At 56.0% G+C, this 66,614-nt stretch overlaps 6 protein-coding genes across 6 annotated transcripts; 2 read left to right on the top strand and 4 right to left on the bottom strand.

The window, feature by feature from the left end:
• Nucleotides 1-1,676: 1,676 nt before the first annotated feature.
• SCAMP2 (secretory carrier membrane protein 2) lies at nt 1,677-23,506 on the bottom strand. Its single transcript, XM_054169061.1, has 9 exons — nt 23,412-23,506; nt 15,500-15,580; nt 12,891-12,980; nt 11,863-11,980; nt 11,279-11,407; nt 9,657-9,816; nt 9,049-9,150; nt 3,766-3,883; nt 1,677-1,838 (listed from the first exon to the last, which is right to left on the bottom strand). Exons 1-9 carry the CDS (start codon nt 23,466-23,468, stop codon nt 1,692-1,694), a joined length of 1,002 nt encoding a protein of 333 aa, XP_054025036.1. The 5' UTR covers nt 23,469-23,506; the 3' UTR covers nt 1,677-1,691.
• A 482-nt stretch (nt 23,507-23,988) lies between these two features.
• On the top strand, nt 23,989-27,641 carry MPI (mannose phosphate isomerase). The gene is made up of 8 exons (XM_009911589.2): nt 23,989-24,121; nt 24,560-24,687; nt 24,971-25,171; nt 25,257-25,398; nt 25,566-25,748; nt 25,870-26,043; nt 26,178-26,386; nt 26,868-27,641. The coding sequence occupies exons 1-8, from the start codon at nt 24,106-24,108 to the stop codon at nt 27,084-27,086; spliced, it is 1,272 nt and encodes a 423-aa protein (XP_009909891.1). The 5' UTR covers nt 23,989-24,105; the 3' UTR covers nt 27,087-27,641.
• A 1,210-nt stretch (nt 27,642-28,851) lies between these two features.
• FAM219B (family with sequence similarity 219 member B) lies at nt 28,852-35,128 on the bottom strand. Its single transcript, XM_054169064.1, has 6 exons — nt 35,023-35,128; nt 31,968-32,070; nt 31,162-31,252; nt 29,807-29,884; nt 29,459-29,507; nt 28,852-29,110 (listed from the first exon to the last, which is right to left on the bottom strand). Exons 2-6 carry the CDS (start codon nt 32,032-32,034, stop codon nt 28,952-28,954), a joined length of 444 nt encoding a protein of 147 aa, XP_054025039.1. The 5' UTR covers nt 32,035-32,070; nt 35,023-35,128; the 3' UTR covers nt 28,852-28,951.
• A 784-nt stretch (nt 35,129-35,912) lies between these two features.
• On the bottom strand, nt 35,913-46,263 carry LOC104310179 (cytochrome c oxidase subunit 5A, mitochondrial). Its single transcript, XM_054169065.1, has 5 exons — nt 46,086-46,263; nt 41,057-41,173; nt 39,449-39,570; nt 38,006-38,128; nt 35,913-36,076 (listed from the first exon to the last, which is right to left on the bottom strand). Exons 1-4 carry the CDS (start codon nt 46,168-46,170, stop codon nt 38,015-38,017), a joined length of 438 nt encoding a protein of 145 aa, XP_054025040.1. The 5' UTR covers nt 46,171-46,263; the 3' UTR covers nt 35,913-36,076; nt 38,006-38,014.
• Nucleotides 46,264-47,974: 1,711 nt separating this feature from the next.
• On the bottom strand, nt 47,975-50,788 carry RPP25 (ribonuclease P and MRP subunit p25). The gene is made up of 2 exons (XM_054169063.1): nt 50,414-50,788; nt 47,975-49,877 (listed from the first exon to the last, which is right to left on the bottom strand). The coding sequence occupies exon 2, from the start codon at nt 49,790-49,792 to the stop codon at nt 49,142-49,144; it is 651 nt and encodes a 216-aa protein (XP_054025038.1). The 5' UTR covers nt 49,793-49,877; nt 50,414-50,788; the 3' UTR covers nt 47,975-49,141.
• A 5,993-nt stretch (nt 50,789-56,781) lies between these two features.
• Nucleotides 56,782-64,403, top strand: SCAMP5 (secretory carrier membrane protein 5). Its single transcript, XM_054169062.1, has 7 exons — nt 56,782-56,821; nt 58,526-58,602; nt 58,891-59,019; nt 62,516-62,672; nt 63,500-63,601; nt 63,822-63,939; nt 64,087-64,403. Exons 2-7 carry the CDS (start codon nt 58,596-58,598, stop codon nt 64,279-64,281), a joined length of 708 nt encoding a protein of 235 aa, XP_054025037.1. The 5' UTR covers nt 56,782-56,821; nt 58,526-58,595; the 3' UTR covers nt 64,282-64,403.
• Nucleotides 64,404-66,614: the final 2,211 nt, after the last annotated feature.

The following is a 66,614-nucleotide window of genomic DNA, read 5'->3' on the forward strand; positions in this document are numbered from 1 at the left end:
CCGGCCCTGGCCCCGCCCCGGCCCCGCCCCCGCCGGCAGGAGGGGGAGGGGAGCGGGGGCCGTGTTTGGGCTCATTTACATCTTATCATTAATTAGGTGGTTGGGGTTGGGTTTTTTCCACATCAGAAGGTCAGAGAGCAGCTGCCGCCGGAGGGCGACGCAGCCCTTTCTGGCTGAAGAGTTTGGGAAGGCGCCAGGCAGCCCACCCGCGACCCCCACCATTGGCAGCACAAAACGTAGCCCTCCTCCCGTGGGGACCCCCCCACCCCGTATTCCGTGTTTTCTCGTGGGACCCCTCCCCATAATCTGTGCCTTCCTACCGTAGAAACCTCCCCCCCCCAGTCTGTGCCCTCCTCCCGTGCCCCCCTTCCCCTCCCCCGTTTACACAGCCCCCCCATAAAAAAGACCATCCTTATTGCCCCTCTCTGGGACCTGCTGCCCCCAATCCATGACCTCCCCCCTCCCCCGGGGTTCTTCACCCCCTGCAATCCTCCCCCAGCCTCGGATGGGACAGCAGCAAAGTCAGGGCTCCAAGCAAAAGCCCTTCCAGCGCCCCCAGCCACATAGCACTTAGTGGGGGGCTGTCCCCCTGCTGCCCTGCACCCTCAACTCTTATCCAAAGGGAGATCCCAGCCGGGACACAGATTTCCAAGCTAAAGAGAAATCAAACTGGCTGAAAGACGTCGGAGGAGGAAGAGAGGAAGGAGGTGCTCTCAAGGTTAGCTGCAGAAGGACAGAGCAGGCACCACGTGGTGGTCCAGCTGATGTCTTCAATGCCACCGCTTGGGAAGAGCAGAGCTGGAAGAGCCAAACCCCCATTTCCCCCCCCGCCCCCTTCTCCTGGTGTAAGGCTGTGTGAAGACTCAGCCCCTCGCTGCTCTCAGGGCCATGAATGGGCACAGGAGCCCCGAGGGCGTTCATCTGCAGGATCCTCATGGAAACAAAGCTGGGATTTGCCACGGGGTGGGGGAGACACCACGAGAAAGTAAGTTTTCCCTCCTCCCAAGCCCTCTTGCTCCCAGCCTTTCCCTTTGGGCCCCAGTACCCTGCCTCTGAGGAAGCCCAGCAGTTAAAGAGGCCAGAACTCAGCGTGATTCAACTGTAATAAACCGAACAGTACATTTGTCTCCTCTTAAAATTAACGACCACAAACTACATGCAAGTTACAAAACCCTCCCCAAAACAGCAGAGAATCCAAATTCTTCATAGCAAAGGCCAGCAGAAGAAAAGAGAATAACACCCCCCATCCCCCCCCCAAAAAAACCCCACCCCTGCTTCCCTCCAGACAGGGGAAGAGGAGGAGGAAGAGAGACAAACACTCAAGCATGTCCTGGATAGAGAAATATATTTGCTTCAGAGGATGTCTCCCCTATCTCCCCCACACCCTAACAAGAAGACAGGGGAAAACTAAAAGGTCATCATCAGAACCGTGGGGGTGGGGGGAGGGGGCTGGCTGAAGCTAAAACCGCATATCTCTTCTCCCCTGGAGCGGGCATCACAGAGCTAGCCATGGGAAAGCCCACCCCCTTGTCCCCCACCCCCTTGTCCCCCACCCCCCCCAAAACAAAAGTGCATCTTTAGAAAACAAACCGAAAGAGAGTAAAAGGAAAATTGGGCTGAGGATGGAGGAGGGGAGGAAGGGAGGAGGGGAGGAGGCAGAACATCACCAACCCCCCCCCCCCGGCAGGGTCCTAGTTGCCCCGGAACGCGTTCTGTGCGGCGGCCGAGGCGGCCCCGGCGGCAGCGGTCTGGAAGCTCCTGTTGGTAAGGATGCCTTGGGAGAACTCTTCCTGGGCCCTTTGGAAACTGGCCCCCGTGCGGCGGTACAAGGAATGCACCTGGGGAACCAGAAAGGACGAGAAAAATCAGGGGGCAGCACTGGGCTGACTCCCCAGCTCCTGCTGCCTCCTCCCTGTGCCTAACCAGCTCGTGGTAGCTAGAGCCAGCTCCACCTCCTTGTGCCTAACCAGCTCTTGGTAGCTAGAGCCAGCTCCACCTCCCTGTGCCTAGCCAGCTCTTGGTAGCTAGAGCCAGCTCCACCTCCCTGTGCCTAATCAGCTCTTTTGGTAGCTAGAGCCAGTTCCATCTCATGTGATGCTGGGGGACATGGTTTAGTGGTGACCTGGCAGTGCTAATGGTTGCACTCTTGGATCTTGGAGGCCTTTTCCAACCCAAACCAATCTGTGGTGCTACCAAATCAGTACCCTTGGTGCCACTTCCATCAGCACCTTCACAAACCCCAGCCAAGTAGTGTGAAGACAGGGCTGAAACACCACATGGCAGGGATCAGCTGACAGCTCTGCAGCCTAGGGATGTTAAGTGCTGGAAGGAGGAGGAAGAGGAAGGGAGGGATGAAGTGAGAGCTACAGAATGGAGGGAAGTGGCAGCTGTTGAAGGGAAGGGGCAGGGGGGACACTGGCAGTTCACAGTAGGCAAAAACATGCAAACATGCCTCACTCAGAACACAGAATGGGGCTGGAAGTGACCTCTGAAGACTGAGTCTAACATCCCCTTGCCAAGGCAGGTTCACCTAAAGAAGGTCACAAAGGAACACATCCAGCTGGGTTTTGAATGTCTCCAGAGATGGAGACTCCACCACCCCTCTGGACAGCTTGCTCCAGTGCTCCACTACCCTTACATTAAAGCAGTTCCTCCTCCACAGGATGCTGTGGACTTCAGGAGACCCTCCTGTGTTGGAAAATGGGGATACCAGACAGTGGGTATCACACCAAAACTCCTCTGCATGCACTAGGGTGGTGTGGACACTTAACCCTTGCATTTACAGACAGGACCTGAAAGTGCCTGCAAAACAAGCAGCAGTTACCTCCTTCCAAGAGACAATTTAGAGGGGAAAGGAAGAGGAAGCAACAGAAATAGGACCAGCCCAGCCTGTCCTTGCTTTCCCCAAAGCAACATTTCTGCTGCTCATTGCAGAAATGCAACCCTGGTGTGCTCCATCAGAAGGAGGATGGGGAGCTTTGTGTCTGCCTAGGAGGCAGCTGGATCCCACCAGGCTTGGAGAAGTCCCACAGCATTGGGGTAGTAGGGACTGTAAAGCCCTGGCTATATGAACAGAGCAATGCTCTTCTCTGCTCAAGCAATTCTGGACAGACTGAAGCTAAAAGGAGGTGCAAACATCTCCATGTTTGCTGAGGGTGGCATTTGGGACCTCAGTGGCCTCCTTCTTTGGGCAACAACCAAGGCAGCAAGATGTCCTCCTTCAATCTAATGGACCTCTGCCTCTTACTGCTTCTTCAAAGGCCACTTTCCCACCTGCAGGTCCCCTTCAAGCCACTTGTCATGGAGCCAGGAAGCACAAGCAAACTACCTTCATTGAAAGTGCCCCAGTTCATAAAATCACAGAATGGTTTGGGTTGGAAAGGACCTCCAGAGGTCATCCAGTCCAAATCAGCAGGGGCAGCCCTAATTAGATCAGGCTGTCTGCAGTCCTGTCCAGCCTCACCTTGAGTATCTCCAGGGATGGGACCCCAACCACCTCCCCTGGACAACCTGTTCCACTGTTTCACTACCATCCTGGTGGAGAACTTGTTCCTGACCTCCAATCTCCATCTGCTCTGCTCCAGTTTGAAGCCATTGCCCCTGGGCCTGTCCCTGCAGGCCTTTGCAAACAGTCTCTCTGCAGCCTTCTCGTCGGCCCCCTTCCATCTTCACAAAGCTGATCCCCAGCTGCCTGACAGGAGGTGGGAGCTGCCTGACTTAGGTGGGGGGGAGGGGAGGCTGAGCTGAGGGCTGTGAGGCACTCACCTGCTTGAGGAGGAAGAGGGAGAGGACGGCACAGAGTGTGAAGAAGCCTGCCACCACCATCATGATGATGGCCACCGGCAGGTTCTCCCCCACCACGGAGAGCGCCGCGATCCACCCGCTGCAAGAGAGGGGAGAGCAGGCTGAGCACCCCCAGCCTGGCAGCAACCACAGCAGCACTGAATTCACCAGGCTGGAAAAGGCCTCCAAGAACATCAAGTCCAACCTGCCAGCCAACACCATCTGATCAACTCAACCATGGCACCGAGTGCCTCATCCAGGCTCTTAAACACATGCAGAGCTACAGGCTGGGGGCAGAGTGGCTGAGAGCTGCCAGACAGAGAGGGACCTGGGGGTGCTGAGTGACAGCTGCCTGAACATGAGCCAGCAGTGTGCCCAGGGGGCCAACAAGGCCAAGGGCATCCTGGCCTGCATCAGGAATAGTGTGGCCAGCAGGAGCAGGGAAGTCATTGTGCCCCTGGACTCTGCACTGGTTTGACCACACCTTGAGTGCTGTGTCCAGTTCTGGGCCCCTCAGCTTAGGAAGGACATTGAGAGACTTGAAGGTGTCCAGAGAAGGGCAACAAGGCTGGGGAGAGGCCTTGAGCACAGCCCTGTGAGGAGAGGCTGAGGGAGCTGGGGTTGCTTAGCCTGGAGAAGAGGAGGCTCAGGGGAGACCTCATTGCTCTCTCCAACTCCATGAAGGGAGGTTGTAGCCAGGAGGGGGTTGGTCTCTTCTCTCTAGCAACCAGCACCAGAACAAGAGGACACAGTCTCAAGCTGTGCCAGGGGAAGTTTAGGCTGGAGGTGAGGGGAAAGTTCTTCCCAGAGAGAGTTGTTAGCCATTGGGATGTGCTGCCCAGGGAGGTGGTGGAGTCCCCATCCCTGGAGGTGTTCAGGAGGGGATTGGATGTGGCCCTTGGTGACATGGCCTAGTCATGAGGTCTGTGGGGACAGGTTGGACTCCATGATCCTAGAAGTCTCTTCCAACCTTGGTGATACTGTGAGACTGTGTGATACCTCCAATGATGGTGACTCCATCACCTCCCTGGGCAGCACATTCCAATGGCAAATCTCTCTCTCTGTGAAGAATTTCTTCCTCACCTCCAGCCTAAACCTCCCCTGGCACAGCTTGAGACTGTGTCCTCTTGTTCTGCTGCTGGGTGCCTGGGAGAAGAGACCAACCCCCACCTGGCTACAACCTCCCTGCAGGGAGTTGAAGAGAGCAATGAGGTCTCCCCTGAGCCTCCTCTTCTCCAGGCTAAGCAACCCCAGCTCCCTCAGCCTCTCCTCACAGGGCTGTGCTCAAGGCCTCTCCCCAACCTTGTTGCCCTTCTCTGGACACCTTCCAGCATCTCAACATCTTTCCTAAACTGAGGAGCCCAGAACTGGACACAGGACTCAAGGTGTGGCCTAACCAGTGCTGAGTCCAGGACACAATGACCTCCCTGCTCCTGCTGGTCACACTGTTCCTGATGCAGGCCAGGATGCCATTGGCCTTGGTCACCTGGGCAAACTGCTGGCTCATGTTCAGCTGCTGTCAACCACTACCCCCAGGTCCCTTTCTGCCTGGCTGCTCTCCAGCCACTCCGTCCCCAGCCTGTGGCACTGCCTGGGGTTGTTGTGGCAAATGTGTAGAACCTGGCACTGTGTAAGCAGATGGAGCAGAGGGAGAAGCACCAGCCCCTGGAGCTGCAAGGAGCCTTGGCAGGAAGCTTACAGGGACATGTGAATCCCAATGTTAATAATGGCTGTGGAGATAGGGAGCCAGAGCTTGTCCAGGTGCTTCTGTTGGGGCTGGAGTGTCCCTCATTGTTTTGAGAAACAATGCACTTCTTCACAAGAGAATTGAGCTCACCCTGGCCCCTGCACCACCCCCTTCTTCAGCAGCAAAATCAGCAGAAGTGGGACCAGCAGGAGCAGGGAAGTGATTGCCTCCTCTACTCAGCACTGCTGAGGCTGCAACTTGAATCCTGGCTTCAGTTTTGGAGCCCTCACTCCAAGAAGGATATTGAGAGGGCTGGAGCAGGTCCAGAGAAGGGCAACCAAGCTGGGGAAGGGTCTGGAGACCAGGGCTGGGGAGGAGCAGTTGAGGGAACTGGGGCTGTTCAGCCAGCAGAATAGGAGGCTGAGGGGAGACCTCATTGCTCTCTACAACTCCCTGAAAGGAGGTTGGAGCCAGGTGGGGGATTGGTTAATTTCTCAGGTAATAGAACAAGAAGAAATGGTCTCAGGTTGCACCAGGGGAGGTTTAGGTTGAATATCAGGAAGAATTTGTTCCCTGAAAGGGTTCTCAAGCCCTGGAACAGACTGCCCAGGGCAGTGGTGGAGACACTGGAGGGGTTGAAATCCATGCAGATGTGATGCTGAGGGACATGGTTCAATGGTGACCTGGCAGTGTTGGGTTAAGAGTTGCACTCTTGGATCTTGGAGGCCTTTTCCAACCCAAACCAATCTGTGGTGCTACCAAGTCAGTACCCTTGGTGCCACTTCCATCAGCACCTTCACAAACCCCAGCCAAGTAGTGTGAAGACAGGGCTGGAACACCTCACATGGCAGGGATCAGCTGGCAGCTCTGCAGCCTAGGGATGTAAGTGTTGGAAGGGGGAGGAAGAGGAAGGGAGGGGATGAAGTGAGAGCTACAGAAAGGAGGGAAGTGGCAGCTGTTGAAGGGCAGAGGGGACACTGGCAGTTCACAGTGGGCCTCACTCAAAATCACAATCACAGAATGGTAGGGGTTGGAAAGGGCCTCTGGAGATCAGAGTCCACTCCCACTGCCAGAGCAAGTCCACCTAGCACACAGGAACATGTCCAGGTGGCTTTTGAATGTCTCCAGAGATGAAGGTTCCACCAGCACTCTGGGCAGCCTGTTCCAGTGCTCCACCACCCTCACAGTAAAATTCCTCCACCTGTTTAGATGGAGCTTCTTATGGTGCAGTTTGTGCCCACTGCCCCTTGGCCTGTCCCTGGGCACCACTGAAAAAAGCCTGGCCCCATCCTCCTGACACCCACCCTTGAGGGTGAGGGACTTTTTAGGGTGTCAGGGAGTGACAGGACTGGGGGGAATGGATCCAAGCTAGAGGAGGGGAGAGTTAAACTAGGCATGAGGAAGAAGTTCCTCCCCAGGAGGGTGGTGAGACACTGGGACAGGTTGCCCAGGGTGGTGATGGAAGCCTCATGCCTGGAGGCTTTGAAGGCCAGACTGGATGGGACTCTGGGCAACCTATCTAGTGGAAAAAGTGTCCCTGCCCATGGGAGAGGGTGGTTGGAACTGGATGATCCTTGAAGTCCCTTCCAACCCTGACAGTTCTGTGAAGTACTGATCAGCACCAATGAGTTCCCCACTCACTTCACTAGACTAAAGAGAACCAACTCTCTCTGTCTTTCCTCATGAGAGGGAGATGGCTCCAGCCCCCTGGATGTTCAACACCCTCCTGGGTGCTGGAGAAAGGAGTCTTTCCAAGTGCTGAAGCAAGACAGCCAGCCCTGTGCCACCAGGAGAGAGGGAGTGGAGGAAGCCGAGGCGCCCCCCGCTCGCAGCGCCGGCTGGGAGGACGCGGAAGGCACACCACAAGCCCCAGCCAAAAATAAACACAGGGCCTGGCTGCAGGAAACACAGCAGCAAGCTGGAGGCAGGCTCTCTGAAGTCAGCCTCCACACACAGAGTGCCCCCCTCCCTCCCAGTCCCCCATGACTCAGGCAGCACAGGGACAGCTTTGCCCAGGAGTCATTCTGCAGGCAGCCCGCAAAAATAGATGGAGGTTTCACCCTGCTCCTCACCCCCAGGCTGGTCCCCAGGAGGAGAGCCACTGCCAGTTAACCTCTGCAGTGTTCACAGCAGCTTGGGGATCTGATCTGCAGCCAAAGCCCCCGTTTCCACCACAGGGGACAAGTTGGAGCTGCTCCAGAAGCCCAGCCTCACCCTTCTGTACAACGCCATCAAGAGAGGGCGAGGATAAACCCCTCCCTGCACGGCCCCCACCGACAGCACCCTGGAGAGAAATCCAGGTGGGGTCTGGGGACACAGTCAGGCTGGGAACAGCAGTATGGAGCTAAGCCATACCCAGCTGCTGGGTCAGAGGTCCTTAACTCCGTGCTGCAGCCTCAGTTTCGACACCACGCAGATGCCGTTGACACTTGAGGCTCAGCACGAGAGGAAGCAGCCTCACGCTGGCCCAGGGGAGGTTCAGGCTGTCTGTAAGGGAAACTCTTCTCACTGAATAATTGGTTAAGCTCCAGAACAGGCTGCCCAGGGAGCTGGTGGAGTCACCACCCCTGCAGGTGCTCCACAGAAGTGTGGATGTGGTGCTGAGGGCCATGGTTCAGTGGCGAGCTCGGCAGTGCTGGGTTAACAGCTGGACTTGATGCTGGAGGTCCTTTCCAACCTCAGTGATTCCATCACAGAATTGGGTTGGTTGGAAAAGACCTTTAAGATTCATGGAGTCCAACCAGTCTCTAACTCTGCCAAGGCTCAACCATGGCCCTCAGCACCACAGCTCTGTAAACACCTGCAGGGATGGGGATTCAACTGCCTCCCTGGGCAGCCTGTGCCAGGGTTAGAGACCCCTTTCAGAGAAGAATTTTCTTCTAATGTCCAACCTAAGCCTCCCCTGGCACTACCTCAGGCTGGTCCCTCTTTGTCCTGTCACTTTTGCCTAGGAAGAAGAGACCAACTACCCCCTGGCTCCAGCTTCCTTTCAGGGAATTGTAGAGAGCAATGAGGTCTCCTCTCAGCCTCCTTTTCTCCAGCCTAAACCCCCCTAGTTCCCTCAGTCGCTCCTCCCCAGCCCTGCTGCTCTCCAGACCCTTCCCCCCAGCTTTGTTGCCCTTCTCTGTACCCACTCCAGCACCTCAACGTCCTTCTTGGAGTGAGGGACCCAAAAACTGAAGCCAGCACTTGAGCTGTAGCCTCACCAGTGCTGAGAAGGGGTGAATCTGCCATCTCTGAAGTGAGGGGCAGGGCAGCAGGGGAAGTGTGGAAGATTCCTCACGCTCCTCTCTGCACTGGCCCACAGCAGCGGCACAGGAGGTTGTGGGGGGAAGGGAGGGGAGAGGGAGGCAGAGCACAGGAGGGGAGAGGGAGGCAGAGCACAGGAGGGGAGAGGGAGGCAGAGCACAGGAGGGGAGAGGGAGGCAGCCCAGCTGGGACCTGCCAACACTGCCTATTAAGTCAGACAAGCCAGGGGAAGGAGGAACAGTCAGCTGTCAGACACAGTGCTGAAAGCTGTGGTGAGGAAGAGCAGGCAGGCAGGGCTGTGAGGTGGCAGCCTGTCACTCCCAGCTTACCTGTCTCCCCAGCCAGGAATGCCAACAGCCTGGATGATGTAGATTGCTATTTGGCAGAAGAAGATGAAAAAGAAGATGAAGAAGCTGAAGGAGCTGTCAGACCTGCAGGAGAGATGGCAGCAGGAGTCAAACCTGTGGATGTCATCCCTGGGCAGGCTCCCTCCTCGAAGAGGAAGGCAACAAATTCAGCAAAGCCCTTCCTGCAGGGAAAAACTGCTAAGGGGAGCTGGTTTCAGAGGGAGCTCAGGCAGCAACACCACTCAAAAGGTGCCCACTCTGCACCACAAAGCCACACAGCAGGCTGCCCAGAGCAAGGTGGGGCAAGCAAAGGCAGCTCCCTTCCCTTCCTTGGCATCTACAGGCCAAATGGTTTCTGAGAAATCAATAAAAGGCTGGGCCCTAGGAGTGGTTGGGCTGGGGAGTGGAAGGTGAAAGCAGCTCTTCACCATCAGGTTCTCTCAGACACTTGCAACAGGCTCCGGAACAAGTGGGTTTGATCTGGGCAGCTGGGAAAAAAGCCTGTGGGCAAGAGAGGATGGGAAGAGACAAACCCAGGGCTCCTTCCCCCAGAAGGCAGGTTCCCCAGCACAGAAGCCAAGAGGACTTGCCTGAAAGCCTTGTAGATGGGTCGGTACCAGCAGAGGAAGGCACAGGGGGTGAATAAAATCAACCACAGGATCGAGAGACCGAAGTCCACTCCTCTGTCCTTGCTGGCTGTGAACCAAGCCAGGCAAGCAAGCAGGTTTAGGAGCAGGGTGATGGAATGCACTGCTCGGGGTGGGAGAGAGAGAAAACACATCAGTAAGTACTTGGGAAGCTCCACAAGCCTCTCCAAGCAGCCCTAATCCCTCCCTGAGCACACATGGAGCCGTGCAGCAATTAAGGAGCCTTTGGGCAATCTAATTTCCTTCCCTCCCTTGAAAGGAAAACTGAGCTGAACCTAAAGCCCCTCAGTCTGATCCTGCTGCTTACAACCAAAGCTTTGCAGAGCATCAAAAAGTGACAAACAGAGCTGAGGCACTCTGCACCCCCCCTCTGGACTGTGCTACCTGCTGCCTTCTGGGGGCTCAGGAGAGTTGTTAAAGCCTCTGCTAAAAGACAATGAAATTCTCTGGTGAATGACCTATTCCCAACAGATCAGCTGGAGCTCTTCCCATGTGCCTTCATAAAGGAGTCCTCATTTTACCCTCACAGAATTCACTGCAGGTTCAAGCTCAGCATTTGAGGCAGAACCACAGAAGCAGGCTGGTTTGGGTTGGAAAGGACCTTAAAGACCATCTAGTTCCAAGCCCTCCCCTGCCATGGGCAGGGACACCTGCCACTAGAGCAGGTTGTGCAAGGCCCCATCCAACCTGGCTTTTAACACTTCCAGTCTTGAAGTTTCCACAACTTCTCTGGACAGCCTCTTCCAGTGCCTCACCAATCTCATGGGGAAGAATTCCATCCTAGAGCCCAACCTAAACTGAGCTTCTTCCAGTTTGAAGCCACTACCCTTGGCCCTGTCACTCCATGCCTTTGTAAAAAGTCCCTCTCCAGCTCTCCTGTAGCCCCCTGCAAATATGGGAAGGCCACTCTAAGGTCTCCCTGGACCCTCTCTTCTCCATGCTGAACAACCCCACCTCTCTCAGCCTGGCCTCACAGCAGAGGGCTTCCAGCCCTAACATCATTGCTGTGACATCCTGTGGCCCTGCTCCACCAGGTCCCTGTCTCTGCTGTGCTGAGGACTCCAGAGCTGGCCCCAGCACTGCAAGTGGAGTCTCAGCAGAGGGGCAGAATCCCCTCCCTGCCCCTGCTGCCCGTGCTGTTGGGGATCAGCCCAGGACAGGGTTTGCCCAGGCACACATGGTGCCAGCTCATGCCCAGCTTTTCACCCCCCAGCACTCCCAAATCCTTCTCTGCAGGGCTGCTCTCTTATCCACTCTCCACCCAGCCTGAATCTGTGTTTGGGATTGCCTTGCCCCAGGTGCAGCACCTTGTACTTTGCCTTGTTGAACTTCAGAAAGTTGGCACTGGCCCCTCCTCTCCAGCCTGTCCAGGACCCTCTAGATGCCATCCCTTCCCTCCAGCCTGTCCAACCACAGCACTCAGCTTGCTGTTGCTGGCAAGCTTGCTGAGGGTGCCTCAATCCCACTCATCTCCAGCAAAGATGCTCAACAGCACCGGTCCCAGCACCAACCCCTAGGAATCCTCTTAGGAGGAGTTTTGCCTGCAGCTCCAAGCTGGTACTCACACATCCACAAGTAATAGAGCATCTTGCATGTCCTCTGGTAGTCAGCTGGGATGTCTGCAGAGAAATCCTGATAGAAGCAGGGCTTGATGGGACACTTCTTGGGCAGAGGTGGCCAATTGTTTTGCCTCGCTGCGGACGGGAGGAAGGAACAGCTCTTCACCTTGCTCTTCCCTCCTGGAGGGACCCATTCACAGGCCAGGAGTTGCAAGCAGCCCTCCAGACACACTGGCATGGCAGCCTTGGAAGAGGCCAGCTGTGAGCTTTGAGCAAGCCCTGACCTGGCAGCACCACAGACACTGAAAGCAGTCAAAGGCAGGCGCTGCCAGCGTGCCCCCGGGGAGAGGGCACCCCCCAGAGCTGCTCTCCAGCAGCTCTCAGCTTGTTTCCCACTCTGTCGGCTATGGGATGGCAGGTGCAGGCCCAGGAGGGCTGCCACAGCAGTGAAGGGCTAGAGGAAGGGCCCAGGGCTCCTTCAAAAGCTGTGTACCCTTGGCCTGGCTGAGCCTCCCATCAAACCCTTCCCAGGCAGGAGAGGCAGAGCAGCACAGAGGCCGCGGGCAGGGCACCCAGGGAGCAGGACTCACGGTTAATGCTGGCTGCATTGCTCTGCAGTTCCCTTTCCTTCTTCTCCAGCTCTGCTGCCTTCCTCTCTAACTCTGCCTGCTGCTGAAGGAGCCCAGCTTGTGCTGCTGCAGCCACAGCCTAAAGCAGGGAGAAAGGAAAAGGTTCAGTCTTTCCCTAAGCACAGCAGTGGCAGAACCACCAGCAGACACAGCAGATGGCAGCCTGGAACAGGAGCAAAGGCAGAAAGAATTGGAAAGCTGGACACATGTGGCTGATCTGAAGCATCTTGAGGCTTCCTGCCTTACCTGCTGGAGGACAAAACTGAGACCAAGGCAGAAATCTGCCCAGATGTTCATCTCTTATCCCCTGGGAAGATAGGACTGGAGGAACCTTCAGGGGGCTATCCAGCCTGCTGCCCAACCTCTGTGCCCTTCCCTTCAGCAAAGCTATGCTTTCCTTGCAGCTTCCTCACCCACCCACTTCCCCTCACTGCTCTAAGGGCTCTTTACAGCAGAGCAGGGAGCAGGACTGTGGAGTTCACCAGGGCAATTTCCTCCCCAGCTAGGAGAGGGGCTCGAAAGGAAAGCAAGAGAGCTGCCTGCCACACCTCTTCAGCATCTCTTCCACCTGTTGGCTGCTCTGAGAGCTGACCCTTTCTCCTAGCAGCCTTGGCTCCTCTGCTCTGTGGGTGAGAGGGTCCCTGCCAGCTCTGCTATGCACAGCTCCTGGAAGGAGCCTGTCTGACCAGCCCCCAGAACTAAGCTCAAAGCATTCCCAGGACGTTTCAGTGTTTGCAGAGGGAAGGCAGAGCAAACAGGACACAAGGCAGGGAGAGCTCTGCCACCAGACCAGGAGGTCAGACAGGTACAGGTGCTCGTGTGGATTCCTCACGGACATCTGCTCGCCAAGGCCCGTTTAAGAGAACACATGCAGCTTCCCACACCCAGCCCCAGAGGATCCCCTACCTCTCCTATCCTCCACATGCCTCCTAAAGCCCACTGGAGCTTGTTGCTGCTCTCCAGCCCAGCCCTGGGGAAGGCAGCAGTACCTGGGGAGTGGGCTCCACGGAGGTCTGCAGGACAGCGGGCTGCGAGTGGCCGGAGGGCTGCGTGGCTGGCGTCGTCCTCGCTGCATTTGTCTGCACAGAGAACACAAGCAGCAGGGCAGAGACATCACAGGCTGCTCCCTGCAGCACAGGGCAGCCCAGCCTTTAGCACTGTCAAACCAGAAAGCAGTGGCAGGAAGCAGCTCTGTGTGCTTCGGCTGCTCGTTCGGCCCTCGGTGGCGCTGGGGGACCAGCACCTCAGGATCAGGGCTAACAGGCTAAGGAGGGAGAAAAAGGGAGGCAAGGGCAAGCTCCTGCACCTGGGTTGAGGAAACCCCTGGTATCAGCACAGGCTGGGGATGAAGGGCTGGAGAGCAGCCCTGTGGAAAAGGACTTAGGGGTACTAGGGGGTGAGAAGCTGGGCATGAGCTGGCACTGTGTGCTCCTAGCCCTGCCCCAGCCCTGTCCAGGGTCAGCAGGGGCAGGGAGGGGATTCTGCCCCTCTGCTAAGACCCCACCCCTGCAGTGCTGGGGCCAGCTCTGGAGCCCTCAGCACAGCAGAGGCAGGCACCTGTTGGAGCAGGGCCAGAGGAGGCCACAGCAATGGAAGCTGTGAGGCCAGGCTGAGAGAGTTGGGTTTGTTCAGCATGGAGAAGAGTAGGTCCAGGGAGACCTTAGAGTGGCCTTCCCCTATTTGCAGGGGGCTACAGGAGAGCTGGAGAGGGCCTCTTACAAAGGCATGGAGTGACAGGACAAAGGGTGATAGCTTCAGGTTGGAAGGAGCTCACATTAAATGGGACATTAGGAAGAACATCCCCATGAGCTTGGTGAGGCACTGGAAGAGGCTGTCCAGAGAAGTTTCGGAGGCTCCAAGACTGGAAGTGTTAAAAGCCAGGTTGGATGGAGCCTTGAACAACCTGCTCTAGTGGAAGGTGTCCCTGCCCATGGCAGCAGGGCTTGGAGCCTCTGCCTGGACTTCAGCAAGGCCTTTGACACTGTCCCCCCCAGCAAACTGCTGGCCAAGCTGTCAGCCCCTGGCTTGGACAGCAGCTCTCTGAGCTGGGTTAGGAACTGGCTGGAGGCTGAGCCCAGAGAGTGGTGGTGAATGGTGCCACAGCCAGCTGGCAGCCAGGCACCAGCAGTGTGCCCCAGGGATCAGTGCTGGGCCCTGTGCTCTTTAACATCTTCATTGCTGATCCGGATGAGGGGAGGGAGTCAGTCAGCAGCAAGTGTGCAGATGGCACCAAGCTGGGAGCAGAGGTTGGTCAGTTAGAGGGCAGAAGGGCTCTGCAGAGGGACCTTGCCAGGCTGGACAAATGGGCAGAGGCCAACAGGATGGCATTCAACAAGTCCAAGGGCCAGGGGCTGCACTTTGGCCACAGCAACCCCAGGCACAGCTACAGGGTGGGGGCAGAGTGGCTGAGAGCTGCCAAACAGAGAGGGACCTGGGGGTGCTGAGTGACAGCTGCCTAAACATGAGCCAGCAGTGCACCCAGGGGGCCAACAAGGCCAAGGGCATCCTGGCCTGCATCAGGAACAGTGTGGCCAGCAGGAGCAGGGAAGTCATTGTGCCCCTGGGCTCTGCACTGGTTAGGCCACACCTTGAGTGCTGTGTCCAGTTCTGGGCCCCTCAGTTTAGGAAGGACATTGAGAGACTTGAAGGTGTCCAGAGAAGGGCAACAAGGCTGGGGAGAGGCCTTGAGCACAGCCCTGTGAGGAGAGGCTGAGGGAGCTGGGGTTGCTTAGCCTGGAGAAGAGGAGGCTCAGGGGAGACCTCATTGCCCTCTACAACTCCCTGAAGGGAGGTTGTAGCCAGGAGGGGGTTGGTCTCTTCTCCCAGGCAACCAGCACCAGAACAAGAGGACACAGTCTCAAGCTGTGCCAGGGGAGGTTTAGGCTGGAGGTGAGGAGAAAGTTCTTCCCAGAGAGAGTTGTTAGCCATTGGGATGTGCTGCCCAGGGAGGTGGTGGAGTCCCCATCCCTGGAGGTGTTCAAGAGGGGATTGGATGTGGCCCTTGGTGCCATGGTCTAGTCATGAGGTCTGTGGGGACAGGTTGGACTCTGTGATCCTCGAGGTCTCTTCCAACCTTGGTGATACTGTGAACTAGATGATCTCTAAGGTCCTTTCCAACCCAAACCAGCCTGCTTCTATGATTTGGATCAGTTGTTTAAACCACAAGCATTGCTCTGCTCTGGTTTCCTGCTCTCCATTTCCCACCTCACCCCTGGCAGCAGCCAGGAAAGCAGCACAAAGCTCTCACAGCCCTCCACCAGTGGCATCAGCGCAGCAGCGCAGCTCCCAGCCCGGGGAGCAAATCAGTATCGCTGTGCCCTGCCACAAAACATCTGCCCCCTTCACACTTCAGAAAGCTTCACCACCAGGCAGCAGCGCATCTGAGAGAAGCTGTTCCATGGCAGCAGAAAGCTCCAGCTGGGAGTTACTGAGTACCCCAGTGCAGGAGCAGTTGCTTGCAGCTTTGCCACGCTGCCACAACCGGCTGCAAGGCCCGTGGCAGAATCAGCTGCCAGAGCTTCCCTCTCTTTCTCTTAAGCTGCACCTACAAAGGGCTCTCACCACCAAGACACTCAGTGTAAGGGGATGTGGCACTTACCAGCTGGGAGCTCTCAGTGAAGGGGTTGAACTCATCCAAGCCACTTTGGCTGGCATTTGTGAGCTGGGTCACCGAGGGGTCCTGCGAGGAGAGAGAGAGCAAAACCAAATCAGCATCAGGCACAGGGCATGGGACCACACAATTGCTTTCACTGGCACAGACCTCTGAGGTCACTGAGTCCAACCATCAACCCAGCACCACCATGGCCATGCAACCATGACTCAAACTGCCATGTCTACACATTTTTTCAACACCCTGGGCAGCCAGCTCCAATCCCTGACCACTCTTTCAGTGAAGAAGTTGTCCCTAATCTCCAAGCTAACCCTGCCCTGGCACAACTTCAGGCCATTTCCTTTTGTTCTATCACTTGATACCAGGGAGAAAGAGACCAACCCCCACCTCACTCCAGCCTCCTTTTAAGTCTCTCTGCCCAGCTACAAGCTGGGATGCTGCTACACTCAGTTACTGCTTGCCTACAGTGAGTTATTCCTAACTTCCAGGGACTCCAAGTGGGACAGGAATTCATTCATCCACAGACAGAACACTGCTGGACATCCAGGACCACCTCCCAAACCTCCCTCGTGGGCAAGGATCCCCACAGCACAGCAAAGCCTCCCAGAATGAGTTTCCAGGTCCAACTGGGCCTGGCTGAGGTGTCAGCTGCCCCGTGGGGCATTCAGACCACCAAGCTGAAATGCCAATGATTGTCCAAAAAGGAAAAACCAGCAGCTCAAAGGAGCTTCTCCTACCCCACTGAGGCCACAGCTGGAGTCCTGGGTCCAGCTCTGGCCTCCCCAGTTCAAAAGGGGCAGGGAACTACTGGAGAGAGTCCAGAAAGGCTATGAAGACACTGAGGAACCTGAAGCATCACTGTGAGGAGGAAAGGCTGAAACTTCTGGAGCTGTTGAGCCTGGAGAAGAGCAGCCCCAGAGGGGATCTGAGCAATGCTCAGCAAGAGCTAAAGGGCTGGGGGCAAGAGGATGAGGCCAGACTCTTGTCAGTGAGAGGACAAGGGGCAATGGGCATGCCAAAAGGCTCCATCTGAAGACGAGGAGAAACTTGTTTGGTGTGAGGCTGCTGGAGGCCTGGAGCAGGCTGCCCAGAGAGGCTGTGGAGTCTCCTTCTGTGGAGAGATTCCAAACCCACCTGTCCCTTGTGATGCTGGGCAGGCTGCTCTGGGTGACGCCCATTCTAGCAGTGGGGGTGGACTGGATGATGCAGAGAGATCCTTTCCAAGCCCCACCATGCTGGGACTCTCTGCAAACTCCCAAGGAAGCTAAGCCAGAGGTGTGACTCCAGTTACTGTTGGCACAACAGCTGCATTCAGGTAGATTTTATTCCTTCCTTTCTCCACACTGCTTCCCACAAAAGATCCCTCCTTTCACAGGCACTCTTGGAACCTCTGGAGTGCTCCTCTCCCCACTCAGCAGAGAAACAAGGTACTTGCTCAGCTTGGAAATCCTCCTGGGAGAACAGCCTGGCAACCTGAGAGCTGGCCAGGGACAAAACAGTAACCAAACCAAAAAGCCCCCAAAAACCCTTGTGGCTTTTTACCCTTGCCTCCCTCAGTAACCTGCCTCTCAAGATCACTGATTTTAATTTGGTGGTTAATGAGGTGAGAAACGAGGCAGGCTGCAAGGGGAGGGAGCAGCCGAGGCGTGCAGGGGCTGCAGGGAAGTCGCTCGGTTGGAAAGCTGCTGGAGCCATTCCCTGGGCTTGGAGCGCAGCCTTCTGCTGAGCCAGATGCCTACAGAACAGTTAATGAGTAACTTCAGCCCTCTCCTCCCATGGCAAGGCACTCCCCACGCAACAGGTTGCACTAGTTTGTGAATCACCCCAGGCTCAGGCATCTCAGACGGGGAGGATTCAGATGCTGGCCAGGAAGCAGCCCCAGCAGAACGACCGCGCTGGAGCCGAGGGCTCAGAGGAGTCCAGGCACAGGTTTTACCTCACTGCTTGCTCCTCTGGAGGCTTTAACTTAACCAGTTTTGCAGGTGCCTGGGGTGTTGGACACGAGATTACAGGTCAGTTACTGCATGAGAGCTGCTGTGTGCCAGCCTGATAGCCTTTAATCCAGACCAGGCGAGATCCCAGACTGAGCAAAGTCCAGCAGAGGACAACTGCACAAGGAAGAGAAACTCCCTTCAAGGCAAGGGAAGAGGAAAGTGAAGGCTGTACAACCACTTTAGGAGCCTGAATGGTCAGGCTGGGAGGAAGTAACTCACAAACAAGGAGAAACACTACCCAGGCTCAACACTCATTTTTTCCCTTCCCATCACAAGGTGACAGAAGTTGGAAGCGACCTCTGGAGGGCAGAGTCCAAGCCCCCTACCGAGGCAGGGTCACCTAGAGGAGGTCACACAGAAACAGGTCCAGGTGGCTTTTGAAAGTCTCCAGAGATGAATGCTCCACCACCTCTCTGGGCAGGCTGCTCCAGTGCTCCACCACCCTCCAAGTAAAGAAGCTCCTCCTCAGGTTTAGGTGGAACTTCTTATGCTCAAGTTTGTGCCCACTGCCCCTTGTCCTGTCCTCGGGCACCACTGCCAAACAGCCTGGCCCCATCCTCCTGACACCCAGCCTGGGAGTTTTTATAAGCATTTACAAGATCCCCCTCTCAGTCTTCTCTTCTTCAGGCTACAAAGCCCAAATTCTCCCAGTCTTTCCTCATTAGAGAGATGTTCCAGGGCCCTCAGCATCTTTGTAGCCCTCTTCTGCAGCCTCTCCACTCCCCATCGCTCACCTCTGCTCAGAAAGGTACTGAATGACACCAGGTTGGGAGCAGGAGTTGATCTGTTAGAGGGCAGAAGGGCTCTGCAGAGGGACCTTGCCAGGCTGGACAGATGGACAGAGGCCAACAGGATGGCATTCAACAAGTCCAAGGGCCAGGGGCTGCACTTTGGCCACAGCAACCCCAGGCACAGCTACAGGCTGGGGGCAGAGTGGCTGAGAGCTGCCAGACAGAGAGGGACCTGGGGGTGCTGAGTGACAGCTGCCTGAACATGAGCCAGCAGTGTGCCCAGGGGGCCAACAAGGCCAAGGGCATCCTGGCCTGCATCAGGAACAGTGTGGCCAGCAGGAGCAGGGAAGGCATTGTGCCCCTGGACTCTGCACTGGTTAGGCCACACCTTGAGTGCTGTGTCCAGTTCTGGGCCCCTCAGTTTAGGAAGGACATTGAGAGACTTGAAGGTGTCCAGAGAAGGGCAACAAGGCTGGGGAGAGGCCTTGAGCACAGCCCTGTGAGGAGAGGCTGAGGGAGCTGGGGTTGCTTAGCCTGGAGAAGAGGAGGCTCAGGGGAGACCTCATTACTCTCTACAACTACCTGAAGGGAGGCTGTAGCCAGGAAGGGGTTGGTCTCTTCTCTCTAGCATGCAGCACCAGAACAAGAGGACACAGTCTCAAGCTGTGCCAGGGGAAGTTTAGGCTGGAGGTGAGGAGAAAGTTCTTCCCAGAGAGAGTTGTTAGCCATTGGGATGTGCTGCCCAGGGAGGTGGTGGAGTCCCCATCCCTGGAGGTGTTCAAGAGGGGATTGGATGTGGCCCTTGGTGCCATGGTCTAGTCATGAGGTCTGTGGGGACAGGTTGGACTCCATGATCCTTGAGGTCTCTTCCAACCTTGGTGATACTGTGAGACTGTGACTTAACTGGAGGCTCATCAGCGCAGCACTGCTAGGGAAAGGGCAGGCTGCTGGGGGGCTGAGCAGGGCAGTGGGAGCAGCACCACAGCTTCCAGCTGCAGAATGGTTTGATCTCCAAGGGAGACAACCTCTTATCTTCATGTGTAGCTTTCAAACCAGTCAGTGGCTTCAGGAGGCAGCCCAGCCACGGCAAGGCAGCTCGGTCTGACCAGCTGTTGTGCAAGCGTGGCTGAAACAGTCACCCAGGGAGCAGAGAGGCTCTGCAGCCAAGCTCCAGTGTGCCTGCACATGACATGTGCCTCTGTGGCCTGGGGAGGGCAGGAAGGAAAAGAGCAGCTGTGAAACAGAGGGTGGCAGAAAGGCGGCAGCTTCCGCACGCCTGGGCTGCGGCGCGTGAAGGATGAGCGAGCACCAGAGAGGCAGAGGAGGGGAAGGCCAGTGGGATTCTGGGGTGTATTAAGAGGAGTGGGGCCAGCAGGTCAAGGGAGTTCTCCTCCCCCTCTACTCTGCCCTGGTGAGGCCCCACCTGGAATATTACATCCATTTGTGGGCTCTCCAATTCAAGAAGGACTGGGATCTGCTGGAGAGGGTCCAACAGAGGGCTGCAAGGATGAGGAAGGGACTGGAGCACTGCCTGGTGAGCAGAGGCTGAGACCTGGGCCTGTTTAGTCTGGAGAAGAGAAGACTGAGAGGGGATTTAATAAATACCTGGGGCCTGGGTGTCAGGAAAGAAGGGACAGGGACAGGCTCTGCTCACTTGCACCCTGGGATAGGACAAGGGGCAATGGATGAGAACTCAAGGAGGAACTTCTTCACTGTGAGGGTCACAGAACACTGGAGCAGGCTGCCCAGAGAGGTTGTGGAGTCTCCTTCTCTGGAGACTTTAAAGATCCATCTGGATGCATTCCTGTGTGACCTGCACTAAGTGCTCCTGCTCTGGCAGGGGGTTGGACTGGAAGATCTCCAGGGGTCCTTTCCAACCCCTGACATCCTGTGAGCCTGTGTGAATGAGAAGGTGCCCAGAAGCTTCAGATCTCAGAGTTTTCTGCAAGCTACAAAGCAAAAGGCAGTTGGCCCTCTTGAAATGAGCAGTGGTCTGATCCTTTATCATGTTTGGGTCAGAAAAGATCTCAAAGACCATCAAGTCCAACCATCAGGCTAGCACCACCATGGCTACTAACCCATGGCCACATGTTTCTTGAGTATCTCCAAGAATGGTGACTCCACCACCTCCCTGGGCAGCCTATTCCACTCTCACAGCAAAGAGATTTTTCCTCATCTCCAACCTAAACCCCCCTGGTGCAACTTGAGGCCATTTCCTCTTGTCCTGTCGCTTGTTGCATGGGAGAAGAGACCAACTCCCACCTCATTCCAACCTCCTTTCAGGGAGCTGTAAAGAGCAATTAGGTTCACTCTCAGTCTTCTCCAGACTAAACAACCCCCAGTTCCCTCAGCTGCTCTTCACCAGACCTGTTCTCCAGGCCCCTCAGCAGCTTTGTTGCTGTGAAACATGGAGGCAGAGAGTTAATTCAGCTGCTGAACCCCTTGAAGCCACACTACCAAGGAGGAGGTATGAGCTCTCAAGTTGCCATGCACCTTTCTTTTCAGAGAGGGCTTAGTCCTTTGGATCCTCAGCTAAATTCAGGTCACTTAGGAAGAGCCTGAGCACCTGAAGGCTCTCTTTCTTACTTCTCCATCTGATCTACCAAGCAGGTCCAACCACAAACTTTGTGCTCACAGGTCAACTTTTAGAGTGAGCTGCAGAACACCAGCCATCATATCCCCATTTGCTGCCCTTCCTCACGCAGCAGGGATACACAAGGTCATTTTTCACCATCTCCCATTCCCCAGGGCAAGATAATTTCGTGTTTGGACCAAACTGCACTGCCATGGGATTAAAGATTAAGACTAAAACTGCTTCCAGATGCAGCGTTTAAAGCAAGCACCGAGCTGCACCCATGCCAGCTGACAGAGCTGGTGCCAGAAATCCCATTCTGCCATTCCTTTCTGTTCCCACAGGTCAAGCAAGCAAAACAGGATGAGATGCCACTCTAGATGGCATGAAGGCAAGAGAACTTGAATGAGAGTCACCGAGAATTTAACATAGGTGTCCAAATATCACAGTAACTGCCCCCAGATATCACCAGCCCTGCAGTCAGCCAGACCTCAAAAGCAGCATCACTGCCTGGAAGATGCACTGAGAGAAACCCCAAGGGGTTTTGTTCTTGATCTCTCTAGAGGATGGACATTTCCAGCCCTGTCTGAAGCTTGCATCAAAGTTCTGGGGGTAGCTGCCGCTTACAGCAGGTTACTGAATAAACGAAGGCAGTTAATCATCTCTCATTAACTGGTTACAATAAGTAACAGGAAGAAAAGCCAGAGATATTTTTAGTAGGACCACAAGAGCTTCCTTTACATCCAGCTTATTGAACACCACGAACAAAGCCTCCTAAAAAGGCAAAGATCTGTCAGGATTGGCGGAGCACAGAGCACTGGGAACCTCAACAAGGAAAGACAACCCTGGTGCTCTGCCCAAGAGATACTCATCAGCGCGACAAGGCTGGGAGGGTGAAGACACTGCCAGAGATCTCCAGAGCGTGTGGAAGGGGATGTCAGCGCCTGTGGGGCAGCCAAACTGGTCCCCCCAGCCCTGCAGAGCAGCGAGACCGCCGATGGATCCGAACCCTGGCGGAGAAAGGCTTGTTTCACCAGCTTTACAGGAGCACGGGCAGGGCCATGTGCTAACCACAGAGACTCCAAGGCTGCGGGCAGCAGCGTTCAGAGATTCCTCCTGTCCAGCTGATGACGACCAGGGGGGAGTTTTCTCTCAACAACAGTGGAGCCACTGCCACGGAGAGGCTATAAAACCTGCCACAAAGCCCAGCTGCAGCAAGCCTTCGGCCGACTGCAGGGACACTGCGGGGCACAGGGTACGTCTGTCCTCGCAGGCAGGAGCCAGGCTGACATCAGAGCTACCTGTTGTAATCTGTGCCCAAGCTCTCTTGTTTGAACAGTGAGTAAAGAGCACAGCCCTGCTCAGGCAGATACCAGGACAGCTTTAATGGGCATGAAGCAGAAGCATAGTTACTTCCTCAGCACTGAAGCAGTAAATGCTGACCTGTACGTCTGAGCCACCCTCTGTTCCCCCCCCACCACTGCTGGAGTATTTCAGGAACACAGACAACCAAAGCCTTCCTGAGATGCAGGAGAGGGGGTGAAAACGAAGGTGAGGGGGAAGAGAGGATATTTTTCCTTCTGGATTTGCTTTGATTCTTCAAAATCGTAGATGTGGCACTCTGGGACATGGTCCAGTGGTCCTGGAGGTGTGGGGCAGAAGGTCAGACTTGATCTTAAGAGGTCTTTTCTGTAGGGCTCTACGTTTTCACAGAAAACACTCAACAAAGTTTCACTTTGGCTTGGCCATGGAATCGGAGGTCAGGGCACAGCCCCTTCCTGCAGATCACATCCCAGCCAAGCAGCAAGGCTCCAGCAGCACCTACAGCAGCCCACTGATGGAAGTCAAAGCCTGGACGCTTCTTTACACACTCCTCCCACGTACATCAGGTACAAGAGACTATTCCTGGCCAATTCCCTACGTAATGACCCCACGCTTCCAGCATGGAGGTTAATCCCGCAGGGAAAGTGAGCAAAGTTTCTCAAGGGCTCTTGCAACCCACTGCCAAAAGCTGCGTTTGGCCTTGCAGACTCGGGTTTAAGAGCCGACGTTCCGCGGCGTTAAAATCAGCCCCCAACCGGGCCCGGCAGCCGGTCCGACCGCCGCGAACCCGACCCAGAGCAGTCTCCTGGTCGGGGTGGTTCCAACCCCACCACATCGGCAGCCCCGGAGAGAGGGGCGGCCCGATGGCGCTGAGCCCCCTCCCCGCAGCGAGCGGGGGCCCGAGCTCAGGACGAGGCGAACCCCATCCTCGAACGGAGGGGAAAAGGAGGCTGCGGGGAGGAACGGCGGGAAAGGTCTGGCCGGAGGGTGTCGCGGCTGGGTCACAGCGGGGCCGGAGCACATGCGGGCAGAGGCGGGTAAGCGAAACGGGGGCAGCACGGCCCCGGGGTAGGGTGCAGGTCTCGGTGAGGGGTGTCCCGGCCGCAGCATAATCCCGCCCCCTCTCCCTGATTGGCCGTGGTACGGCAAAGCGACGCCACGATTGGGCAGCGACGCTTCACTCAGTGCCACGTCCCGCCGGCGGCGGTCCCGGGAGCGCAGAAGGGAAGGGAGGGCCGGACAGGGCGATAGAAAGAACCACACAGCCCCCACCGCCTAACCTGGAAGGGATTGATGTCCACCGGGTCGGCGAACGGGTTGGTGTCGAAGCCCGACATGGGCGCGGTCCCCGCTACTCCGCTCCCGCCGCCGCCGCCACCGGACCAGGCACTTCCGGGGCAGCAGGGGGCGCTTACGCCGCCACTCACATGACCTGAGGCCCCGCCCACCGCGCGCCCCGGCGCCGTGACGTCACGGATCCTATAGCGGGGGGGGGGGGGGGGGGGGCGGGGGGTGTGCAGTGTTAACCCTATAGGGGATCGTTCTATAGTGGGGTACCTATAGAGGGACCCATCGCGGGCAGGCTCTTCAGGGAGTGTTCCTATAGGACCCGCAGCCCGTGCCCTGTAGAATATTCCCTACAGTATAGTCCCTATAGCTCAGCCCCTGTAAACACCCCCTATAGAACACCCCCTTATAGTTCACCCCCTATAGCGCATCCCCTATAGGCCCCCGCAGCCCTTGCGGAGGTTCCCGCGCCCGGGCAGCGCCCCGCCGGCCGCGCAGCCCCATAGCCCGCTCCCGGGTGGGCTCTATAGGGTGTGCATAGGGCTCTGCCCTGCCCCGCCTCGTCCCGCCCAGCCCAGCCCAACCCGAGCCGGGCGGAGGCGGTGCCGCCGACCGGAGCCGCCGCCGTGGGACTACGGCTCCCGGCCTGCCCTGCCCTGCTGTGCCCTCTCGTGTGCCGGTCGAGCCATGGCGGAGATCCGCGGTGAGAGGGGTCCGGGAAGGGGGGCGGCGGGGCGGGGAATACCTCCCGAGACTTGGATTAGAGGCTATTCCCAGGGCACCTCCCGAGGTAGAAGGCCGTCCCTAGGTGGGTGCAGTCCCACGTGGGATGAGGACCTTTGGGTGGGCAGGTCACCCCCACGGGGATAGCGACCCCCCACACCCTAGGAACCCCAGGACGGTGGAACAGAGGCACCGCAGCCCACAACCCCAGGCCCCCTGCATGATGATTTAAAATTGTCCCCTCAGGGTCCCCTCCCTGCTAAAGCCCTCTATTCCCCCCTGCCCTGGCCCCCTCACAGCCCGCACTGAAGGGCTTAGGACTCGCTGGATGCCCGGGAGGGTTCGGGCGGGGGGGCTGGACACAGAGGGTTATTTATGCCTTCCCCGCCCCCCTCTAATGTCTGGCTGCCTCCTGCAGTGTTCCCCCTCTCCTGCGCCGTGCAGAACTACTCCTGGGGGAAGCTAGGCCTGGAGAGTGAGGTGGCCAAGCTGTTGGCCAGCAGTGACCCCCTGGTCCAGATTCAGCCCGACCAGCCCTACGCAGAGGTGAGTGCCAGGCTGTGTGTCCATCCCATCCCTGCATCCTTCCCAACTGGCTACAACTCTGCCATCCAGGATCTGGCCAGCTTGGGAAGAGCTGGGGATCCTCTCCCCATGCGTGGTCCCCAGGGAGGAGGAGAGAACCTGCCTGGTGTGACTCAGTCCCCAAGGGAGCTGCCTTGGCCACACTGATCACCTCCAGGGCCAAGAAGCCTCAAGAAAAAGCCCAAGTCATCCCTGTTGGCTGCCCAGCTCAGGGTCCATCCATCCATCGGTCTGTCTCCCACAGCTCTGGATGGGCACGCACCCTCGGGGTGATGCCATCATCCGGGACAACCGCATCCCCCAAAAGACCTTGGGCCAGTGGATCGCCGACAACCCTGCCTGCCTGGGGGCGAAGGTGAAGGACGCCTTCCAGGGTACCCTGCCCTTCCTCTTCAAGGTGCTGTCAGTCAACACTGCCCTCTCCATCCAGGCACACCCCAACAAGGTAGGGAGAACCCCTGGGGGAACAGCTCCAGATGGACCCCATGTCCCTGAGGAGGTCATCCAGCTCTTTTGCGCTCCCCTTCCAGGAGCTGGCTGCCAAGCTTCATGCTCAGTTCCCTGAGCACTACCCTGATGCCAACCACAAGCCCGAAATGGCCATCGCTCTCACCCCCTTTGAAGGCTTGTGTGGCTTTCGGCCAGTGGAGGAGATCGTCTCCTTCCTCCAGAGTAAGGACAGTGAGGGAGGGTGGCCATGGGGTCAGACCCCAGTGCCACCTTCCCTCGCCACTGCGGGTTCGGGGTGGTGACGGCGGCTCTGCCACCTTGGGATGGAGGGTGCTGGGTTCCCCTGTGGTGGTCACCCAGGGGTGACTAGGGGCCGGCCACCCTGGCAGACGTTCCTGAGCTGCGGGCGCTGATCGGGGAGGTGGCAGCGGAGCAGCTGGAGCGCAGCGGCAGCGACGACCCCCGCGGCGTCTCGGCTGCCCTCCGCGTCTGCTTCACCCGCCTGATGAAGAGCGAGAAGAAGTTCTTTGTGGACCAGCTGAACATGCTGGTGAAGAGGATCTCTCAGGAAGGTGAGATCCTCTCTGCCCACCGCAGCCCCCCGGAGTGGTTTGGGTAAGGTGGGCTGTGTTTAGAGGAAGGGATGGGACAGGGCACCCCCCTGAGCTCCCTCCCTGGTCTCTTCCCACGTAGCGGCAGAAGGGAAGGACATCTCGGGGAGCAATGGGGACCTGCTGCTGCGGCTGCACTCCCAGTACCCAGGGGACATCGGCTGCTTCACCATTTACTTCCTCAACCTGGTGAGGCTGGAGCCAGGGGAGGCCATGTTCCTGGGAGCCAATGAGCCTCACGCCTACCTGCAAGGAGGTGAGCATCACCCCGGGCTTTCCTAACCCAGCACTGTCCCCAAGGGTGACCAGGGTCTTCTGCACAAGGTTGGGAGCCCCTGGGATGCGGAGGAGGGGCTGGGGTGATGTGACAGCAGTTCCTTGTCCCCACAGACTGCGTGGAGTGCATGGCGTGCTCGGACAACACGGTGCGCGCCGGGCTCACCCCCAAGTTCATCGATGTCCTCACCTTGTGTGAGATGCTCAACTACACACCAGCACCCAGCAGCTCCAAGATCTTCCCAGCTGTTCAGAGCCAGCTTGACCCCAGTGTCTACCTCTTTGACCCGCCTGTGCCAGACTTTGCCATCATGAAGATAGAGGTAAGCGGTGCTGGGTCCACCTGGGGGACACTTGGAGGGGGACATCAGCTTTCTCCCATCTTGGTTCTGCTCTTGGGAGGACATCTAGGTGTTGGCTGGAGTTTTCTTGGTGTGGGTTTGCTCACCCTTATAGCTAGTGCCCCAGTGAGGATGGAGAGAAGCTTGGGGCTGCTGGGGATACTTGGGTTACCCCCGGGCAGCACAGCAGGCTCCTCTCCCTCCCCTCTTCCCCCTGCACAGAGCTTGCTCACCTTCTCCAGCAGCTCTGAGCAGAGTGGAGGACCAGGAAGAGGTTTTGGGGGTACAGCTTGGGTGTCCTCAAAGCCAAAGTCCCCATGCTTGGACTGCTGCAGGCAGAAGGGTATCTTGGGTGCAGCAAAAGCTGCAGCAGGGTGGGAGTGGGGGGGTGTCCCATTTCCATCTCTCCAAAGACAAGAACAGCTGAGGGAGATTCAAGCCTTGGTGACCCCTCCCATTGCAGATCCCTGCCTCCATCAAGCTGTACCTCGTCTCTGCCATGGACTCTGCCAGCATCTTGCTGGTGATCCAAGGGACAGCCGTGGGCACCTCCACGGCGGCAGCCTCCGAAATGAGCCTGCGCCGCGGCTCCGTGCTCTTCATCTCCGCCAACGAGAGCATCTCCCTCCACCTCTCCTCACCCGACGGGATGCTGCTCTTCCGGGCCTGCTGCCTCCTCTGAGCGGCACCAGGGACACTTCTGCTCCGTCACTCCACGTCTCAGTAGATAGAAACTGGCCTGGGCAAAGTCGTCTCACTTGGAAGTTTCCCCTTCCATCTGTTAAAGCCCCAACCCAGCCCACACCTGCAGAAGGAGCAGGTCCACCAATCGACTCCTTGGACGTGGGGTGGAGCAGCCAGAGGAAGAGCATCACCCCCCACAGCTCATTAGCCACATCCCTGTAGCATCATCACCTCTGGGTGCTGCTAATGCCACATGGTGACTCCTTTTTAGTATGGGTTTCCCCCCTCCCTTGCTTACCCAGGAGCAGCAAAGATGCCTCAACTCCGCACTTCGGCTCTCAAAACATCTCTACTCAGCTCCTAGGAGCTGCTGCTCCCTCCTTGGGGCTTTCTGCTGCTCTTGGGTGCTTGGTGGGCTCCTCCCCAGCCTGGCAGTCCTGTCATCCCTTCCCTGGCTGTAAGGGGCTGCTTGGTGGGGTGATGGAACTGGAAAGCCTCCGGTGCTGTGAATAAAGTGGTGACTTTGTCCTTGGCACGGGGCAGTGTGGTGTAGGGAGCAGGAGGATGGGGAGAAGCACTTGTGCTTGCAGGCTTCAGGCACTGGAGGGGTCTGGGGGCAGCTCTGTGCCGTCAGACAGGACACTGGGGGAAGATGTGACAAGGGAGACACTCCCAAAATACACTGGGGTTAGGGGAAGAGTCCTCCCAAATGGAGCTGCTGGAGAAAGTGGGGCTCAGCTCCCTGCCACAGCACCGACACAGTGAGATCCAGCTTACCAAGTGCTCCCTTTAACAAATAAAACACCAAAAAAACCAAAACCACCCCAGTTTGGGTTTCTAGACAGGAAATATTTAAATAATGTTCTTTATAAGAAGCTGATTGTCCCCAGTGTGGTAGAGCAGGACCATGATTTAAGGCAGCTTTTAAGGTTCACAGCAGCTAGCCTTGCCAGCCACCCCAAAATCTGTAGCCAAAAGGAGCTGTGCAGAGCTGGCATGGAGGGTCTGGGCTGCCCCTTGCCTGCTTCAAAGCAGCTCTGGGGAGAACTGGAACATGCCATCAGCTCCAAACCCAGAACTTAACAGGTCCCTCAAAAGGCATAAAGCAGGGAGGTGCCAGCCTGAGCGGTAGCTGCTGGTGGATACAACAAATGCAGAGGCTCAAAGCTCAGCAGCTGGTCCCCATCTGCTCCAGTGGGTGTCCCCCCACTACCTTACCTTCTCCAGTGGAGCTGCAATCTTTGGTTCAAATCAGCCTAGGCTTTGGGAGGAGGGAACCCAGCAGCAATTAACTGCAAGCAGCATGAGATAGATAAATGAAGCAGCTCTCTGCCAGCCAATGCTCAGCGCAGCCTTGCTGGTTTGGCCTCAGCCTCCCATGTAGGCAGGGTGACTAAAGTGAAAATAAATAGACAAGGGGTCTCAGGGTTTCCCAGCCCTGTCCTACACCACAGGCAGTTTGACCCCAGCATCAACCACTTCTTCATTAGGGAGGGCTAGGAAGGGCAACCAGATTCTGATCCTCGATGGGGCCCGTTCAAGGAGGAAAAAGCAGCTGAGCAGCACTCCCCCATTCCTTCCCTTCACACTCCCAGGGAGGTGCCCAGGCTTTGCCTCTCCTCCCTCTCCACCCCAGCCAGGCCACCTAAATACCACTGTGCCACCTCTCCCCAGTACTGCTGAGCAGAAAGAAAAGTCCTTTCAGGGTTGGCAGGGTGCTGCTGCTCACCACGGGCGGCACACCAGCCTTGCTCAGTCCTTGTGTCGCTGTGCCAGCATGGGACACAGGCACCGAGAGCCATCCCATGGGACACAAAGTGCTGGATTTTGACCTGTCCTTGCACGGCCCTGGCTGAGCAGTGACTACTGGATCACACAGCAGAGATTTTCTCCGAAACAACAGGGGCAGGAAGAGGAGGAAACAGGCTTTGGGGGGATGAGATCCAGGTCTTCATCGTCAGGGACCTCATCCAGGTGGTACCCATCCTGCAGCAGCTGCCGGCTCAGGTCCTGGTTCACCTGCTGGGAGCAGGGGACAAAAAAGGCAGAGCTGGTTAAAATGAGCCCTAGTTCAGATAAAACTTAAGTCCCAGGGCTTGTAGAAGGCAGCAGAAGGACATCACAGCCTCCCTCCAGTGCCTTTGCACGGGGAGAAGCAGCACAACCCCATCAGGAAAGCCAAAAGCAAACAGAGCAAAGAGCTTCTCCTGGGCTGCAGCACCTCAACACCAACCTCCATGCACCCCCCATCCACCCCATGGGCTTCCTGATCACCCCAGGGATGATTCTTCACCCCCATACAGACCCCAAGGTGTAACGGGGATGAGGGAGCCCATGGGGACTGCAACGGTGGTGTCACAGTGGACTTGCCTCGGCGGAGGAGTAGCCTGAGGAACATCTGGATCCCTGCTCCCCGTCACTAAGAGAAGAAGGAAATGGTCAGAGCCTATCAAGGAAGCACCATCTTTGCTTGGGATGCAGAACAAAGCACTCTTGGAAGGGGCAAAGAAGGAAGTTGCTATGGAATCCCAAGGCACCTGTTCAATCTGGGACAAGGGGAGCGTTCCGCTGCCGAGAGGTATCAGGTACGACTGGGGATACTCTACAAGGGACAAAGGAAAGGGAATCCCCACCCAAAAGCCAGCTCTGAGCCTGCAGCATGTGTGTGTGTGTGTGTGTGTGTCCCCCAAAATCCTGGGATATTTGCCCAGTCCCCACCTGTCAGAATCGAGGGAGACCAGGCTGTCATCTGCCGTCTGGCTGAGCGCCGTGTAGCCCTTGTTAAACTTCACCGACCTGCTGGCAAGCAGAGGAGAGCCAGTGACAGATGTTTCAGGGTGGAAATCACACAATCAGAGACTGCTTTGGGTGGAAAGAGACCTTCAAAAGTCTTCTAGTCCCACCCCCCTGCAGTCAGCAGGGACATCTGCAACTACAGCAGGTTGCTCAGGGCCCCCAGACAACCTGACCTGGAATGGTTCCAGGGATGGAGCATTTACCACCTCTCTGGGCCAGGGGCTCACCACTCTCAGTGTAAAAATACATCTTTTATCTAGTCTAAACCTCTCTCTTTTAGTTCAAACCATCACCCCTTGTCCTGTCACAAGCAGCCCTGCTCAAAAGTCTGTCCCCAGCTTTCTGATTTGCCCCTTTGAGCACTGAAAGGCCACCAAAGAATCTCCCTAGAGTCTTCTCTTCTCCAGTCTGAACAAGCCCAGCTCTCTGAGCCTGGCCTCACAGCAAAGGGCTTCCAGCCCTCCCATCATTGCTGTGGTCTCCTCTGGCCCTGCTCCAACAGGTCCCTGTCTCTGCTGTGCTGAGGACTCCAGAGCTGGCCCCAGCACTGCAGGTGGGGTCTCAGCAGAGTGCAGCAGAGGGGCAGAATCCCCTCCCTGCCCCTGCTGCCCACACTGCTGGGGATCAGGCCAGGCCAGGGCTGGGGCTGGGCTGGCAGCGCTCAGTGCCAGCTCATGTCCAGCTTTTCACCCCCCAGCACCCCCAAGTGCTTCAATCCCCCAGCCTGTGCTAATACCAGGGGTTGCTCCAACCCAGGTGCAGGACCTTGCACTTAGCCTTGTTCAACCTCATGTGTTCTCACTTCTCAAGCTTGTCCAGGTCCCTCTGGATGGATCCCATTCCAACTGCACCACTGAGCTTGGTGCCATCTGCAGACTTGCTGAGGGTGCACTCAACCCCGCTATATATCATTAACAAAGACATTAAACGGCACTGGTCCCAGACCCCTGAGGGACACCACTTGTCACCCTCAGGCTGCTGGACTGAGGAGCTAGGGCAGGGAAACCCCAACCTGGATGTCCCTATTGACCAGGGCTAGCACAACCTAAGACTAAACCTCATCTAACTCCAGGCTCCCCAGTTTGATCCTCACCAGCAAATCATCTCCACAACAAAGAGAAGCAGCTGCAAGGCAGAAAAGTGCTGCTGGCCACTTGCTGGTCACAGCAAAGCCACAAGACTGAGGTCCCAACCTCAGGTTTTCACTCCTCTGTGTTCCCCAGTCTTCCCAAGGAAGGTGAAAACTTACTGCAGGGAAAAGCAAAATGGGATCAGACCTTTTAGCTGCTGGCTTCTGGTGGTGTGTTGCAGGTCCCCCCAGCAGCCCCTGCCTCCGCAGCGCCGCCTTCGCCAGCTCCCGCTGCCTCTCTGCAAGCCAAGCACGGGGCAAGAGCTGAAAATACCCCAAAGCACTCCCCAAGGGTTTTTTGGGGGGGAGGTGGCAGGGTATTAAAGGTCCTAAGAGCGTGGGGGCATTACAGTGCATTCCATGGTGGGGTTTAGTGAGGTTTCTGTATGGTTTTGTAGATAGAATGGAATCTGTAGATAGAATTAACCAGGTTGGAAGAGACCTTTGAGATCATTGAGTCCAACCTATCATCCAACACCATCTGATCAACTAAACCATGGCACCAAGCACCCCATCCAGTCTCTTCCTAAACACCTCCAGGGATGGTGACTCCACCACCTCCCTAGGCAGCATATTCCAATGGCCAGTCTCTCTTTCTATGAAGAACTTCTTCCTAACATCCAGTCTAAACCTCCCCTGGCACAGCTTGAGACTGTGTCCTCTTGTTCTGCTGCTTGCCTGCCTGGGAGAAGAGACCAACCCCTTCCTGGCTACAACCTCCCTTCAGGGAGTTGGAGAGAGCAAGAAGGTCTCCCCTGAGCCTCCTCTTCTCCAGGCTAAGCAACCCCAGCTCCCTCAGCCTCTCCTCACAGGGCTGTGCTCCAACCCCCTCACCGGCTTTTCACCCAGCAAGGAATAAAAAGGCTTTTTGGTCAGTCCCACCCTTGGAGGAATGTGCAGGATGCCTCCCCAGGCCCCAAGAGACTCTTTGGCAGGCCAGCACCCATCACTTACGGAGCTTGGTGTGCAGGGAGGGAGGCTTGCTCATGATGTAGGGTCCTCTTTTCTCCACCACATCCATCGCCTTGTTCGGCCTCTTGCTTTCAGCCCAAGTGAGCTGAGAGACAAAGGGAGAGCAGCACATTTAGGAGGATTTCCTCTATGAGGATATAGTAAAATGGAGTCATCTCCAAGCATCTGGCTGTTCTGGAGGAACTCGAGGGCAGTGGGGATATCTGCCACCAAGTCAGCTGGGGAGAGCTGCAGGGGACAGCTCTGTACTGTGAGGAAGAGGACTCAGCAGCTGCATTGGCTGCTGAAGAGAGGATTTGGGAATGGTGATGCCAAGTAAAAGCAGAAAGCAGGAGTGCTGGGGAGAGTCAGTGCAGGAGAGACAGGGAATTAGAGGAAGCAGTTAATGGGGAAACACCAGAGAGGCCCCGAGATGGTGATCACAGAGCACAGCTGGGATTAGCTCGGTGCCCTGAGCTGGGATTAGGAGGACAGAGCTGTACAGGAGGGAATAACCCTGAGCACAGGAAGCTGGAGCTGCCCAGGCAGTGGGATTAACTGGGCAGGCACCTGGATCCCTCTGTACAGCTGTGCCCCCCACAGAGCTCCCCTTAGAGAAGGCCCTACCTGGGCCTCTACCTGTACTACCCCCATAGCCCATTGCATGCCCTCTATCTAACCCTCTGATACTTCTTTGTGCACACATTCCAGCCCTATGCTGCTCCACACATCCCCCATATTGCCCCCTATGCAGATACTCAGCCCTATACCATCTATACACACCCCCCATACTGCCCCAGACTCCAGCCCTATAACCCCACACACCTACCCTGTGCACACACACAGCCCTATACCATGTGGGCACATAGCCCCTATTGCCCCCTAATGCAAATACCCCAACCCTATACCCCCCCCCCCATACCCCAGCCTTGTATCATCCCTGTGCAGACACCCCAGCCCCATACCCCCCCCCACACAGATACCCTAGCCCTATACCTCTCATGCACACATCCTAGCCCTATACCACCCCTCAGCAGATGCCCCAGCACTATACCATCCCTATGCACATACCCCAGCCCTGTTCCACCCCTATGCAGATATCTTGGCCCTTTACCACCCCTGTGCACACACACCAGCCCTCTAGGCTCCATGCACATCACCTATACTGCCTCATGCACACACCCCAGCACTATAGCCCCCATGCATACACCCTAGCCCTGTATCCCCTATGCACATCCCCTATACCCCCCATGCACACACCCCAGCCCTGTATCCCCTATGCACATCCCCTATACCCCCATGCACACACCTCAGCCCTGTATCCCCCATGCCCATCCCCTATACCCCCATGCACATACCTCAGCCCTGTATCCCCTATGCACATCCCCTATAGCCCCCATACACACACCCCAGCCCTGTATCCCCCATGCACATCCCCTATACCCCACACACACCCCAGCCCTGTATCCCCCATGCACAACCCCTATACCCCCAGACACACACCTCAGCCCTGTATCCCCCATGCACATCCCCTATAGCCCCCATGCACACACCCCAGCCCTGTATCCCCCATGCCCATCTCCTATAGCCCCCAGACACACACCCCAGCCCTGTATCCCCCATGCACATCCCCTATACCCCACACACACCCCAGCCCTGTATCCCCCATGCACATCCCCTATACCCCCCATGCACACACCCCAGCCCTGTATCCCCCATGCACATCCCCTATAGCCCCCATGCACACACCCCAGCCCTGTATCCCCCATGCCCATCTCCTATAGCCCCCAGACACACACCCCAGCCCTGTATCCCCCATGCACATCCCCTATACCCCCCCCACACCCCAGCCCTGTATCCCCCATGCACATCCCCTATACCCCCCATGCACACACCCCAGCCCTGTATCCCCCATGCACATCCCCTATAGCCCCCATGCACACACCCCAGCCCTGTATCCCCTATGCACATCCCCTATACCCCCATGCACACACCTCAGCCCTGTATCCCCCATGCCCATCCCCTATACCCCCATGCACATACCTCAGCCCTGTATCCCCTATGCACATCCCCTCTAGCCCCCATGCACACACCCCAGCCCTGTATCCCCCATGCCCATCCCCTATACCCCCCAGACACACACCTCAGCCCTGTATCCCCCATGCACATCCCCTATACCCCCCACACACCCCAGCCCTGTATCCCCCATGCACAACCCCTATACCCCCAGACACACACCCCAGCCCTGTATCCCCCATGCCCATCTCCTATAGCCCCCAGACACACACCCCAGCCCTGTATCCCCCATGCACATCCCCTATACCCCACACACACCCCAGCCCTGTATCCCCCATGCACATCCCCTATACCCCACACACACCCCAGCCCTGTATCCCCCATGCACAACCCCTATACCCCCCAGACACACACCTCAGCCCTGTATCCCCCATGCACATCCCCTATAGCCCCCATGCACACACCCCAGCCCTGTATCCCCCATGCCCATCCCCTATACCCCCCAGACACACACCTCAGCCCTGTATCCCCCATGCACATCCCCTATACCCCCCACACACCCCAGCCCTGTATCCCCCATGCACAACCCCTATACCCCCAGACACACACCCCAGCCCTGTATCCCCCATGCCCATCTCCTATAGCCCCCAGACACACACCCCAGCCCTGTATCCCCCATGCACATCCCCTATACCCGCCAGACACACACCTCAGCCCTGTATCCCCCATGCACATCCCCTATACCCCCAGACACACACCTCAGCCCTGTATCCCCCATGCACATCCCCTATACCCCCAGACACACACCCCAGCCCTGTATCCCCCATGCACAACCCCTATAGCCCCCATGCACACACCCCAGCCCTGTATCCCCCGTGCACATCCCCTATACCCCCAGACACACACCTCAGCCCTGTATCCCCCATGCGCATCGCCTATCCTGCCCCATGCACACTTCTCAGCCCTATAGCTCCCATGCACATCCCTTATCCTGCCCCGTATTTCGCATACACACGCCATATCCTCCGCTCCCTGCACGCACCCCCGGGCCTCGTCGCACGCCGGCTCCGCTGGCAGAGGGACCGCGACCGGGACCGACCCCAGCCCCAAGTGCGGCCCCGGGCCCTCCGCCGGCACCGCTCGTCGCCATGGCCGCCCGCTGCCCCGCCTCCCACGCGGTACCAGCCAATGGCAGCGCGCAGCAGTGGGGCCCAGCCAATGGAAGGCGGGGAGGTGACGGGCCCCGCCGCCGCGCATGCGCAGAGCGCCGGCCCGGCCAGCCTGGGGGACACCGGGACAGACGTCAGGGACATGCAGCCCCTTCCCTACACATATCCCTCGTTTCCTCCGCAATTACACCTTTCCTGAGGGCAAAAGAGAAAACTTTTCCCCCTCTTTTTTTTTCCTGAACTCCTGTCTGTGACAGAACAGAGGGAGAATAAAACTGGCTCCTCAGAGAGCAGATCCCCGGCCCACCAGACCCCACAGCCAGAGCACAGCCTTGGCAAGCAGGAGCCTCCCACCACCTCCCTGGTTTCAAGCATCAACCTCCTCTGAGAGCAGGGGGCCTGCAAACTCCTCCTTCTCCTCCTCCCCTCCAAAGCAGGCTGTACCAGAGGGTCACCATGTCCCCTGGTTGGGTCCTTATTTGCCCCTTCCCAAAGGTGAAGCCAGGTGCTTGCCAAGGCCATGGGCACCCTGCCTGGAGGTGTTCAAGGAATGTGTGTCACTTTGGGACACAGTTTAATGGTCAGGGCAGTGTTGGGTTGACAACATGATGATCTCAGAGGTCTTTTTCAAGTGAAATAGTTCTATATTAAGCTCTTACAGGGTTATAAACTCTTAAGCCTCCTTGGGAGAGCACATTTAAACAGTTTGTTCCATTTCCTCCTAAAACCAGAAGAACTAATCACACAAACCAGTGCCAGCACATCAGTCAAACCAGTTTTTCCTTTATTAGGTCCAACTTCCCATCACATACATTGTGACTCAATAAAGGAAGAAGTGAACTTCAAACAAGGTAATGTTTTAACATTGGTGCCTCCAGGCGCTGTGGTACAACCCGGTGGCCTCAGGAAAATGCTTGAGCAATGCACCTAGAAAAGAACAGAACAAAATTACAGCAGCAGCCCAGGATCCCCAGAATTCCCATGGGATCTCAGGTGAGTTATTTCTAGCATTCACTCTTACACTCAGTTTAATCCCCAGCCCACAAACGTAGTCCCTGCACTGCCAACGCTGCTGCCTCAGTCCCCTTACCCCACCAGGACACAGTGTCCCAGAGGAAGGAGGAGGGCAGGGACTAAGAGATCCAGAATGAAGAGCTATTTGCAGTCTGAGATTGGCCACCTCCTGAAGGGACTGCATCAAGAGACTGCTTTTACAGAGCAGGATTTTATTTAGGGCTTACTTTTAGTCTGGGAATAGAGCACGTTAGGTCTTGACATTAATCACAGCTTCTCCTCCCCCAGAGGAGCTGCTGTTTAATAATGAGGCCTTCATATGAGGCTGACATGGTTTATGATGAGGAGGTGGTGGAGTTGCCATCACTGGAGGTGTTCAGGAGGAGACTTGATAGGGTGCTTGGTGCCATGGTTTAGTTGATTAGGTGGTGTTGGATGATAGGTTGGACACGATGATCTTGAGGGTCTCTTCCAACCTGGTCTATTCTATTCTAACCATCTTCATCACAGCTGCTTTCAAATTTAGAAAAAACTAAGCTCAGCTTTGAAAAACCAAACAGTAAAATAAAAAAGTGGCTTTCCAAGACTAAATTTGTGCATTTCTGGTGGAAATCATCCCAACCATTTGCTAACAAACACTCATGGTGGAAAAGCTGATGGGATGCAGAGGTCAACATGCTGCCTGGGTGCTGCAGCACCCACTGGCCTGGCAATTCCTATCTAGGACTTTCCGGGAGGTTGGGTATGGTGGCCAGCCACACTGTTTCCTTCTCAAGGAACTGTACTGTTCCATTTTTTAAGCCACTTTTGACAAGGGTTGATACTTCTCCAAGCAGACCTGTAGTTAGAGGTATTTGGTAGAATGGCATCACAAGCTCGAGCTTTTAGGAGCAGAGGTTGGTCAGTTAGAGGGCAGAAGGACTCTGCAGAGGGACCTTGCCAGGCTGGACAGATGGGCAGAGGCCAACAGGATGGCATTTAACAAGTCCAAGTGCCAGGGGCTGCACCTTGGCCACAGCAACCCCATGCAGAGCTACAGGCTGGGGTCAGAGTGGCTGAGAGCTGCCAAACAGAGAGGGACCTGGGGGTGCTAATTGACAGCCACCTAAACAGGAGCCAGCAGTGTGCCCAGGGGGCCAACAAGGCCAAGGGCATCCTGGCCTGCATCAGGAAGAGTGTGGCCAGCAGGAGCAGGGAAGTCATTGTGCCCCTGTGCTCAACACTGGTTAGGCCACACCTTGAGTCCTGTGTCCAGTTCTGGGGCCCTCAGTTTAGGAAGGACATTGAGAGACTTGAAGGTGTCCAGAGAAGGGCAACAAGGCTGGGGAGAGGCCTTGAGCACAGCCCTGTGAGGAGAGGCTGAGGGAGCTGGGGTTGCTTAGCCTGGAGAAGAGGAGGCTCAGGGGTGACCTCATTGCTCTCTACAACTACCTGAAAGGTGGTTGTATCCAGGAAGGGGTTGGTCTCTTCTCCCAGGCAAGCAGCACCAGAACAAGAGGACACAGTCTCAAGCTGTGCCAGGGGAAGTTTAGGCTGGGGGTGAGGAGAAAGTTCTTCACTGAGAGTCATTCGTCATTGGAATGGGCTGCCCAGGGAGGTGGTGGAGTCCCCATCCCTGAGGTGTTCAAGAGGGGATTGGATGTGGCCCTTGGTGCCATGGTCTAGTCATGAGGTCTGTGGTGACAGGTTGAACTTGATGATCCTCGAGGTCTCTTCCAACCTTAGTGACACTGTGACACTGAGCTTCACAGCCTTTCACACACCTACGAGGACAAGGAAGGGCTCTGTCCTTGCCAGGAGAGTTTTAAGGCACTGAGTCTCAGAAGTAACAGCATCCCTTACCAATAAGGTTTATGCCTTGTCCAGGCCCAGTTCCTCTGGAGTGGAGATTCCCAGTTCACTCAAAGTTGGCCTAAGTTCCTGGATAACATAGGGATAGATTTCCTTGTGAGGTCCTGCCTTGTCCTAAACAAAAAAGGAATGGTATTAATTCCACAGCAAGCTATTGGCAAGGTCCACTACATGCCAGTGAGGTTTGAAGTCCTGGTGTCCACAAAAGGATCTGTGGCCTGACCAACCTCCTTCTCTGCAAACCAGCCCAAGGAGTGCTTACACCTTAGGCAAGGGTATGGCAATGGTATCTCATCACTAAACTAGGAACAATTAAATCAGCTGTGGGGGCACACCTGGGAGAAAACTCACTTGAATAAACAAGGCAAAAACATCACCCTTTGAGTGATATTGAAGGGGAGCTCCAGGAAGAGCACACACTTGTCCCCAAGCTCTGACAAGCTGAGCTGTGGGGACAAAAGGACAGAAAAAAACACCCCAAAGAGATAAGGAAAACAGATGAAGCTTCTTCCATCTGTCTTACATCTCTAAAACCACCCAAAGAGTTTCAGTTCTACAGAAGTACACAGAAAGGGCAAACTTGAGAAGCCACTGCTTGTGGAGTCAGGTTTTAAGTCAGTGCATTTTGACAGCTAGCAAAAAGACCTCCACACCTGCCCTTCGCAGCTGGAAGAGCAGAGCTGCTGGCTTCTGTGACTGAAACAAAACTCCTGGCTCCATCCCCACCCACATCAACTCTCTCTTCAGTGATGGCTGGGCTCAGGTTTCAGGGTGCTGCTTTGTGTTGTTTCTGAAGCCTATGCAGCTCCCCCAGTGACTCCTCCCAGCCAGCTCAGTGCTGCCTCTGCTCGAGGGGTTTCTAGTAATGCTTAGTGAAGAAACAAAAAGGGGAGAGAAATCCTTAAAGACCTCCCTACCAGAGTCTGCATCTTCTGTGAGCATGCAATGGTCTGGGTTGAAGGGACCTCCAAAGGTCATCCAGTCCAAACCCCTCTGCAGGCAGCAGGGGCAGCCTCAACTAGATCAGGCTGCCCAGAGCCCTCTCCAGCCTCCCCTTGAGTATCTCCAGGGATGAGGCCTCAGCTACTCCCCTGGGGCAACCTGTTGCAGTGCTCCACCACCCTCGTGGCACAGAACTTCTTCCTAACGTTTAATCTAAATCTCCTCTTCTCCAGTTTGAAGCCATTGCCCCTCATCCTATCACTGCAGGGAGGAGTGTTTCACTTGAAGCTGTGCTGCCAGGATCTCTTGCCTCAGAATGACTCTGTCAGGCCACCGAGAACCTGCTCACGGTGAAGCTATTGACTCTGGCAGCAGGAAGTTGTGGTTTCCCTTCACACCACCACCTGCAAGCCAAGAAAAACTCTTCTGCTGCTGGACCCCCCCAGCAACTCCCAACACTCCAGTTAGGCCCTGGGCTGCCACTCCACTCACCTTTACAACTTCTAGGATGCGGACAGCACTGGCAAAGTCGTTTAACCGTCTGCACGCCCTCAGAGCTGCGTCGATGATTTTCGGTTCAGGAACCAGGTCATAACCCACAAGCGTGTTTATGCCTGTGAGTGAAAGAAAGAGCAAGAGGCACTTGCCATCAGTGCAGCATGCCACCAAAAGGAACCTGCTGAGCACCACTTTGCTCCACTCCGTGGCAGAATGAAGCATTACCTGCATTAGGAATTACCTGCGTTTCCTGCATCAGGAACAGTGTGGCCAGCAGGAGCAGGGAAGTCATTGTGCCCCTGGACTCTGCACTGGTTAGGCCACACCTTGAGTCCTGTGCTCAGTTCTGGGCCCCTCAGTTTAGGAAGGACATTGAGAGACTTGAAGGTGTCCAGAGAAGGGCAACAAGGCTGGGGAGAGGCCTTGAGCACAGCCCTGTGAGGAGAGGCTGAGGGAGCTGGGGTTGTTTAGCCTGGAGAAGAGGAGGCTCAGGGGAGACCTCACTGCCCTCTACAACTCCCTGAAAGGTGGTTGTAGCCAGGAGGGGGTTGGTCTCTTCTCTCTAGAAATCAGCACCAGAACAAGAGGACACAGTCTCAAGCTGTGCCAGGGGAAGTTTAGGCTGGAGGTGAGGAGAAAGTTCTTCACCAAGCGAGTCATTCGTCATTGGAATGTGCTGCCCAGGGAGGTGGTGGAGTCACCATCACTGGAGGTGTTCAAGAGGGGATTGGATGTGGCACTTGGGGCCATGGTCTAGTCAGGTCTGTGGTGACAGGTTGGACTCCATGATCTTCGAGGTCTCTTCCAACCTTGGTGATACTGTGATTACCGCAGCACCAAGCTGCCCTTAGAAGCTGAGCACAACTTTGAGGACACACACAGAGAGCTGAGGGCTGTCTGCTGCTTTTCTCCCTCTCACTACTGCCAGATGTTAAGATTTTAAGTGGCTATCATGAAATCCCAGTGGCCAGCTTCAACCATGCTGCCAAAAGGAGTCAGGGTCTGGTACCTCAGCTATGCAATCATGAAGAAATGCAAAACTGCTTCATTCCTACAACCCATGCTGCTGGTTCCTCCTTCCTCTCCCTACCAAGGGAAGAGCCCAACACCTTGTCATCCAGGTGATGCTGGCATGATCCCTCTGGCTGTTATGTAAACACCTTTTATAGCCCTAATTTGGGTTAATTTTAATAGGAGCTGGCAATTTCACAGCCAACAACAACAGGAGGCAACCACACAGTCTGCAGTGAGTTAGGGCCAAGCCACTGAGGCAAAGTCCAAAGGAAGGTGTGTGTGTGTGGTCATACACTAAGCAACAGCTGAGCTCAAATATGCTTTCCTCAGAGCAAACATTTCCCTCTCTCCCCCACTCAGCTGTTAAAAAGCCTGTTCTGGGGCACTAAAACTTACAAGCACAGGCACACACTAACAGAGAGGTAACAAATTAGGCTCACAGAGCACCTCACCCTGACTGGGTACTTACTGGATGTCTCTCCTACACCAAGCTCACAGTTCTCACTATTCTTGCTATCTGAGAGGGAAGTTAAAATAAGTTATTTCTGGTCAGAAGTCTATCAGTTCTTCCTATTTCACTCAACTTACCTTTCCTGAGCTCCCAGGCATCAATATCTGGCTTGTTGAAGTAAGTCACCCAGCGAGCATCGAATTCTTCATCTGATTCTTGTGACCCATGGGAGTAGCAGCGGGCATGCAGTACAGCTGAGACCAAAAAGAAAGGGAAGAGGCCTTAAGCAAGCCAAAAATAACCCTGCTGTGGTCCCATAAGCTATAAACCACCTATTTTGCTCACTGGAGTCAGTCTGGAGTAGTCCTCAGCCTGGATAAGCACTGGATGAATACAGCTGATTAAAAATGGTGTTCTGGGGCAAGGTGGCTGGTTTGTGTTCTACATTAGACTTCCCAAGTGGCTCCAGACCTTTGGTCAGAGCAGGATTATTTAATGAGAGGGGGGCATGCAGGAGAAAAATCAACTCTGTATAACCAGTCCTTGAAAAGGGCTTTCTGGGATCCCTGTTTCTGTAGGACAGAGGAAATTTTCCCTCTTCTTAGAGTCAACTAAGCCAAGATACAGTTTTCCCTCTTCCTAGAGTTTGGTGGTGAATGGTGCCACATCCAGCTGGAGGCCAGGCACCAGTGGCATCCCCCAGGGATCAGTGCTGGACCCCATCCTCTTTAACATCTTCATTGCTGATCTGGATGAGGGGAGGGAGTCAGTCATCAGCAAATTTGCAGGTGACACCAAGCTGGGAGCAGAGGTTGGTCAGTTAGAGGGCACAAGGGCTCTGCAGAGGGACCTTGCCAGGCTGGACAGATGGGCAGAGGCCAACAGGATGGCATTTAACAAGTCCAAGTGCCAGGGGCTGCACTTTGGCCACAGCAACCCCAGGCAGAGCTACAGGCTGGGGTCAGAGTGGCTGAGAGCTGCCAAACAGAGAGGGACCTGGGGGTGCTGATTGACAGCTGCCTAAACAGGAGCCAGCAGTGTGCCCAGGGGGCCAAGAAGGCCAATGGCATCCTGGCCTGCATCAGGAACAGTGTGGCCAGCAGGAGCAGGGAAGTCATTGTGCCCCTGGACTCTGCATTGGTTAGGCCACACCTTGAGTCCTGTGTCCAGTTCTGAGGCCCTCAGTTTAGGAAGGACATTGAGAGACTTGAAGGTGTCCAGAGAAGGGCAACAAGGCTGGGGAGAGGCCTTGAGCACAGCCCTGTGAGGAGAGGCTGAGGGAGCTGGGGTTGCTTAGCCTGGAGAAGAGGAGGCTCAGGGGAGACCTCATTGCCCTCTACAACTCCCTGAAAGGTGGTGGTAGCCAGGAAGGGGTTGGTCTCTTCTCCCATGCAACCAACACCAGAACAAGAGGACACAGTCTCAAGCTGTGCCAGGGGAAGTTTAGGCTGGAAGTGAGGAGAAAGTTCTTCACTGAGAGAGTCATTCATCACTGGAATGTGCTGCCCAGGGAGGTGATGGAGTCCCCATCCCTGGAGGTGTTCAAGAGGGGATTGAATGTGGCCCTTGGTGCCATGGTCTAGTCATGAGGTCTGTGGTGACAAGTTGGCCTTGATGATCTTTGAGGTCTCTTCCAATCTTAGTGATACTGTGAGACTGTGAAGCAAGCCAGAGAAATGTTAACATCCATGTACATGGAGCATCATTAGTTATTCTGTCCCACACAGTGGACCCTTCTCAAACCCACAGGACTTGTCAATGCAGTGAGTTTAGCTACATGAATCCTGCTTTAGCAAGGGGTTGGACTCCATCTCTGGAGGTCCCTTCCAAGCCCTAGCATCCCGTGAGTCTCCAGAGGCATACCTTACACCCTGCTGGTTATGCTGTTACCCAATTAAGATGAACACCTTTGCTTATTCTACAGTGACTTCCTCCTCCCAAAATTGCTGCAAAACTGATTTTTTTTTCAACCCAGCTGAAGCAGATTTCACAACCAGCAGGCTGACTTTGATGGATGACTCAACAGCAACGAGCTGCAGGCCCCTGATTCCACCACAAATTCAGAAGCCTGCTTGAAGGTGGTTTTAGGAATCTGTGCAAGATGACCTGACTCCAACTCTAAAAGCTCTCAAAACCAAAGGGATCAGAGAGATTTCTTCCAACAGGCTACTGGAGGAGACAAACCCCCCCTAAAAATCACTGCTGCCTCCACACCTAAGGTGTTGGACAAGACAACCTAGGAGGCTCCCTTCCAACCCAATGCATTCTGTGATCCAGCCAAGAAAAGTCTCTGGATCTCAAGACTGGAACTGCATTAATATTTGATGATTAATAAAGCACTGCAGCAGGTTGCACTCCAACAGACAAACAAGCTTGATGTGGTTAGGAACAGGTTTTGGCCCTGGGCACCACTCTGTATCATGACTTGGTTTTATCTTATCTTTAACCTACCAAGGCTGGAAGAGTTTTCTGAAAGGAACTAACAGCCACCTCCACCCCCACTGGAGCTCTGCTGAGTCCTCCCTGCACAGCCCAAGCATTCTGCAGGCTGTTTCATGGGTAGAGACTGCTTCCTCTCCCCACTGCTCATTTCACTCTGCTAGTATTTACAGAGGTCACCCTCCAGCTGTGACCTTGCCAGGATCAAGCTTTGCTTCAGGGAAGTCAGAGAGACACTTCTTTCTTAACCTAGCATGAACTAGAGCTTGCTCTCTACAACCCCCTGAAAGGTTGGAGTGAGCTGGGGGTTGGTCTCTTCTCCCTAGTAACAGGTGACAGGACAAGAAAAGCTTCAAGTTGCCCCAGGGGAGGCTTAGGTTGGACATTAGGAGAAACTTCTTCACTTGAAAGGGTTCTCAAAGCCAGGAATAGGCTGCCCAGGGAGGTGGTTGAATCCCCATCCCTGGAAGTGTTTCAAAGCTGCAGAAATGCAATGCTGAGGGAAATGGTTAAGCCCCAGCCTTTGTATAGTCAGAGAATAGTTGGACCTGATGACCTGAAAGTGCTTTTCCAACCAGAACAATTCCCAGATTTTTAGGGGCTACTCACACTGACCAACTACCAAGCCTTATTGAAAAGCAGCAGCCCCAAGCTGGGCTGCATTTTTCCATCCCTCCTAGCTACACTTTGAAGATCCCAGTGACCAGCATGCTGTGAAGCAAGCAACCTGACCTTGTTGCAAGATGTCCCTGGCTCACTGCAGAGGGGTTGAATGAGCCTGGATGAGGCCCTTGGTGCCATGGTTTGGTTGTTTAGATGGTGTTGGGTGACAGGTTGAACTTGATGATCTCAAAGGTCTTTTACAACCTGGTTAATTCTGTGATCTTAGCTGCAATTTTGGGGTACACCATGCTTCCCATACCACACAAATAGCTTGATTTTGTTTTCTTTACATAAATGAGGTAAGACAAAAGTAAATGCCAGACCAAGCCAGAATGACAACACTCTTGCTGTTCTGCAGAGAGATTCCCCATCCTCTCCCCAGCTCCAAATCAGACCTTTGGCCCTGCTTTCTCCAATACTGAGCTGAGCTCAGAACAAGAGCACCTCTCTGCAAACACTCCTGCAGCCAGGCAGGGAGTGAGAGGACACTGCTGAAAAGCTCATTTGGAGGAGATCTTTCCCATCCCCCCTGCCAAACACAAAGCAAGCCCTATAGAGAAACAGCAAACCTGTTACAGAAAAGCCTAAGTGGTTCTCAAATGCCACCCTCAAGTGAAGAAATCCAAGCCTCTTACCACTGAGTGATCAAAAGACCCATTTCCTTTAGTCCTAAACAAAGGAAGGGCTTGGTTGGACTAAAAGAGTGCTGAAAATAAAGAATATGAACTCTGGATTTCCAGGATGCATTTTTCAACCGCTGATGTTTCTCCCCCACCCTTTGTCTTCCACACTAAGGCTTCTACCTGTCCCCTGCAGACCAGACTCTGCCAGCCACTCTGGGTGCCTCCCACTTCAGTGGGGTCCATCAAGGTCAGTGTCACACAGCTAGTGCCTGTGTGACAGCTGAACCATGCCAACCTACCTATGGGGCAGATTCTGAGCTCAGTGAAGAAGCAAAGGGCAAGCCTGTTGGCAGAGGTGCATTTTCAAGACAGATCAACAGGCTTCTGAGAGCCAGAGCAGCCCCAAACGATCTCATTTAACACATCTAAAGATGTGTTAAAGCTCCCCAAGCGCCAGGATTTGTCAGCTTTCCCTGTCAACGAGCACAGAAGGCAAACACTCATGACGAGGAGCACTCATATACTGGGAAGGGCAAGGAGAAGCCCAGGGCTACAAGTGCATTAGATGCAGAACGTTTTGTGGCGTTATATAAGGGTAAATCTACACCCAGGGGCACAGGAGATGACCCCAAGGCCGAAACATAACCCCCCCCGAGGTCACCAGCAAAGGCGACTCGGGTCAGGAGTGTTAAGTGGGGGCGTTTGTAATACAAGACCTTGGGAAAGAAGAACATGGAGCCTGCTGGTTAGCAAAGGCGTGGAGAAGCCAGGAGAGGCGCACATAGAGCTCAAAGCGTTTTAATGGCTGTTAATTAGCTATTAATTAAACTGTACAGCCACTGCCTTCTCCGCAGTCTCCGTATTCTAACTCTGGTTCCCCATTCACCCCGCCCTGCCTGTGGCCTCTTTTCTTCCTACTCCTATTAACTGCAGTGTTGATGAGGAGGGAAAAAAGAGGCCAGGCGCTGGATGGCGCAGAGCTGTCCCATCCCGATCGCCCCTGGGGCCGGAGGGCAGCCCCGGTATCCCTCAGCGATCCCCGGTGCCAAGGCTGGGCAGCTAGCTGCAGAGGTCACCGTCAATGTCACCTTCACGGGAAGCCCGGAGAGACCGCCGCCACCCTCCCCGCTACAGGCCCGGGAAGGGGCCCGGCGCTCCGCAGGAGGCGACGGGGACGGTAACAGCGGGAGGTCACCGGGGGCGGCGGGAGCGGAGCGGCGGCCGGGTGCGATGGAGACGGCGCGCACTAGGCCGCAGTCACAGCCTGCCCTCGAGTGACGCCGGCAGGTCACTGCAAGGACACGGCGCCACGGGATGGGCGCCGCCGTCTTCCTACCACCTGCCCCCTGCCTCGCCCGCGTCCCTTGGGGCCGAGCCATACCGGGGTAGGGTCGGGGCAGGGCGGCGGGAAAGGTCGCGGGCTGGTGGGCGGCCTGCTCACCTGCGGGGCCGGCAGGCCGGCGGACGGTGGAACGGAGGCCGGAGACGGCGCAGCGGCGGAGGAGCGCGGCGGCAGTGGCCAGCATGGCGGCGGCGGGGAAGCGGGGGAGCACCGGGGGCGCGCGCCGCTCGCTCCTGGCACCGGACGGCGCGCGCTGCGGGCGTGGAAGGCAGAGGAGGGACCGAGGAAGAGCGGGAGGCGGTGGCTACGGGAGCGCTGAAGGGACAAACCGCGCCGCGGAGGCACGGCGGGAAGACCGCAGGGGCGGGGCTTAGCTTGTCGCCTGCCCAGGGGCTGCCGGCCGCCATTTTGTGGCGGAGGTGGTGCTGCCCCTAGCCCCCTGCCCTATGAAGAGATGCGGTGGTGGCTGTGAGGGGTTGTGCCTGCGGCGTTCTTTCCGCTTCTGTGGGCTCTGTGGTCTTGAAGCCCTGTTAACGGCGCTCCGGTCGCCATGGTCCCGGTGTGGCTTCCCGCAGGGCAAGCATAGCCCCTGGGGCTTCCCGCTGCTCATGGTTACGGTGTGGCCCCAGCTCTAGCGAGAGAAAACATCTTCGCTTCTTCCTAGAGAGGGGAATAAATGGGACCCAGCCTGGATGTGGCTGCAGCGACCAGCAGCTCTCCAAGGCGTTCCGTTGGCTCTGCCCAGGTGCCAGGCTCGGCGCCCAGGAAGGCTCAGGAAAACCTCATTGACCCTGCGTGCAGGATGCTGCCCTCAGCCTCCACTGCCCTCTGTGTTGTGGGGAGGATAGGGCTGACCCTTTGGCCGGCCGTGTGCCCTTCAGGACTCAGTGGAGCCAAGTGCCATCGTACGATTTCAAACGCTGCACGCTTTGGGTTCCAGTCTTTCGGGAGTTTTTTATTTTAAGCGGTTTCTCATGCGGGAAACCCTTGGGCTGCGGCCAGCCAAGCGAGGAGTGCGAAGTCCCCAGGCTGCTCCTGCCTCCAAGACTGCAAATTGCCTGCGTACAAAACCAATTAAAAACAATTCCCACCGTTAACAAAACAATGAGGAGGAATTAGTGCTTGGTTTCGGGGGGGTGGGGTGGGGTTTTTTCCCCCCCTCTCCCCTCTCCTCGTTTTTCTTCGTGCTGAGGAGTGATGTGAGCAGCAGTGGGGCGCAGGGGATGTGAAGGGCTTTGAGTTCTCAGCTGCGTGGCTGTGACAGCCTTTAGGCTCGGAGCATTCAGGGAGGATTTTATTTATTAGCTTGACTTTAAGTGCAAAAAAAAAAAAAAAATTATAATAAAAAAAGAAATCTGGGGTAGGAGCCTGGACCCAGAGCTTCAGCTCATGTGTGGGGCAGAGGGTTGAACGTGAATGGCATTCGTACCAGAGGGAAGAAGCTGGGGAGAGCAAGTGCTGGGTGGGATGGAGCCCAAAGCTTTCCCACCCCCCCAAAAAAAAAAAAGAATAATCACAATAAAATAACAATTGGAAATTAATATTCGAGTACATGGCAGCAGATAAGTGAAGTGAATCGGTCTGCAGCAGGACAGATAAGTACAATCCTCCGGCCCAGAGGAGCAGCTGCCTGCTGAGGGAGATAACAAGGTCATCGCCAAACAAAACAGACCCCTGCATCCTCCTCCTCCTCCTCTTCATTCTCTGCTCTCCTTTCATTCCCCTTCCCAGCCAAGCAAAACGTTTGCCAAGCAAGCCCTGGACAAAAGAGGGGATAGAGGAGGAGCGAGGCAGGGAGATAAGGCAGCTGCAGCCCAACCATGCCTCCTGGATGGCTTTTGGGAAGGGTGCCCTCAATAATACCAGCTTCATTCATTCTGGAGGCTGCCTGGGCTGGGTCAAGGGGAACCAGGTAGATCAGGGCTTGCCTGGCCTCCCATATCTCATCCTCTGCCCTCCCCACCTCGCCCCACTCTCTGATGTGCCAGCTTGGGGAGCTGGCATAGGGACTTTGCCAGGCTCTGCTGTGCCAGCGGTGACCAGGCTGCTGCCAGGGCACATAGGAGTCACCAATGCCATTCCAGCAAGGGACAAGGCTTGCCTGGGATCCCTTTATTCCTGGATCCTCTCTGTGCTGCTCTGTGCTGTGGTCTGGACAATCCCATCATTTCCCCCAAAGACACACTTCAGGGATTTCTAAAGAGCTTTTATTTTCCATTTATTTCCCGTCCCCCCCTGGAAGGAGCAGGGATTTCATTCCAAAGAGCTCTCCCAGGGACCCAGCCCACAGCAAGGGCTCTGCAGCCAAGCCCACAACCCCAAAACTTCCCCATCTTGTGCCGGGCAAAGCATCCAGCCGTGACAGCTACCCACCTATCATTCCCCTTGCCTCCCAGCTCCCAGCATCAGGGCTTCACCCCAGCTCCAGATCCCACAAACACCTCTGGGAGGGCAGAGAGCTGACCATCTGGTGAAGGTAGAAGGCTTGTTTCGTTTTCTTCTGCTGTCCCACAGCACTCTGCTTGCTTGGGTGTGCGATTTGGGGTGAGTCTGGGCACCGTGGGGTGCTGAGCCCAGCGTGAATAAACCCAGCAGCTCCTCCCCGGTGTAATAGCAGCAGGTTGGGGGATGAAGGTTTTACTCCAGACGGTTTGGGTCAAAACCATTTCTCCTGGTGGCTGAGACATGGCGCTGGGGAGTGATGGTGCTGAAAGGCAATGGGTGCTCTGGCTCCCTGGGAGTCACTGCAGAAAGGTGGCTGGTGCTGGTGTTGTCCCTGGGTGGCTGAACGTGGGGGCAGCAGCTCCTTCCCCCTCCCCCAATACATCCTCACCCCTGCTGCTTCAATCCCCACACATAACCAAGAGCTGGCAGGCTTAACCCTTTAAGTCTCACCCAAAATCTAGGGACAAGCTTTTCCTCCTCCCCACCAGCAGCAAGCTCTCACACACTGGGGTCAGCTGGAGCAGCAGCAGTGAGCAGGGAGGCACTGAGTGGAGCCTGCAGCACCTCAGTGACCCTGGAGCAAGCATGACACAGGCTTCACCCTGCCTTTACCCCCAGCCAAGCAGCTAACAAAGCCCCAGGTTCTCCAACATCCAGTCTCCTGCCTGTAGAGCCAGCGTCTCAGCTGCTCGGGGCGGGAGATGCTGGGGTCACTGGTGGTGCTCTGCCTGGTGGTCGGTGGTCCCCGTGCCCCTCGGACTGCCTGGTACCTGTACCTGCAACTTCTTGGGCAGCAGCTCCTCACCAGGAGGTGGCAGGGGCCGCTTCAGCCCCTTGGTGGAGGCTCCCGAGCTGTCTTCTGCTGCCTCTCCGGGCTGCGCCTGCGGCCCAGGCTGGGGCTCTGGGGGCTGGTAGCCCGTCTCGTTGGGATCCAGGGGGTCTCTGGAGAGCAGGATGCAGATGGAGGGGACGTTCTTGTGGACTGTCAGGTTCTGCGCTGGGCCACCGGGCAGAGGGTCCTGGTTCTCCCAGACCTCCAGCAGGGTTTTGTAACGTACCTTGGTGACCTGGTGCAGACCCCCCAGCTTCCGCTTCATGATCTCCACGCAGGTGATGGTCTTGGTCACTGCCCTGCCGCAGCCGCTGAAGACGATTTGCCTTCTGCCCTTCAGCTCCATCTGGGCCATGGCATAGTTCATCAGGTTCCTGATCTTGCTGCCTTCCTTCACTTTCATCTCCACCACGTCGGGGGGCAGGTCAGGGAAGGGCAGCGGGCTCTCCTCCTCCGATGTCCTCACCTTTCGGAAGTTCTCCATCCCGGACTGGGCGGCAGGCTTGGCTCTCTCTCCTCCAGCAGCCATCCTTCACCTCTTCCTGGTGGATCTGTTTCAGCTTCTAGCCCCCTGGGACCATGACAGGGCTGACTCCACTGCCCTCCAGCCCAGCCTGGAGGAGGGCTGAGTTTAGTCCTGTGTCCCTGGCACCACCAGCCCCTTCCACGCTCCTTGCCCGGAGCTGGCTGTGGAGGAGCTGGCAGCAGGCTAGGTGGCTGTGCCAGAGACTGTCCCCTGTAAGGGACAGGGCTGCAGGGTCCCCTGGATGTCCCTGGTCGCTCTCAGTGGGGCCAGCAGCTGGCTCAGGCTCTTGGTGATGCTTGGGCTCCTCCGCTCCCACTGCAGCACTTGCTTCTGCTGCTCTTTGCTTCATTCTGGACTTCAGCAGCCCCCAGAGCTGTTCTGTGTAATTAGCAGATCCTCCCCCTCTCCCTCCCCTTCCTCCCCTCCTCCTCCTCCTCCTCCTCCCCTCGCTTAGCCTCCCATCCCAGCACCCAGCTTCTGCCCGGCACCAAGAGCCAGGGAAGGGGAAGGGGTGAGCCGGGAGCCCTGGTTCCCAGCCGTGAGCATGCAGGCGGGGAAACAGCAGGAGGGGAAGGGAAGGGAAGGAGGGGAAGGTGGAAAGCAGAGGGAGAAGCTCATTCTTGCCTTCATGATGCTCCCAGAGTCCTGCCCCCTTAAAGAGAACCTGGTCCCTTCTCTCGGTGCTTGCTCCGCTCAAGGACACCAACTGGGAACTGCCAATGTCAGCAGAGCTCAGGCAGCCAGCCTGCCCTGCACCCTCTGCCCAGCAGCATCCCCACGAGGAGCTGCACAGAGGTGTAGGAGGGACTTTGGGAAAGCTGGCAACCTGAGCTCAGTCCTTATTAGCCATCAGAGAAGCTACTTCAGCCCCGGAACCCACAGAAAGGACAAATCCTGGCAGATGGCACCGAGCATGCCAGGGCTCTGCACCCCCCAGTACCCTGCAGCCTCAGCCCTGGCTCTCCCACAGGAAAAGCTGCCTGTCCCCAGAGCCCCGAGGAGCAGATGTCATGGCAGGGATGGTTTCACGGCTGATTTCTCTCCCTCCTCCTCCTCCTCCCCCATCCCTCCCTCCCTCCCTCCCTCTCCCCGCTGCTCTCCCGGGCCCTGTCCCTTGCTCATCTCTGTGTCCCCAGCATGGCTTTGCCCACCGTGGGCTCAGCAGCAGATTTCCTTGGTAGCCCATTCCAGGAGACACCTATTGCAGGCTAGAAGATCTCCTCTTTCTGCCCCAATCCTTTCCCAGGGCAGAGGCCATGTCCCTTCCCCGGGCTGGCCCTCTGCCCACCCCTGTCACTTGCCTGTCCCCTGCCTGCCCTGCTGCCTGGGGGATCATTACCCAGTGGAAAGACACTGGAGTATTGACTTGCACTCAAATCTTCTCGGCCTCTGGAGGCCCCTGGATTGTTTTCACTCAGAGCAGGGCTTGAGAAAATACATAAATAAATCAATCCATCACCCCCGTGCCCATGGAGGTGAAGGCTGTGGCCAGGCAGGATGCCACCGTCCCCTCCCAGCCAGGGTGAACCCTGCCCTCCCTCTGGCCCCCAAAGCAGCTTTCTGACATGGGAGCACATGCATGGGGGACACAGACTGTGCACAATGGGAGCACCAGGGTGCCACCCATGTGGGCTGGGGTGCTCCACACAAGAGCAGTGCACTACCACACTGGAAAAGCCAAGGGGATGGGGAACACCTCCTGACCCAGATAACACCCCCTGAGGCCCCTTTGGCATGGAGTGGGGGAACCAAAACAGGGCACATGATGCTCCCAGGCCAGCTTCAGGCTTTGAACCCCCCCAAGTCCCACCTGGCACTCTGCAGAGCAGACAGCGTGCCTGATCACTGTGCTCCCATCATGAAGCCCTTGCTCACACAAGATGAAGTGACATCATTTCCCCCCTCTTTCACTTGATGGCTATTTGTGGCATCCTTAAAATGTCCTTTTTCCCTTCCCCTTTCTGCTTGTGGTATCTTTGCAGAAGGTGCTTGGCTCCTTCCTTGGGAACTCGTGGAGCTGGATGAATCCCTAGTGCTCAGTGAAGCATCCACTCCTCCTGCCCTGGCCCAGAATCACCTCCTGTGGCCCATTTTATGGCCTTTCCAGACGATGGAAGCAGCAGCAGCAGCTTCTCTCCCCACAACTCTAGTTGCTGCTTAACTAACTCTGCTTCTTGCAGCCTCTGAAATGCAGGCAGAGGAGGAGCAGTCATGGCCAGGCCTTGCTGCATCCCTCAAAGAGCTGCGGAAGAGGCACCCCCTCCCCCTCAAAAGCAAAGGCTGCAGCAGTGGGGGGGCATTAATGGCAGGGTCTTGCTTTTCCTCTGCAGCACTCAAAATGTAAATGAATTTCATTATTAGCAGCTCTGCTGCTAATTATCATCTGAAGCCATTCATTAGGCTGTCAGCTTATTTGTTGGAGGACAACAGAGTGGATTGGTTATTCCGAGCGATGGAAGAAGCCAAAATGAGCTCAGCCGCAGCAAAGTGCAGGGTGGGAGAGGGAGGAGAGTGGGGTTGTGGGGGGACACACAAAGGCACAGACAGCCCCAGCATGGGAGGACTAGGTGGGGGGGTGGAGAAACCCAACAAAACACTGTGAAAGAGAATGGGGAGCTGTTTAAAATGGAGAAGAGGCAAATGGTCAAGGCAAGAGTGGAGAAAAATCCAGACTACAGGAACTGCACCCTGCATCTTGTCCCTCTGTCCTAGCTGAGCATCCACCCTGCTCATACCAGGACTCAGGGACCAGTCCCTTCCTCCTTTTCTTGATTACAGTTTCTCTCTGAGCATCCCAAGCCCCACTGCCACAAGCTGGCAGCACCCCACAGGGCTGAGGGTCCCATCCTGGGATGGGGAGTCCCCATCGCTGCGGGACCCTTTTGCATGGTTCCAATCCCACAAGAGGTGTGAGCTTGAAGGGCCATTTGGCAAAGGAGCCAAGAGAGGAGGGCTGGCAGTGGTGGGGACAGAGAGGGCTACAAGGCTACTTCTCCTATGAGGACAGACTGAGGGAGCTAGGTCAGTTTAGCCTGGAGAAGAAAAGGCTCTGGGGAGACCTTCCAGTGGCCTTCCAGTACCTGAAGAGGGCTACAGAAAAGCTGGAGAGGGACTTTTTATAAGGGCCTGTGGTGACAGGATGAGGGACAATGGTTTGAATCTAGAGCTGGGTAGATTTGGATTGGCCATTAGGAAGAAGTTCTTTACCATGAGAGTGGTGAGACACTGGAAGAGGTTGCCCAGAGAAGTTGTGGACACCTCATCCTTGGATGTGTTTAAGACCAGGCTGGATGAGGCTTCAAGCAATCTGGTCTGGTGGAAGGTATCCCTGCCCATGGCACGGGGAATGAGACTAGATGATCTTTAGGATCCCTTCCAACCCAAGCCATTCTATCTGTATACTTAAAGGAACAGCACAGAGCCAGATCTCCAAGTGGGCCTGGCCAACCCTGGAAAAAAGGAGGAAAAACCCCCACTGGAATGGGCTGCCTGGGGAGGTGGTGGAGTTGCCATCATTGGAGGTGTTCAGGAGGAGACTTGATGGGGTGCTTGGTGCCATGGGTTAGTTGATTAGGTGGTGCTGGATGATAGGTTGGACTTGATGATCTTGAAGGTCTCTTCCAACCTGCTCTATTCTATTCTATTCTATTCTATTCTATTCTATTCTATTCTAACCACATTCCTAAGAGAGAGCAGGACGGGTGGAGAGGAGCAGTAACCTGAACTCCTGCCCTCCACTTGCCCTCTCTATATTTTCTTTCACCCGAGGTGGCCCTGCATGGGAGCAGGGCGGAAAGTTGCAGCACCCGATACAAGGAAAGTCTGGGCCCTGCCACCCATCTCTGCGTCACATCGGCCCAGCTCAGGTCTCAGGTGCTCATCACGTTGCACCTGGTGGCAGGGCTGATGCCAGGGCTGATTGCAGTCCCAAGTGAGGTGCCCATGGATAGTTAGGGTGCCACAGCTACAGGGATCCCCTATCCCAGTCCTAACCAGGGTGTGGGAGCTTCTCAAGACCAGCCCCCCCCAGTGGACGTGATCCTGGAGGTACAAATGTTACCTCAAGGTGCCAGAGATGTTCTAAGAGCATCCTAGAATGCCACCAGCTCTCAGTCAGCTGAACCAGCAAAAGAATCCTCCCATCCCTCCCTTAAGCAGAAACCAGTGGAGCTCAAGGTAATTCTTATCCTGAGTGAGGCAATGAAAAAAGGAGAGGGGAAAAAAATCCTTTTAGAGGCTAAATCCCTCTACAAAGCTCTAGCAGAAGGAGCAGGAGGACACTGTAAAGGTTCTGAGGCCATTCATAAGTCCTAATGCTCCTGATCAGCCCCACCTGAGACACCACCACCACCATTCCACCCCCCACCCCCCCACCCCCCCCACCCCCCGTCAAGTTCTGCTCTATTTAAGTTCAGGTCAGAGGCCTTGGTCCTAGTCTGAGCTCTGTTGTGAGTGGTCTCTAGGTTAGCTGCAGCTATCCTCATGCTTGCTTCCTGCTGCTCTGGATCTCAGCCTGTGAACTGGACTTGACCTGCAGGTTGGTTTCTGGGCTTGACTTTGAACCTGTCTACTTGCTGTCTCACCTGGAGCTCTGGTTAAACCTGCTTATTCTTTCTAGCAGGCTCTGCTCAGGTAGTGTGGGATGGGTGCCAGGTAGTCAAGCTCTTGCCCTATGCCCGTGTTCTCTCCTTGGCTTCCTAAACAGCTCCCATGAGCAAGGGGAGCACCCATCTGTTTGATTCCTGACCTTCTTGTGCAGCCTATGATGGAAATGTGGCAGTGCTGAGGGCAAGGAACAGCTCTGCAGCTGGCCATCCCCAAAGTCTTGATGAGACAGGAAGGTGCTGGAGGACCTGAGGCAGGCAAAGAAGTGGATGGGGAACCAATCTAGATGAGAGAAAGCTCAAGAGAGGAGAAATATGGGAAACAAAGTAGCTCCCAAGGTCCTTGGCCCAAGGATGGGATCTCACAGCTGACCTGTGGTGAAACTGGGCCTGAGCTGAATGTCAGGAAATCCTCCTCAGGGAAGTGGGGCTGGGATGTGTGGCCAGTCCCAAATCCCAGGGTGCTCAGTGCCTGCAGGGTGCAGAGATGCCTGCAAGCAAAGTCTGTGCAGCACTCCAAGTCTCAGAGCACCCTCGTGAGGTCTCACTCAGCAGGAATGGGGATCCACAACTACCTCCCCTTCTGCCCTTGCTGTTCATGTTCCTCCTTGTGCTCCCCTGCTGCTGTGCAGGGGACAGGGCTGGATGCACAGGGATGCATCCCTGTAGGGAACAGCAGCTCAGAGTCCAAGACCAAGGCATTTAGAGTGGACAGCTGGGCCCTCAGATACGGGGTAATCTCTGGCACACTTCTTTTCCTGCTTCCCTCTATTTTACCATCTGTGCAATAGGTGTTTCCCCTGCTTCTGCCAGGTTTCCTTCCCAGTATCACCACAGAGTGATGCTGTTCATCTGCTTGGGCTTTTTGTTGACCACGGCTTCCTGGTGTAAAGAGATTTAGCTTCTTCCCTGACTTCCCAGGGTGGGACATTGCCCTCACTGCCCCTCTGTGCCAAATGATAGCATGTTGATGCTTGAGGTTGGACCCTGAAGGGGAAGCCTTAGCTGTCAGATAAAGCCAGCTTCATGACACTGCATGGACATGCTCACAGGCCTTGAGGCAGGAGGTACAAGCATAGGACTCCTTGCAATGACACTGAGGACAAGGGACACTGCCTATGGAGGCCTCAAGCTGACTGAGGATTTGTGTCTCTTTCAGAGCTTCCTGTCTCTGTCCTAGCTCGCCTGTGAGTCAATTCATCCCCCTGCTCTTTGCCTCCAACCTTGGCATTACTGACAAGCAATTAGCAGATCCTCTGCCCTTCATGCAAGCTGGTAATTACTGCAACAGGTGTGAGGCAGACCACAGTGAGAACCTAGGCAGGGTATGGAATGGGGACCCCTGAATTTGGTCACAGAATCCCAGCATGGTGAGGGTTAGAAGGAACCTCTGGAGATCATCCAGTCCAAGCCCCCTGCTAAAGCAGAGGCAGCCACAGCAGGTTGCCTGCAATATTCAGGCAGGAATTTCTCCAGAGGAGACTTCCCCAAACTCTGGGCAGCCTGCTCTAGGGCTCCGACACCCTCAACTGCAGGGAAGTTTCTTCTAACGTTTCAGGTGGAACTTTCTGTGTTCCAGTTTATGACCACTGCCCCTTGTCCTGTCACAGGGCACCACTAAGAAGAGTCTGGCCCCAGCCTCTTTCCCCCCTACCCTTTATCTCTTGCTGAGCATTGAGAAGATCCTCTCACAGGCTGCTCTTCACCAGGCTCAACAGCCCAAGGGTTCTCAGCCTTTCTTTCTCACAGAGATGCTCCAGGCCCCTCACCATTTTTGCAGCCCCCACTGGGCTGTCTCCAGGAGTTCCCTGTCACTCTTAAACTGTGGAGCCCAGACTAAGGACTGTAGAAGTGGCTTCAGCAGGGCAGAGTCGAGGGGGAAGAGAACCTCCCTTTACCTGCTGGCCACACTCTGCACCTTAGGAGACCATTTGCCTTCTTGACTACAAGATCACATTGCTGTCTTGTGGCGAACTTGTTGCCCACCAGCACTCCCAGGTCCTTCTTTGCAGAGCTGCTTCCCAGCAGATCACCCCTCACCTGCGCTGGTCCCGCTGATGGGACCTGGGGGCTCCCCTTAGCCTGCCGGGTACAAGTAGCCTGTCCCCCATAGAAGGTCTCCTTCTACACCTGTGGATCCGCCCACGCCCCCTGGAGGCTCTGCCCTGCCCCAGGTGGGACCACTGCACCCGGCAACGACCCCTCCGCTCTGCGGGTCGCCGCCCCTTTCCCCGCCCCTCCCCGCGGCCGGCGGCAACAGGACCCTGGACAGCAGCAGCCAGGACAACTCTCGCGAGATCTCACCGTCCTCCATAGGCGCCGCGGCGGCGCGGCGCAGTCTCGCGAGAGCGCGGCCGCTGCGGCAGGAGCAGCGCCAGGCGGGCCGGCGGCCGCCGCCTCCCGCCGCGGGACGGGACGGGTCACAGCCGTGAGTGCCGGGGCCGTGGGGAGGGAGGGCTGCCTGGGTGTGCAGGGGTTGGAACCCCCCGAGATTGGTAACCCTGGAACCCCCCTCCAGCTTCCCCCGTCTTCTGCACCCCATAGAGCCGAGGGGGGAAGGGGGGGTGCGCGGCGTGGGGCTGCACCTACCGCCTTGGGTCACCGGGGACCGAGCGTGGGGCAAGCCGCTGTGTGTCTTCATCCCTTGCCAGGCAGCTGCTGGGAGGCTCGGCTGTTGGGAGGGGGGTGCGTGGCTACGCAACCGCTCGCCTGTGGGATGCCCGCCACGACCGAGCCCGGCCCTTCGAAGCGCCCCGGGTTGGGGGGAGGGAAAGGGGGGGCACGGTGGTGGGGGCACCGGGAGGGGATGTTAGGGTCTCTCCTCAGTGTTGGCACCCCTGTGCTGCATTGCAAACCCCGACAGTTTTGCGTAGCCCCCCGAATTTTGCGAGTCGTCCCCGTATTGCAATCCCCCCACCCCCAAATTGCATCCTTCCGAACCTTGTCAGAGCCTCTTTGTTTTTGTAAAGCTTCCCGAATCGGCGGGGCGGGGGTCGGATCCTGGGGGGCACACCTGGCAGCGTGTCCCCGCTCCCGGCACACGTGTGTGGGGGCTGTGTCGCCTGGGGAGACGTCACCCGCTCGTATTTATAGCAGCGGGCCGGGGGGGGATGGAACCGTCCGTGGGCTGCTGTCGGGTGGCGGGAGACGGCACACACCGGGGAGCCGCGGGCGTTTGCTGTGCCTAGCCGCTGTCTTTGGCGCTGAGTGATGGTTGTAAGAAGCGTAGAGACCCCTCCCCCCAGACCCTCCGGAAAGACCCAAAACGTGCCCACTGGGCCCCCTCCCCCGCCATCAGAAATGTGTCTTGCTGCCATTCCTCTACCCGAGATCGCCTCGCAGAGGGCAAAAGCTGCAGGCAGGTGGCACAAGCAGAGTGACTGTCTTCAGGCTTATATTTAAAACCTCACCTCTTGATTTTTGCCTCAGTTTTGCTTAACTTTCGCTGCTGGGCCATGGCATGGTCTGAGACCATCCTGGGATGCTGAGCTGGACCCTCTGCCACCTGCAAGATGGGGCACAAGGTGCCAAATGCCATGAGTAATGGTGAAGCCAGCACTCAAGTGACTCATTAGTGACAATCACCACTGATTTATGATTTCCCCAGCTGGTATCTTCAGTTGATTTCTCTGTTCCCTTTTGGCCTGGTTTCTGCCTTGGGCTTGCAGAGATGGGAGCTGTGATGCCGTCAGGAGTTCCCTGTGCTGGGACTCTTCACTAACAACAAAACCCTCAAACCAAAAATGAAAGGGTTTGGGTCAGGTAATGAACTTGAGGCTTTCAAACTGTCCACTGCTGCCTTGTCACTCGTGGGGCTCTGTCCCTTTCCCCTCTGCCAGGGCTGGATGTAGGTCAGTCAGGAGTGGGAGGTTAAGCTGGTGTCCTGCCCCACATCGCTGGATCTTCTTAACCGGTGTGTAAAGCCTTGGGCCACAGGAGCTGGGATTTATTCTGCCTCCAGCCCAGGTGCCAGCAGGAAGCTGAGGGTGTGAGCAGAACCTCCACATAAAAGAAAGCAAACTGCCTTCTTATGGCACTGTCCTTGAGCTATTTTGGAGGAGGGGGGAGGTGAAGGCTCTTCAGGGAGGCACCTAACCACTTCACAGCACTTTTTCCTCTTGTTTTCTTCCAGCTTTGCTAAAGCTCCCAGGACTCTTCCCCCTGCTTCTCCTGTGGAACGGGGAGGCTGAGTGTATGCCAGCATGGCAGGTATGGAGAGGTCTCTGGCAGGGCTGCCCCTTGCTTCTGAAGCCCATCTAGGGTGGCACTTGCCATTCATTCTCCAGTGGGTTCGTGGGTTGTCCACACCTGCAGTACCCACGTGGCCAGCGAGGGCTAAACTTGTCTTGGGGGTTGGGAAGGGAAATCTTTCGTTCCTGTGTGAAACTCCTCAATTCTCAGGGCTGAGAGTGAGGCTAATGAGGATGCCTCTTGAGGTGTATGTTCAGCTCTGTGCAGTGCCTAAGGCTGGTGAGATTTTTCTCTCCTTTCTTGCAGAGAAAGTGAACAACTTCCCTCCCCTGCCGAAGTTCATCCCCTTGAAGCCATGTTTCTACCAGGACTTCGACGCGGAGATCCCCCCGCAGCACCGCACCATGGCCAAGCGGCTTTACTACCTCTGGATGTGTGAGTTGCTGGCCTGCAGAAGGGCTTGGGTGGGTTGGTGTTTGCCTCTCTGAAGGCTGCTCCTCTGGAAGTCACTGGCTGAAAGAGCAGAGCAAGGCCAGGGGAAGTCCCTTCTGCCCCTCCAGGCTTTGGGGTCTCCTGTTAAAAGCTGCCGTATCCCACGGCTTCAGCCCTTCCAGCCTCAAGGATGGAGGCTTGGAGCTGACTCTGCCTCTGAGGGCTGCTGGTGACCTTGATGTCCCACTGGAGCCTGCTGTGAGGAAGAGATGGTTCAGCACCTCCACATCCTCCTGCCAAAGGATTTACTTCTCTCCCTGCCTCGCTCGGCTGCTGGCCTTGCCCTGCCAGGGAGCTGCCAAGCCTCTGCTGGCTTCCTTTGGCAGCTGGGCTGGGGAAGGACTTTCTCTGCCACTGCAAGCTCCTCATGAGCCCTTTGGCAGCAGCCTGAGGCTGAGATGCTGTTTGGACCGGAGGGCCAGAGTGTCTAACTCCCTGAAAGAGGGGAGCCTGGGGCTTCCCCCAAAGCTGGATCTTGCCTGTTCCTCTTGCATGCCTCTGTGTGCCGTGCTGTGCTAACAGAGCTGTCACCATCTTCTAACTCTTCACACTGGCCTGGATCTCTCTTCCTTACCACCCCTGGGTGGGGAGAACAGCCAGAGGGACAGACCACACCCCAGCACAGGTGAAAATGGATGTGTGCAGCTCAGGGCAAGCTGGCACCAGTGGTTTATTCCTCTTTAGAAGACCTCAGTTCCTTAATCAGGTGTTTCCTGTGAACTTTGGAAGTGTATCAGTGCCCAGGGAGTGCCCTCTGCTTCTGAGGCAGGCTGTGAGGAGCTGAGCTTGCACTGGAGAGGTCAGGAAGTTCTGCTTTTGGCCTGGTGCCAGGCTGGCACTCCTCAGGCAGTGCCTCACTCCACAGCTGGGGACCATAGCCCGTCAGGAAGGTGACCCTGGGCTAATTTCTCCATTGTGTCAGGAGGGCTGGCATAGCTTTTCTGTGAAAGGGAAGGAAAAAAAGCAGTTGTGCTTCCCTGGAGAAGCTGTCTGGAGGGTGTTACATCCCCTCCCCATCTCAATCTGGCTGTTCTTGCTCTGCTTAATTTAACAGAGCTGGCTTCTCACTCCAGCCTCTCCCACAGCACAAGCACCAACCAGCTTTCTGAGCCACTCATTGTTGGCTTTTTGCTCTCGGGATCCTTTTCACCCCCAACTCCCCCGCAGAGAGGCTGAAGGGTCCCCTGGGTGTCCTTGGGGGCTTCAGGGAGCAGCAAGCAACCCGTTCAAGCCTGGCCAAGTGAGCTGCCTGCCTTGCCAGCTGCAGCTCTCCTGCGGGCGGCGGTGGGAGGGCTTTAGCTCTCCTCAAAAGAATGAATCATTCTCCGAAGTCGGAGGCGTCAGAATGCAGATGAGCTGCTCTGCTTTGTCCTGTGTCTGCCGAGCCGGCCTTCAGAGGGATGGCCCTTGTGTCACAGCCTAACTGCCCAGCGGGGGAGAGGGATCCAAACACACCACCCCCCTCAGCCGGTGCGCTAGGGGGCAAGAGTTCAGGACTTCAGGGGGGGTTAGCTCAGGGAGCTCTTGCGGGAGCTCCTTTGGCAAAAGTGTAGCTGGAAGCAAGCAAAAAGCTTCACTTGTATTCCTTCATTTCCTTTCTGTTGGTGGAGATGTAGCCTGGCTCACCAGCTGTGGGAGAAGAGGGCTCTTCCCTGTCCGTGGAGCCCCACGAGCCCTGGACTTGCTTAAGACATTCTAACTCTGACTGTAGAACCAGAGAGCTGCTGAGGTTGGAAGAGACCTTTGAGATCATCAAGTCCAACCACTCCCCTGGAGCTTGCAATCCCCCCACTGCTGCCAAGCCATGACCCCCAGCACCACATCCCCATGTCTTTTAAATACCTCCAGGGATGATGACTCTACCACCTCCTTGGGCAGCCTGTGCCAGGGCTTGAGAACCTTTTGGGGCAGAATTTTTTCCTGATGAACCTCCGTGGTGCATTGAGGCCACGTCTCTTGCCCTGTCACTTGTTGCACATGAGAAGTAGACCAACAGCCACCTGGCTCCAACCTTCTTTGAGGGAGTGGTAGAGACCAATGAGGTCTCCCCTCAGCCTCCTCTTCTGAAGACTCAACAACCCCACTTCCCTCATGAGACTTGTGTTCAAGGCCCTTCACCAGCTAGTTGCCCTTCTATGGACACACTCCTTGCACCTTTTGGAGTGAGAGGCCCAAAACTGAACCCAGTACTGAAGGTGAGCTGAGTGGGATTATTCTCTCTATACATTTTTTCCTCCTTGTCCTCAGCTCAGGTTGGCTGAGCCAGCCTGGGGGTGCTCCCTGGGCTCAGCCAGCTTCATTTCTCTTAAATTTAGGGCCCTGCAGGTAGAGTATTGCAGCAGGTCAGCCCCAAGTGGGCTCATGTACATAGGGTACTGCTCAATGGCTCCAAGGCCAGATGGAGAGCAGTGATAAGTGGTGTCCCTCAGGGACCTGTACTGCTTAATGTTTTTATCAATGCTATAGACAGATTGAATGCACTGTCAGCAAGCTTGCAGATGACACCAAGCTGAGTGGTGCTGTCAAGATGCCAGAGGGACAGGATGGCATCCAGAGGGACCAGGAGAAGTAGCCCAGGTGAACCTCATGAAATTCAAAAAGAACAGGGTCCTGCACCTGGGCCAGAACAATCCTCACTGTCAGTAGAGGACAGAAGATGAGGTGATAGAAAGCAGCCCTGAGGAAAAGAACTTAGGGGTGCTGATGGATGAGAAGCTGGACATGAGCAGGCAGTGTGAGCTTGCAGCACAGGCCAATGGCAGCCTGGGCTGCAGCAAAAGAAGTGTGGCCAGCAGAGCTAGAGAAATGATTCTGCCACTTTGCTCTGCTCAGGTGAGACCTCACCCGGAGTACTGCATCCAGATCTGGAGCCCTCAATACAGGAAGGACCTGGACCTGATGGAGAGGGTCCAGAGAAGGCCATGAAAATGCTCAGGGGGTTGGAGCAGCTCTGCTATGAGGACAGGCTGAGGGAGCTGGGGGTGTTCAGCCTGGAGAAGAGGAGGCTCCAGGGAGACTTAATAGCAACCTGCCAGTACCTGAAGGGGGCTACAGGAAGGCTGGAGAGAGACTGTTAGCAAAGGCCTGCAAGGACAGGACCAGGGGCAATGGCTTCAAACCAGAGCAGAGCAGATTGAGATTGGATGTGAGGAACAAGTTCTGCACCATGAGGGTGGTGGAACACTGAAGCAGGTTGCCCAGGGAGGTGGCTGAGGCCCCATCCCTGGAGATATTCCAGGTGAGGCTGGATGAGGCTGTGGGCAGCCTGATCTAGTTGAGGCTGCCCCTGCTGCCTGCAGAGGGGCTTGGCCTGGATGCCCTTTGGAGGTCCCTTCCAAGCCGGCCCACTGCGAGATGAGTCCCTGGGGTGGGGGCGTGCGGTGTGGCAGCAGTGTCCTCTCCAGGCCCTACTCTGCTCCCTCTGTGTGTGTGTTTGCAGTGAACAGCATCACCTTGGCAGTGAATCTGGTTGGCTGCCTGGCATGGCTGATCGGAGGCGGCGGAGCCGTCAATTTCGGACTGGCAATTCTCTGGCTCATTCTCTTTACGCCCTGCTCCTATGTCTGCTGGTTTAGACCTATTTACAAAGCTTTCAAGTAAGTGCTCACACCTCAGCCTGGCTTCTCACAGTCTGGATTTAGGTTTGTGGGTTTTTTTTTCCCTTTCCCAAACAGAGCTTTGCTTGGGACATTGCCTGTGTACCCGCAGGGGATTTCTGCTCTTTCTCTCCAGTCCTCTGGCTTTATTTTCTAACCTTCCTAGCAAGGTTGTCTGGGATTTCCTGAGGGCTCTGTGATATAAAGACACCCAATGTGTGTGGCTCTGCAGAGGGTCTGAGGCAGTGGTGAGGAAGCAGTTGGGGTACCAGTTTCCCTTTCCTCCCTCCCTCCCTCTGTCTCCCTCTTTCCCCTTCGCCTTCCCTTCCTCCCTCCGTTTCCTTCCTTCCCTCCCTCCGTCTCCCTCTTCCCCCTTCGCCTTCCTTCCCTCCCTCTGTCTCCCTCTTCCCCCCACAGGTCCAAAGTGCTTGTACTGATTATCCATGCTGCTGAGGGCAATCCCCAGTGAACTATGCCCACATCTGGAAATCTGGGGGGGTATTTTTCCCTCCTGTGGGATGGTTGAATCTGATGGTAGGGGTAGCGTGAGCCGAGAGCTGTGTCTGGACATGGATGCCCTCACTGCTTGATGCACTCAGCTGGCCAAGCCATGAAGGGGGTCTGATGACCCATGGCTTTCCCAGGCTTTAGCCTCTCATGATTTCTCCTTTGCCTTTAGTTTTGCTGTCCACAGGTAGTTCCACTTCTTACCACCCTCCTGCTAACCCACAGCAGCTTCTTCCCCAAAAGGGTCTGAGATGTGGGAGCAACTCCCTTCCCTTGCAGGTTAGCAGGGATGTAGGGAATGACTGAACCTTCTCTTGCAGGACAGACAGTTCCTTCAGCTTCATGGCTTTCTTCTTCACCTTCATGGCCCAGCTGGTGATCAGCATTATCCAGGCAGTGGGGATACCTGGCTGGGGTGTCTGGTAAGGAAGCTGCTGCTCTTGTGCCGGGTGCAAGGGCAGTCACTGCCACGCTGCTGCCGTGGCCTCTTGGTCTTTTACCATCCCAAGTGCTTCAGTAGCTGCTCTCCTTGTGGAAGATGCCTTGAGGAGCTGGGAGGGAGGGTGGCAGGCTGTGGGGTGCAGAGCCAGCCAGGAAAGCCCTTAGCTGCTGAGCTGACTGCTCGCTTGGCTCTCCTTGCAGCGGCTGGATTGCAGCAATCTCCTTCTTCGGGACCAACGTGGGCTCGGCCGTGGTGATGCTGATCCCCACCGTGCTCTTCACAGGCATGGCAGTCTTCTCCTTCATCGCTCTCACCATGGTATGGGAGGAGAAGGGGGGGTGGGGGGGAGTAGGGGGTGGTGCTGCCTGGCTTTTGGGGAGCCCTCGCCGATCACCCTGGGCGGCCGCCACCGGCCGCGGCTGCTGAAACACCCGCGGGTCTTCCTTTTGCCCACCCTGCCTCCAGGTGCATAAGTTCTACCGGGGGAGCGGTGGGAGCTTCAGCAAAGCCCAGGAGGAGTGGACCACGGGGGCCTGGAAGAACCCCCACGTGCAGCAGGCGGCACAGAACGCAGCCATGGGGGCGGCGCAGGGGGCCATGATGCAGCACGAGACGCAGTACTCGGCCACCCCCAACTACACCTACTCCAACGAGATGTGAGCAGCAGGACTCTGTCCTCAGGAGAAAGATCTTTGCTGAGGGAAGGGAGAGAGGAGGAGGAGGAGGAAGGCTGAGCCGAGTTTCTGCAGCCATGCCAGAGAGTCTGGGTGTATCCTCATGGTTCTTTTCCTGTCCTCTGTAACAAGACTGGGATTTGTTTCTGCTTTAGGGTTGGGTTGGTTTGGTTTCCCCTCGTTGCTGTCTTGAGCTCTTTTGGTTTGGGTTGGGTTTTTTCCCTCCTTTCTTTTTTCATTCTGAAGAGGCCATGAGTTGACCTGCAGGGCTCTTTGTTGTGTGTGGTAGTTAGGTGTCTGTTCACTTTGTCTTCTTTTGTTTTCCTTCCTTCCCCCTGTGAAACAGTGTACAGTGGTGGGGTTCTCATTCCTGTGGTGATTAGGTGTACGTTAGAACTACAGCAGCCAACAGCTCTCCCCTTCCCCCAGGCCCCCACAAAAAGGGAAAGGCAAAACCAGCAACCAGCACCCATCTCCCCTCACCTCTGAAGGGTGGCTTTCTGACCTGTGTGAATTTCCTCTTCCAGTCCATAGCATCCAGCCACTGTCTCAGCAAGGGCAAGCAATCCTGGGAATTTCTTCCCTTTTCTTTTTGCTTTTTTTTTTTTAATGAGCAGGTGGCTGGCTGATTTAGCAGTAAAAACCAAGGAGGTGGGGGGGAAGAGATCAAAGAAAAGAACCCCTCAATCCTGCTGTTGATATGCTGGAAGCCAAGAGATTCCTAATCTACACCCTGGCTCAGGATCTACAACTTCTCTCCATGTGTGGTGTTGTAAATGAGTAGTTCACATTTTTGATGTGGAGGACCTGTACTGGTGTGTGCCAGTGGGCAGGAGCCCTGGTGCTGTGTGTGTGTGTGTCTCTGTGTGTGTGTGTGTGTGTCTTGGGAAGCAAGGACAGGTTTTCCCTGTGGGATGCAACCTTCCTCTTCCAGATCCTGCATCCCAAGTCTGGGGTTTTTTTTAAAGGCTTCTGTTGTGAAAAGCTGCTCTAAAATTGGCAGAGTGTTAGGCAGGGGATCCTATTCTTGGGTAAGGCTCCAGGTCAGCTCTTGCCACCCCCTGGGCAAGCACATGGGAACCAGCCTCACTGACTGTGTCAGCAGGGTTTGGCCCTGTTAGCTTTTGAGGTGTGCACTGATCTAAGGCTCTTTAGGAAGCCTCCAGGCTAGTGGGAAGGATTCCTGCTCACTTCCACTTCTAAAAAGTGCAGTGAGATGTTGCCTCATGCAGATATCCCTGCTCCAGTCGGCCCCAAATCCCTGCCCAGCTAGGGGAGGACAGGTTTTAAGCAGTGGGAGGCAGCTGAGCTAACACCTCTTGGGCTGTGGCAGCTGGGGAAGGTGAGCAGCAGACCCTGGAAAAGATCAGCTCCTGACTGGGAACTGATGGGCACTGCAGGGCAGGAATAGGGAATGTTCCTTTTCAGAGATGCTTTCCAGACTCTAAATGCACTTTAAATAAGCCAATTTTTCCCCCCAGGTCCTAGAAAAGCAGCCCAAATAGAAGCTGATCCAGCCCCTTGGGTTAAACATTCCCTGCCTGCTGCAGGTGATGAGCTCAGTGTGCCACTACCCACCCCCACAGCTAACCAAGGCCCTGCCAGCCCCTCACCCCAAGCCCCTTCAGCTGAATGGTGATGCTTGTCTGTGACTCCCACCCACCATAACCACCCCACAGAGCAACTTCTCCAGCAGAGCACACCAAGAATAGTTTCCTTTGTTAAACAGAGTATTACCGTTGCAGCCACTCTGCAGTAAGCAGGGTGTCTCTTGACAAGACTAAAACTCAGCTGATGATCCAATGCCTGTCTGTGTGTGTGTATAGAATATATATGTATAAAATGTAAGGGGGAAAGTAATCCTTTGCTGAGCCTATTATGTACTTAATCAGGTTTCAATATTGTGCAATTCATTTCTAGCTAGCCTAAAACTTACTATGCCAAACCACGTGCTGTGTCATTCATGTCTGAGAAATGGTGGATTGCAGTGACTTCACCTTTTGCATTTACAGTAAGATGCATAAATAACTGTAACAAGCTCTAACAGATGTTGCTTCAGCACCTAAACCTTCCTCTCCAGTCTGTCTCCTCACTCAGATGTGCTGCCCTGGCTCCAGCCAGGAGGAACCGGGCTGCTGCTCTCACCACGCTCATTTTTAACCTGTCACCACTTCAGCTGGGAGCAGCCACGGCAGTGACACCAACAGAAGGGGGCGGGGGGAGAGCTGATGCTGGGTGTTTCTGTGGCTGGGTGAGGCAGCTCCAGGTTCCACCGTGCTTGAAGTGTCACTGATGACCTCTGCTGCTTTAGCGAGGTTC

The sequence above is a fragment of the Dryobates pubescens genome, chromosome 17 (assembly GCF_014839835.1).
Source record: "Dryobates pubescens isolate bDryPub1 chromosome 17, bDryPub1.pri, whole genome shotgun sequence".
NCBI classification, from domain to species: Eukaryota; Metazoa; Chordata; class Aves; order Piciformes; family Picidae; genus Dryobates; species Dryobates pubescens.

Coding starts and splice junctions, on each gene's coding strand:
- SCAMP2 (XM_054169061.1), bottom strand. CDS start 23,468: ATGTCGGGCTTCGACACCAACCCGTTCGCCGACCCGGTGGACATCAAT. Junction 9,817..11,278: donor GCTCTATTACTTGTGGATGT/GTGAGTACCAGC, acceptor CACCCCGAGCAG/TGCATTCCATCACCCTGCTC. Junction 1,839..3,765: donor CCCTCTTCCTCCTCAAGCAG/GTGAGTGCCTCA, acceptor CTGGTTCCCCAG/GTGCATTCCTTGTACCGCCG.
- MPI (XM_009911589.2), top strand. Junction 25,172..25,256: donor TCCAGGCACACCCCAACAAG/GTAGGGAGAACC, acceptor CTCCCCTTCCAG/GAGCTGGCTGCCAAGCTTCA. Junction 25,399..25,565: donor GATCGTCTCCTTCCTCCAGA/GTAAGGACAGTG, acceptor CCACCCTGGCAG/ACGTTCCTGAGCTGCGGGCG.
- FAM219B (XM_054169064.1), bottom strand. CDS start 32,034: ATGGATGTGGTGGAGAAAAGAGGACCCTACATCATGAGCAAGCCTCCC. Junction 31,253..31,967: donor CTCCCTGCACACCAAGCTCC/GTAAGTGATGGG, acceptor CTTGGCTTGCAG/AGAGGCAGCGGGAGCTGGCG. Junction 29,885..31,161: donor CAGAAGCCAGCAGCTAAAAG/GTCTGATCCCAT, acceptor GCTTGCCAGCAG/GTCGGTGAAGTTTAACAAGG.
- LOC104310179 (XM_054169065.1), bottom strand. CDS start 46,170: ATGCTGGCCACTGCCGCCGCGCTCCTCCGCCGCTGCGCCGTCTCCGGC. Junction 41,174..46,085: donor CCGGCCTGCCGGCCCCGCAG/GTGAGCAGGCCG, acceptor TTTTGGTCTCAG/CTGTACTGCATGCCCGCTGC. Junction 38,129..39,448: donor GCATCCTAGAAGTTGTAAAG/GTGAGTGGAGTG, acceptor TTTTTTGTTTAG/GACAAGGCAGGACCTCACAA.
- RPP25 (XM_054169063.1), bottom strand. CDS start 49,792: ATGGCTGCTGGAGGAGAGAGAGCCAAGCCTGCCGCCCAGTCCGGGATG.
- SCAMP5 (XM_054169062.1), top strand. Junction 63,602..63,821: donor ATACCTGGCTGGGGTGTCTG/GTAAGGAAGCTG, acceptor CTCTCCTTGCAG/CGGCTGGATTGCAGCAATCT. Junction 63,940..64,086: donor CCTTCATCGCTCTCACCATG/GTATGGGAGGAG, acceptor CCCTGCCTCCAG/GTGCATAAGTTCTACCGGGG.